Here is a 72,089-nt window from a genome sequence, read left to right as displayed (position 1 = left end):
TAAAAACTAAATTAAGTTAATATAAAAGCGTTTACTTACACTGAGTAATATAAACGTGTTGTTTACTTACACTGAGTAATATAAACGTGTTGTTTACTTACACTGAGTAATATAAACGTGTTTTTATATGATTTGGACTTTAATAATTGTAGCATATTCGCAAGTCTTGTTCATATGTAGAACATTGTTGGGAAGGATAATAGGGAAGAGGCACGATGAATATAATTTATAAGATAATAGGAAAGAGATATGATGAATATAATATAAATATTTCAAACAAAACATGGTTAAGTAAAATAGTAAGGAATATTCAACTTTCAAGGTATGTGGAGATTTTTAAGGAAGACAATATATTAACCTAAATATTCAACTTTTCTATGAACTTTAAGTATACGTCTCAAATTCTGTATAGGTTTTGAAAGATATCTTCCAGTTATGGATTTATTTCACTTTTAACGAACAACATTACGAAACTTTTATAATGAAATCTGTAAGTTTTTGTTTGTTTTTTAAGAAAAGAAAATAGGAAAGGTATATCGCTGACAGGATTTTACAACACATAAGATACTGTCAGAAAGATGAAGAGAAATTGTCTTTCATAAAATATATATGGACTTCCTTGTATATATTAATACAGCATAAAAACACAATTATTATGTATTTATGAACCTTAGTTTGTCATAGACAAAGATTTCTGTCATATGTCTTTTTAAATGAGTGAAGCAGAGATTCTATGCAAATATATCGGAAAGATTCTAACTCGAAGTAAATGTAAGATACATATCCAATGAATATGATTCACTTGCTTAAATTGATTTGCATTCTATCAACTTCTTATAGCTTCATATAAAGAGTATAATGTTCAACAGCTAACTTGTTACTTATAAATTGGACTGGTCAGCATGTCTTAAAAATGATTAAAAATGTTTCCTTCTTTCAAACAATCTGAGAGAGAAAGATTAGATACGAGATCTTTTACATGTTTCAGCTTCCCCCACCATTCCCAATTATTGGGTCTATGACACACACTTATATTATATAGACTTTCTTTCTAAATTTCGATGAAACGACTTATATCCTAAATCTACAATATACCAAAAAGCTATTTAATTGACATTTTAACGTGTTTCTAAGTTTACCAGTAAACCCCAAAAATGTAAGGGTCTATAAGACAACATTAAATTATTTACCAGTAAATAAAATAGATACACAGATGAATTAATAAATGAAAGATTCAAACAAGTTTGTTCTCTAGCGAGTTTAATCAACCAATGTACTATATTAATTAACATAGCAATATTTTTCTAAATATAGGGAGAAATGGCACTGAAGACCCAAAACTTCCGGTTTTATCTTGTTTTATTCTACTTTACCAGTTTTGCATTCCTCGCAGAAAGTTCTGGAGAGAGTGAAAAAATAAAGAAGTCTAGCTACAAGGTAGAAACATTATTTCCATAAAATAGTTTGAAAGGATAAATCTTTTATTATAATAAAAACCTAATCAGAGACCTCTCCTAGTGTATTAATAAAGCAACGCACTTTATAATTTATTCAACAGTTCATTCATAATGTTGAACACCATGCTAATTGTCATATATTCTGTACATTACGAATTAAAAGATAAAATTATTAATTAATCTTTATTTTACGTGCATGAAATATTTTCTAGGTTTTCATTACAATTGTATATATTAATTTTATTGAATTTTGGAAATTCATTCGTTTTATTGAGCACCTTCTGTTCTAAATAGATAATATTCTTTTCGTTTCGTAGGCCTTTTTACATTTTCATAAGTTCATTCATTCTAATTACTAGATTATCACTGACTTTTTCACGCTTCTTTCTACTGTAGAAGCGCTTTTAATTTGGAGAATTTGCTTCAGAATGGATTATTTTATCTTACAACTTTTTGTCTAGGATAATAGTATTTCTAAACATTCATAATAGTTATATTCCCAATGTTTTACGTTAAAACTGATTGTATTAATTTGAAATCGAAAGTGTTTCTTGGAAATTATTACCCTCCTCAAAAATATTGTTTCCTTTACGATTTTTATGTTAACTCACAGTTATTATAATTTTTTTAATAAAGAAAGAAATTTCGCTTATTTATAAAGGAGATCCAACCCATGCAAGGTTTTCTGTGTTTAAGTATTAAATTGTCATAAACGTATGTCTATTATCTTCGATATTTTGAAAATAGCGATATAAAATATATCGGGTTTTAAGGAGTTATGATATTATTTGGTTAAAGTATTTTAGCCGCTGCTGAATTCCATCACTAGCAACATGGTAAGCATTTGTAATATTGTATCAAATACCATTATTATAACACAGTTCCTAACTCTGCCACTCACTTTGTTTAAACGCGAATGTACACAATGGGCTATCTGCATTGGTTTTTACCTCAGTAACCGTATCTACAGTCATAGCTTTGTAAGCATTCAAACTTACCATTGAGCTACCGTGATGTTCAGTAATTTAAAATGAGATGTCATGTCAAGATAAATAAAAACTGTTTATGGCAAAAAACATTCAAAAATAATTAAAGATCATAATGTTTCAGCCGTCGCAATCTTAATATTTTGAATGATATCTTTGTGTTTTCTACACGCTCATGACAGCAGTATTGGTTACTGGTAGGAAATAAACTCTACTAAAGTTGTTTTTCGGGTTTGGCTGCACGGATGTCGATCTTTAACGTGTTAAAAACGTGTTTTTTTTTTCTGAGTCATCGTGCTTAGCGCAAAATTAAACCAATGTAACAAAAATTATATGCATGACTTTCCGTATAAAGAGTGGGTCTTGGATTATGTATACATATTTTGAACTTCCAATTTCCAATTTTGTTATTATCAAGTAAAGCAAACTATAGATTATTTTATAATATATTTACCAAGAATGATATTTTTATATAATACCCGGATATCAGTCCATCTTTATTCTTAATCGTCAGTGTCGTTCTGATTGCAACAGAATACGACATATCGTTTGCGAACGATACTTTAGAAAAAAAAAAGAAGTTTATTTAAACTTCATTTCTAGTTTGTGTAATAATTTAACACATCTACGGTGTTATGTGTTTAATAATATACTTTATTCACTAAACTAATAAGTGGCTTTTTTTAAATCAGAAGAGTGCACGCTCAAGTTGGCCACAATTTGTAGGACCTCCACCTACTCCTCTACGACCACCTGCACCTCCTCCCCGGTCACAGTCACCGAACCAGTTTCTGACATCCAACGGTCCAAGTGCAGATAGTAAGTCCATTGTAGTATCTTTATAAATAAATTTTACTTTTCTCAATTAATAATGATCAATATAAATGTTTATATGGTACTCGCGTAAAATACTCAAGCTCCGTTGCGGTATCAAAAGAGCCCCTTATAATTCACAGAGGCTCTATTATACCCATCAAGCTTTTCCATTACCCTCCAATTTCTTCTGCAGCTACCCCAAGTGGTCCCTAGCCAAAAACAACAACAACAATAAAAATCATTTTAGGATACTTATCCTTGATATCTAAACACGTCTACTAAGTTTGACCTGTTAGCTTTGTGACTACAGATTGTATACAGTTTTAAACATGCCATTCGGGATCCAGAGAGAGGTCAGAATACAGAAATCGATGTTTGGTATAAGTGACCATAAAAACCTATTTATAAATTGTCTTCATGTCTGTATCATTTCATGTGTGTTTTAACTCAACTTAGTAAAAGAGGTGAGACATATCTATCTATATATATATATATAATAACAACCCGAGTCACTTTGCTAAGTTTGACCCTGCTAGTTCCAGAATTGCGCGAGGAGTTAGTTTACATACGTACAAGTTAAAAGGTGAAGTAATGTAAGACAATCAGTCTACGTAAGCTTATGAAACACAGTTTAATCAAGTGGAAATTATAAGCCGTCTTGTGCAAAGTATAATTGAAGTTAATGAGCGATTACAAAATTTATAACGCGCATTGATTAAGTATTTTTTACATTAAGATAAGGTTACCTCCTTAAGATAACAACTAAGATTGAGTTTATAATCGTTTTATTGTAAACTTAAATACTATTTAAACATTCTACAAATTTCAAACTCATATTCTGAGTTTGTTATATTCCCACATAAAACATTCAAACACTATGACTTATCCGTGTGTTAAACACATTTGTACACTAAACTTTTCATAGTTTAGTTTCCTTTCTTTTTTTGCAGTTTATTCAGTTTCAATTGAACTTGTTTTGCACATAGACGCCCTTTTTAAACATGTATAAGAAAGGAAGGAGTAAGAACACATTATTATAATATATATATATTATAATATATTTATATATATTGTTCTTTCTTTGAAACAGAAAAATCTTACAATGAATATTTATTCAGTTTCTTTCAAATTTTGAACAATTTATTGGATTTATATTAGTAATTACTTTAGATGGAAGCATCATTTGAAATAAAAATTCCATGTCAATTTCAGACATCGAAAAATATGTCACATTTTTATATTTCAAATTATGCTTTAACAAAGGTTCATCTTCTAAGATATATAAAAGACATTAAAAGGAAAAGCTATATCACAAGTTCATTACATACATGACGTAACTGTTTTAGTACGTTACTTTTAAGATTTTTATTTATAGCACGTATCTTTACACCTTTAGTTCATTATTGTATTTTTAGAAATATATCTTTTTAACCAATATACATATTAACAAATAATCTAACTTAAATAAAAGCCACATGTCACATCACGTCACGCTTGACTTCTCGAAATAAGAGAAGTCATAAAAACCAAAATGCGTTTATCCAAATAGAATAGTTCGATTACTGTCTTCCCATTACGATTTCAGTGAGAAGGTCGCAAGTGAGCCGTGAGGTAGGATGATGAAAAACCTTATAAGTGTAGTGAGTGTTGATATAATAAGCCTAAGTAAAGATATTGAATGAAATCACCCAGTTTAGAGCAAAGTGCAAAAAAATATCATGAAAGTACAAATATCGATTCAATTTTAAGCCTACATTGTTTCTAAGTTAAGTTATTTTCTGTTATATCATCAACATTTAATAAGCAAACAAACAGTCTTTTTTAGTCAAAGAAGACCTAATTAACAAATCAACAAATATTTTTTCCGGTTTTGTTGTATTTACGTTTCACTTCATACTTTCAGTACATAGACTAACATAGTAGCATGAAAAAAAGCCAGTGGTAGAACGTGGTGTTACCAAAAGCACTGGCTTTTTTATGTATTAGAAATTGCCAACTTAACCGATTTTTTACTGATAATCGTTCTGTGAGCTAGCTAGCATATAGTTCGTTAACAATGATGGACCAAGTATTATCATCCCATTCTTACCCAATAATATACCCTTACTTCACGTTTCATAGCTAACTGAAATTAATAAATATTGCGTGATCAAGCTTGGCCAGCAAAGAGGCAGAAAAGTACAGTCGAGGCAATCAAATGTTGGTAATACCTTAGTGAGACAATCAAAATTGAAATCATTCATGAAATGAATCGTAATTTTTTGTCATCACTAATACACATGTTTTACAGAATGTTGTAAAGTTATTAGTGGAAAGTTATTTATTTAACATTAGTTGGTTTAAACTATTGTGAATTACTGAGTAAACTTACAGGTTATTTAATAACATTGTCGACAGGTAGCGCAACCATATAACTGTTTTTGATTTTGCTGTTAACACTAACAGCAAGTTACGCTGGATCTTTCATTTTTATAATCAATATGATGTTGTGATGAGAAACTAGAAAGCTATAAAGGCTTGTTAAAGAATAAATTTAAAAATAAATAAAAATACAACATTGCTCATTTAATGGGTTTTGTCGTAATTTCCCGAAAGACTGAAAATGTTTAATATATATATATATTTATTCATTTTAGACATAAGGTGCTCATATTCGGACAAGGTCCAAAGTTTTACCGCCCAGCTTACACTTCCTTCTGGGTTTAACACTGCTCCTTTGTTCAACAATGTTCCAGCACCGAATCCCTCTCGGTCTTCTGATTGTGGGATTCATCAGGCTTCGCCCAACTCTAATCGTTTCACGCTTGAAATAACCAATTTTGACAAATGTGGAGTCGAACACCAGATTGGGCAAGACGACAAAGTAAGACTTGTAGCACTTTTGGATTAGTTCTGGTTTTATGTAATAAGCTTGTAAACAAACAAACTGTTGATACTAGGATAACTTTTTGTCTATAAACGTGGCATCTAGAAAGTTGCTTATCTATAAACACGCTACTGAGAGTCGTTTAACTAGAAACCAGTACACTGGAATAATTGTTTTTTTTTTATGTCTTGAACCTGTCATTTCGAGAATTGGTCATTTAAGAACACTTCACTAGATAAGTTGGTTATTTATAAATACGTCACTGAGAGAACTGTTTTTTTATAAACTGGTTACTAAGGGAGTTGTTTATCTATAAACATGCCATTGGAAGAGTTGATTTTCTATAAATCTGTTACTTGGAGAGGTGTTTATCTATAAATATGCCATGAAGATTTTTGTTATTTATAAGTACGTCATTGGGCAAGTTTTTTCCCTACAAACATATTAGTCGGAGAGTTTCTTAAGTATAAACATATGATTGGAGGGAGAATTTTCACTATAAAGATATCACTTGGAGAGTTGCCTGCTTGTAAAAAATTGCTCAGGTAGAGCTGTTTATAAGCAAACATGCTACTTAGAAAGTTTTTATCTGTAAATTTGGTAGCGAAAATCAATATAAGAGATAGATGTTTTTTAACCGCTTTATTGTTTAACTTTCTTTGATATTATTCTTCTCTTTTAACCTTTCTTAAAAGTTACTTTTTTATTTTTAAATTAGTTCCTTCTTAGTTACTTTTTACTGATTAAGTTCGTATTTTATATTTTCATCTATTTCCTGTTTTTTCCTTTTATTTATTTCTAATCTTTTATACTTTCTTTTTTAATTACCTTACTCTTTACTTTGTTATTGATTTAATTCTATCATTTTAATTGATTAGCAGAGTAATTAATTTTCTTTTCTTTAAAGTAGTTCTTTATAAATATCGTTGGGAAATTTGTAAAACTTTCTTGCTAATTTGTTTAGTTTCACCTACACATGTACAATTTTTGTTCTTAATATTTCATAAACGTTTGATTATTGATTTAATTATTGTCATTCTATTAATATTCAATTTATTCGTATTCATTTACATATTTTATTGTTTTCAGGAGTGGCTATCTATTACTATCAGATTTCCTTTCATTGCGGGGTTGAGAATGGCTGAAGACGAATATATCATGGTTATGTGCCGACCTCAAGATAAGACAATTTCCAAAAATAAAGCTCTGGATTTACGTGGAAACTTGTAAGTTTATAGCCGTATTGGTCTGATAAACACAGAGAGTATGATTCAAATTTGTAACACACATATATTTTTCAGCATCTTCAACATTTGAATTTGTTTTCGAATAATTCCTAGATTTTAGAACTTTTACATTTAGTTAAATCAAATGTTCTTTCTTTCTTTTTATCTCCAGGTAACAACTGAAGATGTATAATAATATGTATTTAGTAAAAAAAGTAATTACAAGAGTTTATAAATAAGGTGATTCGAAGAGCTTAGAGAAACAAAATTGAACAACGTTCATTTTGAAATTGTAGAATGATTTTCCAAAAAATTTAAGTTATATTTTAGTACAAATATCTAAACAAACAAACAATCAAGAGCGTGTTCGCACATTTAGTATAGTTGGTGTTGTTTATAATTAAGCACAAAGCTACATAATGGTATATCTATGCTTTGCTCATTAATTGGTATTGAGACCCGGTTTCTTAATGTCTCTAGATATACCGCTGTGCCGCTGGGAGGCACATTGTAGAGCAGAAACTAGGGTTTTATTGCTCACTCAGAATTTTAAATTGTCATTTAAACTTTAGTTTTTTACTCGACCATTATATATTGATATGAAAGTGTATTCCTTGTTTTAAGTAAATGGTAAATAATGTATTCTAATTGTTTTAAAAAATGCGTCAAAGAGTTGTTAAGAAATATAACTTATAATATTAATTAAAAGTATTTTTATAAAATAAATTTCGAAAAAGTTGCTTTTCAAATATGAAATTCCATTGTAAATCGAAGTTTCCAATGCTTTTTTTCTCTTTTCTTAGAAAGATATTTTACATTATTATACACCTTTTCGATTTTGTATTCGTAACAAAATATTTTAAATTAAATTTCAGAAATAAAATGATAACTTATTATACAAGTAAAAAATATAGAAGTAGAATCAGTTGTAAAAAATTATCCACTTTAACTTTGTTTGTAGTTAACCAAAGAAGTAATTTGGCAGGTGTTAAGTAATTTGATGACAAAGAATATTATCATATGATTTCTATAGGTGATTGTGTTTTATCATTCAATATTATGATTTCTATAGGTAATTGTGTTTTATCATTCAATATTATGATTTCTATAGTTGATTGTGTTTTATCATTCAATATTATGATTTCTATAGGTGATTGTGTTTTATCATTCAATATTATGATTTCTATAGGTGATTGTGTTTTATCATTCAATATTATGATTTCTATAGGTGATTGTGTTTTATCATTCAATATTATGATTTCTATAGGTGATTGTGTTTTATCATTCAATATTATGATTTCTATAGGTGATTGTGTTTTAAACCTCAGGTAATATAATAAAATAACCATTTAGTGTTCTTCCTTTTATGTCTAGAGAAAGCCAGTCCAAAACAATCTTCTCTAGTGGTCCTCAAGACTTTGAATGTCAAATTTCTTTATTTTCTCGACCACTTGGTAGTGGAATGTTCACAGAGGAACTCTCTCCAGGAAACACGGTTCGGATTGGTCAAGAGGTAGAACTTCGTGGGATTGTAAGAAATGGGGACGGTTAGTAACTTTACTCCTTCCAAACATAACAAATTATAATTTGAAAAGTTGAAGATTTATACTTGTTGATTAAGTCAGGAAATTAAAACACCTAGATCCCTTAACAACAGCACAGGTGAATGAATGTTGCATGTTTTAGGCACTCTTTCAAGCAAAATAAAATTTAAAGTAAGCACAATAAACAGCTTAATTAACAAATGCTAAACAATCATAGATATATTTAAATGTTAATTTCCGATTAAAAAATTTTATCCCTTTATTTTGAAACCCGACATTTGGATCAGTTTCTTATAGAAAGATATGCGCCCTTTATTAAAATAAGTTTACTCCCCTTAAGTTAATGTTCCCGATTATATATCAACCTGATTACAAGAGTACAATAACTGTAAAAATATTCATACATTTTATAACATTAAAGCTTTTAAACGAAAGCGGTGATTACATATAGTTATAGTGACGTTACGTTGTCGAGCGAACATTAAATATATGATAGTAACTAGTTTTATCTGTTCCGTAAATAAAGTATACTTTATTCTTTCTTCAGTGATGTCCGTTGAGGAATCTACGATAACTTTAAAGGCGTACAATGCTAATTTCTCGGTTTTGATTTCTTCTGATGGACAGAGCACAAATAGCCCATTGATTAGCGTTGCGCTAAAACAACAACAAACAAATTTTAAGAGCACTTTTATTAAAATCATAGAAAGGTCACTTTATCAAACTTCGTTATTTCTATCTACAGCACTAAAAGAGCTACGGGTGTGGGAAGCTTTTACTTCATTAAAGTATGAAAAATTTAAATTAGGAGTAAGGAAGTTCGAGCGACGTCTCCATATACAGAGGAAAGTTAAATATAGTATTATGCATCGCCCAGGTATTTGGGAAACAGAACTAACATTCTTCAGAGCCCTATTCAGTGTTAATGTGTTAAATTTTGGGTTTAAATTTCTTCATTTCTTTATAGACAATGTCATCCTTTTGAGATGGGACTTGAGAGCAATGTTATTGACTTTTAATACCCGTCAACAACACCCACATTTAAAAGTGTCGCTAGATCTGGTGTCTTATACTAGGTACATCAATTTTGATCACACAATTCAGTTCAAAGTGCTTTTCTACTAAACATGTTGTAGAAATGGTTTAACTCTCTTATGTTTAACCTTGTAGTCACTGAAATGTTCCACACAGCCATCATATTCTAACATAAGTCTTCATACATAACCTCATACCTAAGTAGTACAGCAAGGTAACTTAACTGTTTAAATTACTTTAAATACACATCAATGCTTTTACATTTAATAAACTTTGTGAATTTAAATACAAAATACCACAATAAAAACGTTTTGTACTCGAAGCATGAGTTTCGCTATTGTTTTTTCATTACAGACAATTCTGTATTGTAAGCTTAATATATGGATTTAGGACTAATCTAATTCTCATAAGCTGGCTAAGCTTCTTGACGTATTATTGGGTTTATGGCCGAAAATATCCTTAACACCTTGAATGGCCCATCTGCTGAATCAATACATTTTAATCTTTATAAATAATACTGAAAGAAAACTATATTTAATTAGCTATGCTTATTATTTTTTCATTTAAGTAGGCAGTTTGCACTGATCTGAAGTAAATATGGGGAAACAATTAATAATTAGAAAAATGAATTTTATTTGAAAATCACGCTGTGTAATCAACAGAACTGAACGGGTCGTATCGATATAGCGTGTAAAATTCTCTTATTATGACAAGATTTATACCTCTTTTAATACTACTTATAAATCGTGGTATTTGACCTATTGATAAAAATCTTGTAAGTTTATAAAAAGTATTTTGGTTTTAAGCACAAAGCTACACAATAGGCTATCTGTGCTATGCCCACCACGAATATCGGAACCAGGTTTTTGTCGTTATTAGCATTCATACTTACAGCTAAGCTGCTGGGAGCAAGATAAAAAAAGACAGGCTAAATTTCAGTAGATTATCGTTCCAAGGTTATTAAAATATACGACATATTTAATCTTTACTACAAAATAATTTTAGTTTTTTTCTTTATCCACTCTCTGATATTAATATGTATTTTTTCCCACAGGCTGGTACTATGCCGTGCTCCGTGACGTCATAGTCCAGAGAATAAAGACCTCGGATTCAGGTTCCCAACATTTCTCTCCTTCCCCAGTCCTTAACCCTAGCTATAGCTACTCACCAGAAGCGCTTGACTTCGACGTTTCACAATTTAAAGCTCATCCTAGAACAGATGGAAACAAACGTTCCCTTGAAAATAAGATGAATCTTTCTCCAGAGAGATTCACAGACACTTCTCTTCTGACTACTGATATCGCTTTCTTGGTTTTCTCAGATGGGTAATTTTCAGTTGATAACTCCATAGTATTCTTAACACATTAATTAAATAAAGGAAAAGTGTTTACTTCTTAGTATTCAATTTACGCTATTATTTTACGCTATTTGATTTAAACTTTAGATTAATCAAACATATTATTTTGAAGCTAATTAAATGTGTTATTCCTGTCCAGATGTCGCAATCCAACTTTTAAAGCTATTGCACCTAATCATCCATACCGTGATGCGTCAAAACCACTGGAGGTAAACTTTAACTTCAAAGCCTTCATGTTCGACGATATGAAAGACGGGGATGTGCTGAGGATTTCCGCTCGAGTGGTAGCATGTGTAGAATCTGCCGACTGCCGCCCGGTAGGTTTAAGTTGTTTCCTTAGTGCAAAGTTACATAATAAACTACCTGCGCTCAATCTACGGCAATGAGACCAACCCCGAATTTTAGTCTTGTAAATCAGTAAACTTACCACCAACCCACGCACGTATTTAAAAAAATAAAAAATAAAAATGAAGTTTGAAAAGTAAACAAACAAACAAATTGTTAGACAGAAAGACAGTATATGTGTCGCTGAACATGAGCTACTAGACGGTTTACTAAATATAAAAGTAAGTATGACCCGCCATAGAGAAAATTCTATGTATAACTTATTTCTTCAGCTTTTATCAGAGACTCTTCTTTGTATAAAAGGCTGAAACAAGCGATCTGCTAGAAGTAATTTAACCAAACCCAGGTGTTGACAGAACATTTTTTGCTTACCTCTTTTACCAGTTTCTGACTGTTACAACTACCTAACTATTTAATTGGCTTTTCCTGCTCGTATCTAATTAATTGTACATACGTTTGATGCTTATAAGAATTGATTTTTACGTTGAAAAATTAGATGTCTCGATGGCTAAGTTCTAGCTTTATTGTTTTATTAGTGGAAGTGATAACCAACGTTACTGATGAATGTTATACATTAAGAAGATGCGTTTTTATATTAAATAATATCTTACCGTAATTGTAATATAATGTTACTTTATAGTTAGCTAATTGGCCTTGGGGTATATCTATAGATTTTGGAGCTGGCGAGTTAAGTTTGAATCCGTGTGATACCACAAAATACTTCCTGCGTTGTAAGTTGTGGGCGCGTCATAACAGCGAAGATTAATCTATTAGTGTAGATGGTGAGTCTTAGGGTGATGGTGACTTGCTGCTTTCCCTCAATCAATAGTTCAAAAATAAGGATGATGTCAGACAGCTTCAATGAAACTTTCGGCATAATATACATTTTTTCTAGACACTTTGTTTAGATGATAACCAACAAGGCTATGGACGCCGAAAACGTGACGTCATAAATCAGTCTCGAGTGAACGATTATAATGAAGACATACGACAGCAGAACACCACAAGCTATTTCAATCGACATTTTCAGCTATCGGTTGCAATGCCAGGATATGCCAAAAGTAAGATAATGTGTTTTAAAATAACAGTAATATTTTCTTTTTAACCTCTCTGTAAACATTTCTATTAAACTCTTCCACTAACATATATTTTACCCCTTTAGAACACTACCATGTCATGTTGAAACTTTGAACTACTTTGTAAGAAATGTTATTCCCTTTCAAACGTCTCACACTTTACCAGTTTAAAGATAAGTAATTAAAGAGTAAAACATGTTTAGTTTAGTTTTCATTATGTATCTAAAGATAAACCTGACACTTAGGTAGCTTTTATCTATAAAGTTGGCAGTGATAGAGTTAGCCAAATTTTAATTTTAATTTCTGTCTATTAGATATTCCTTTCAAGCTACATATCTGTTTGTTAACACGTTTAATAGTCCATCCATTTTGTAGTGTATCTATTTTCGACACAATTTCTTCTATATTTCTTACTTGTTTATCAATGTGTGCGTCTACCTATCTTTGTATCTGCTTGTTCTCAATTATGTCATTGTCCAACTTCATACGTCTAATTAACTGATTACCTTGCATTTTGTTATTCTTGTTATTCGGCTCACGAACTTTGTAAGAAGATTCATTTTGTAGATTTTATCTCGACAATCTTCGTGTCTTTAGAACAGTCGTAAAAGAAAAAAAAGTGCGTTAAAGATATGATTGAGCGTGTTCAAGATTTCATAACTTACGAATCAGTTGATTTATTTATATTATTTCACTCAAGACATCTTTTTGTTTGTTGTTAACAGCGCTGATGTTAAAACTTAACAAAAGTGATAATGATTTTAATCGCATCTCAATGTACCAGACTAATATACATTTCCAGAAAGAACAATAATAAAATACTGTTATTTACACAAGGTTTTTCGATCAAAACCACAGCCCACCAGACACGTTGACTTCAATACATGTACAGTCCAAGAACTGAGTAATAAATTTCTCTGATTCTCTGCCTAACATCCATTTGTTGGATTACTAGATTACTTCATATTTTAATCATATATTTCTCTTCTCTCACTGTCTGGTCAAATTCTGAAGACGTAGAATCTTTGTATTAATCTAATACATTTCCTAAACTTTGTATTTTGCGGCTCATCTCTAATATTAAGGTTTTAACCTAAACAAAATGTTAAGAAATTTTCTTGCTCATTACAGCGTTTCCAATTTTGTAATTTTTTTCAGCGCAGTGAGCACAGTAGTGTACTATAAGACTCGTACAAATGTAAAGTAACCGGATTGAGTTGAGTAATATAAATTTTATAGTAATTTCCATACAGTCTCGAAAGGGATGCCTTGAAACAATGAACTCTATCTAGAGCAGGAGATTTAACCAAATTGAACGAATTACAAGAATGAACCAAATAAACTTTAGAAGATATTAAACATATTCAGGGCATAAGTGATTTGTGATGTTTCAAATAGAGGAAAAAAGAACAGACGTTTAATAAACTAAATTTAGAAATTTGCTGATAAAAGGTAAATAAGAAATAAAAAAAAAATCCTGATTTTTAGAAAATCTTATGGTGTTTCGGGGTTCCATCTCAAGAAGCACGTCTGGTACGTCTGCGGATTTACAACGCTAGGATTCGGTTTTTGATACCCCTGGTAGGCAAAGCACGAATAACCCATTGTATAGCTTTCTGTTTAATTACAAAAAAAAACGATGGTTCATCTTATAGTTTAATTTACATCAAAATATGGAAGTAATTCATTGAAAATTTACCTCATTTTTATAAATATTTTCAGTTGTTTTTCACTGCAACCTACATTGGTATTTTTTATTTCTCTAGTTAGCTGTTTTAGGTTTCACTTTGTTGATAACTATGTGAAAGTTATTTAGTCATTCGTTATGTTTTTTAGCTCAAGTGTCAGAACTTAAATTTACTTGGACTTTGAGCTTTATCTTAATAATTTTATGCTTTTATAGCCTCATTTGCTTCAGACGAACCATTTTCTGCACGTCGTAGTCTCGGAACTGATGGAGTTCAGCCGTGCACCCTTTACATCATCGGAACTTCAGTTGTAGCAGTTGTATTTTGTGTAACTACCTTAGTGACTACCATTTTTGCTATTCGGGCAAAGAGGGCGCTATCATTACCTGCAAGCCAACCGAACCACCATCCAATCTCCTCAGTCTTGACACATGGCCCCATGCAATCGACTGACCAAAGCTCAACTTATCATGGGATGGACGTCCCGGCTACCCTACCGAACAAGACTCAGGCGAAATTTCTCGACTTTAAAAACTTTAAACGCCAGGAGAATTTATGTAAGACTTTTTTCCACCCTTTACAGATGGATATGAAAACGAAAACCCTGGATTGCAAAGAGGACAAAGCAAAAAATGTAGAATCCACTGAAATAAGTTGTCAAAAATGGGTCTAGTTCCAAATATGTTTTTGCTTTTGTCTTGCTGTACACTATTGATTTCATAAGTGCATAGATATTTTGTTCTAGAGATTTGAGGTGACAGTTCTACTCGTTTTCTTAACAATCAATTTTAGTGATACATAAGAATGAAACATACCTTAACCTTTCATTGGTTTATAACCTTGTCAACTTATTTCTATTTATTTTGATATATTGTACATTAAAACATCATTTATTTTCAGTTAGAATTTAATTTAAAAACTTTATGTTTTTATGTAAGTCTTGTTGGTTTTTTTCTTAATAAAATAGAGCATAAAATCAGTAAAATGGCTGCGAACAATAATCTAGTAATTGAAACATTTTCTTTAAATGTTATATTATAAGTGAAAAACAGACTTTAATTCTATACTCTGTTACCACATAGTAATAATAGATACGCTTCTTTTAAATTTTGGAAAAATGACAGTTAAACAACTGTGAACAATGTCAGAACCTGTGAAGGAATCAACACTAATATCGACTTTTGTGTTAATTTGTCTGAATTTCCATCGATCAACAAATCTAACTATTTGAATTCAGTCCATAGACGGCTATGATTTAATTTTATCTCACGAGTGCAAAGGATGTTATTTAGGTGGATATTTCAAGTTACAAATTCCTCTAGTCAAGTTTCAAACATAGACCCCTCTGGCAAGTAGTTCAAATCTTGGACGGTTATGCCTTTGGTAGTTAATGTTTGAAGTAAAAGTATCAGCAAAGAAGTCGATTTTACCAAAACGTACTCAAAGTAGAAAATATAATATTAATTTTAATCTCATCTAGCCTTATTGCAGAAGCATGTACAAGTATATTAAGTATCATGTTTTTCAAAAGAATGTTATGATCAACCACAGGTAAAACAACAAGAAAATAAATAATATTAACTAAAATAGCTTTCTTTAAAACCACAAAAATATGTTTTTGTCAAAACAACGTTTTGACCTTCTTCGGTCATCGTCAGTTTCTACAAAATAAGTTTTAAGGTCGGAAATTATCATTTGCCATATATCTTGTTATATTTGTTTTTTGTTATGATTTTCCTCATACATATTTATTTAATATCAATGCATATTTATACAGAACATGACACACTTTATTTTATGATATTTTATTTCCTTAAATGACTCAAGGCGATAATCAGTGAGCAGTGCTTTAGCTCCAGATAGATAGACATAATCAAGTATTACTTAATCGTGACTTGTTTTCTCGTAATCGTATAATAGAAGCAAGCATCCAGCAGGGTTGAGTACATGAATTCAATAATTTTACTGTTATTCTTTCCTCTTGTTTGACATCTTCGAATGTCTTGCTATAAATATTAAACTAAATAAAAATCGCATTCCCAAGACTGCTGGTACGGGTATTAGCACTTTAATTAAAATAAAGTACAGAACAACATTTCGACCTTTTTAGGTCATCTTCAGGTTAAGAAAGAGAGAGTTTGCAACTTACCGTTGCTGAGCGCATGTCTTAAGGACGAGAGTGTAGAGGGCGTTGTAGCTAGATGTTAGGTTATCAATTTGCATAGGTATAAAGGAATTCCTTTACATTGGTTTAATTTTGGTTTTACTTGTTGTATAAGTAAGGCTTCGTTGATTTTGCATTTGTTTATATTTGTTTCCCTACTTAGTATCTGAGTGTTTTCTATGGTTATGTTGTGTTTATTCGATTGCAGCGTTCAAAAACGTACGAAAATATTTTGTTTTTTTGTGTTCTTTGAATCTACTTTATATTTTTCTGCTTGTTTCTCCAATATAGAAGTGTTGCAGTCGTTGCATTGTACTTTATAAATAATGTTGGTGTTGTGTTTGTCAGTATAGTTTTTCCACAGTGTGGACTTTAGTTTTTTTAACCTGATTTTTGAATACATTTGGCGTTTACTGAAATGTGGTTTATTAGAAGTTTTTCCAATTGTTGGATCTTTTTTCACTGATATTGGGAGTATATGGTATGCAACAGTGTAAGGTTTAGTAGCTTGTTGTTTTTTTGGATGCCTTTGGGTCTAGCTTGAAAGTTGTTTCTCAAAAGTGTTTGTAACATATTTAAAAATACAACAATATTATCGAAAATGTAACCTAGAAAAGTGTTAGCATGTGAAGCACTTCTCAGTGGGTTTGTTTTTTAGTTTCGCGCAAAGCTACACGAAGGCTACCTACGTTAGCCGTCCCTAATTTAGCAGTGTAAGAGTAGAGGGAAGACAGCTAGTCATCACCACCCACCGACAACTCTCGGGCTACTCTTTTACCAACGAATAGTGGAAATGACTAGTTGAAAGAGCGAGCATGTTTTGTGCACTGGTGATTCGAAACCGCTACCCTCAGATTACTAGTCGAGCGCCCTAACCACCTGGCCATGCCGCTAGTGATAGTATTCAAATCATTGTCTTTGTTGCAATTACTTATGACATAAAAACCTATACAAAGGTCAATATACCTATTTTACGGTTTAGCGCGGTACTTGTAAAGTTAGTTATGCACTGTATATTTCACACTTAATTAGAAACAATTTGCAGACACAAAAAAGAACTCAAGATGAAACCCAAATTAATTTTAATATAATTTTATTTAAAACGTATTAACCTCAAATAATACGGTTTACACAATATTTCTGTTTTTACACAAGTAATGTCCCTAGCATGGTAACAAAAGTTATTGAAAAATAAGTTGATTACAGTTTCGTTTTCTTTTCGCATATTCTTTTCTTATTGTTATTTTCCAGACTAAAATTCCAAAGAATCCTAATAATTTCCAATAATTTCTTTTCCTCCAATGCAGGGCTCTTCAGTATGTGTTATACGGCCAAATCAAAACATTTAATTTAGGTAACAGTCAAAACAAAACATCCATCTGGCAGGAACAACTAGAACTTGTAGCTAGCTAATGGTATCATCCCTGTAAAGACGTATTTATTCTCTAGATTCGAGAATGTACAGTACATTTAAAAGTCTGATTTATTTTAGTATTTTCAAATAGTTGTTTAAAAAAATTAATTTTTAGGCTGAATAATTTCTTTAATACAAGTATGAAACATTTTACAGTTAAGGCAAAAAGAAGAAAAAAAAGTTAAAAACTGACAAACTAAATGACCAGTCTTAACAAGCTTTGCAACGCAACGTTTAGTAGATGCAATAACGGTACTGTATCCTGGAAGAGAGGAATATTTTGATGTTAAGTTTCTTATACATATTTTACACGTGTTTTAAAACCGACAGAGTCAAGGTTATTTCCCATTAACCACCCTTGAACATCAACATTTTAACTAGAAAGAGCCTAGGATCGGAGTCACGTACACTTACGTTAACCTTGAGAACTTCAGACTTGTCTTCTTCCTTTTGAAGATTTTCTTTGCCTAGACCTTGATTTCTGGTTAACAATAAGAATTATTTCCTTAAGTTACTTTTATTTGTACAAAGCCATTGAAAACTACAGTAGAAAACTGATATTATCGAATTTAGTTTTGTATTTCTCTAAAAAGAGAAATAACAACATTAGTTCTTTAAAAATCATTTTATTCAGTTTATACATGTATATTTTATTCCCTATGATCATATTTTCGTCGCAAATTGATTTTCTTTAGATAATGTAGAATTATTGCCTATGTGTGCTTTTAAGCAAATAAAAGTTTGTTTTGAATTCTGCGCAAAGCTACACGAGGGCTATCTGTGCTAGCTGTCCCTAATTTAGCAGTGTAAGACTAAAGGAAAGGTAGCTAGTCATCACCATCCACCGCCAACGCTTGGGCTACTCTTTTATCAACGAGTAGTGATATTGATCATTACATTATAACGCCCCCACGGCTGAAAGGGCAAGCATGTTTGATGCGATGGAGATTCAAACCCGTGACCCTCAAATTACGAGTTGAATGCCTTAACCACTTGACCACAGGACATGAAGCATGCAATATACAGGTAATAAATTGGTCAATGATAGTAAAATATAGATTTAATACTTCTACATATGTTATTATTAAGGCAGGATGGAAATATCTGATAAATATCAGTATGTTTTCACGGAAAGATAACATTCAGCTGTAACATAACTCTAGGATAATGTTCACGTAAACAAAGTTTTCCTGGTTTTCGTTTCTTTAACACACACATACATCTATGGAACACTCAAATAATATCCACATCTTTGTAATTAACCAGTTTTAGCAAATATTTTCCTCTAAAAGTGAAAGAACAAAATTTATCTAATAGTTCTACCAGAGAGAACGTAACTAGAAACAGGCTCTCAGGTTATTATATATCAGGATGTTGTTGGCTGACTTTGAATAATATTTTCCTGAGTTCGCAGAAAGTTAATTTTCTTCAAATATCGTTGTTAATATATATGCAGTTAAGCTGATCACGAAGTGCTAAGCATTTTTTAAAGATTTTATGGCTAATTACAAAACTGGAAAGAATAGAAAACCGAATGCCCGTAGTCTGCATAATAATGATAGTGGACTCATTATTTACTGGAAATTTAATTAGCAGAAAATCTAATTACAACAAAGGAAAGAAGAACATTTAATATAACAGTAACGGACTCTCTAAATAAATAATTTAAGAAGTGAAAAAACAACAAAAATGTATTTCAACAAAGGCGGATTGACTAAAAGATTAGAATAAGGAAATATCTGATATAATCGTTATAGATGATTAGAAGATCGGAGAAGGAAGTGTAATATATAATATGATGATAAATAACTGGCTAATTAAAAGGAAATAGAAATTATAAATATTGTGTGATGATGGCGAACTTGGCTAATTAAAAGAACGAATCATGAAAAAAATCTGTTATAATGGTACAAGGATGGTTAAATAAAAGATAGGAAAATGGTTTGTTTGTTTGTTTTGAATTTCGCACAAAGCTACTCGAGGGCTATCTGCGTTAGCCATCCCTAATTTAGCAGTGTAGGACTAGAGTGAAGGAAGCTAGTGATCACCACCCACCGCCAACTCTTGGGCTACTCTTTTACCAACGAATATTGGGATTGACCGTTACATTATAACGCCCCCACTGTTGAAAGGGCGAGCATGTTTGGTGGGACCGGGATTCGAACCTGCGATCCTCGGATTACGAGTCGAACCCCGTAACACGCTTGGCCATGCCGGGCTCAGGAGAAATGGAAATATATCATAATGTTAATGAGCTGTCTAATTAAATCAATATAAACTAGAGGTGGAGATGTGCGTATAGCATCTTAATTAGCTAATCTGCAATCCTATATAACTGTATATACTTGAAGTGAAAATAAAATAATTTGATTGTAGCAGATTGGATAATTTAAACAACAGAAAATATCATGTAATTGTGGCAGATCAGATAAATAAACGGGCGGAAATATGAGAAAAAAAACCAGTGTAATAAAAGGGGACTGAAAATTAATTAAAAGGGTAGAAAAAATGAAACATCTATCACATTTTCAGTAAAACTGTTATCCAAATTCACTAGAAAATGGACAATATAATATAATAATAAAATACTAAAAAGTGGAACTTTTCTATTTAGGTGTTTACTGTTTAGCACTTGTCACACATCAAAGTGGTAGTGGTGAAAACAAAATTTGCATTCACAATCAATTAGAGACTGTCGAACACCTGAGGAAAGCGATATTAGCTTGGTATTAAAGAATATATCATCATTGTTCAAAAGGTACTTGTATATTATGTAAGGAAAATAATTCCTTTAAAAACTATCCTTTGAATAATTCTAATGCTAGAGGACCCAATTTCTACTCTTTCTTTTATACATTTTGCCATTATCGATTAGGTTATAATTCTTTGTTATGTAGATTCTGACATTTTCTATCGATTTAAATTATCTAACAAGAGACTACAGAAACATTAAATATGGCAAATCATCCTGAAAGATTATAAATTCCTTAAGGATGCAAAATTTCAGACCAGGCGAAACTCAAACCCACGATTCTGCTTCACAGCAAATTAGCTTTGAGTCGCCTTTCATGACTCTTAGTGTCATGCTTTTATTCAACATTGTATCTCTTTGAAAACTAGTAAAATTATTAACTACTTTCTCAATAATACACAAATCATGTACCATCGATCATATGTTCAATCAACATATTGAATGAATTATTGTGATACATAACATGGATGTATGCTTGGCTTAAATTATGATAATCCAGCCTTGATGATAAGATATGAAGTTTGGTATGGCCTGTTGGTTAGGGAGATTGAAACTGCAAAGAAAAAAACAAACAAAAATAAGGTTTTAAGAAAACAACTGTCAAACGTACCAGTTTTGTTTGTACATATATTTACTCAGGTGTTCTACTTTTTGTTTACATAATCAAGAACATAACATTTATATATATACGTACAGAAATATCGAGTTGGTGAAGGGAATGCTTTATAGCCTTGTAGAATACTAAGCAAAGTCTCCAACTTTTTATTACAAAACCGCAAACGTCTTGTTTGGCCTCTAGCAAAAAGACATATTTTCTTCTTTATAACCACGAGGCAAACACTGCCAAGCCAACAATACCCACAAATTCCAGCCTGTACGTCAGGGAAGGACTGAACTCACAACAGAGTCATGTAAAACCAGTTACACAAGGACAGGATATACATAAAACGTTAACATTTAACTTGAAATGTATTCATATCCTTTTTTTTATGCATGAAGAAGGGGGGAAGAGAGAAAGAGCGAATTTCAGGGAGAGTTCTTTGACGTCACAACCGGCACATCCGGGAACTTTTAGACTACATGTAAGCCTATATGTGTTTGTCAGTAGAGTAGTAAGAAACATTAAACACTTACCATAGATAGTTTCAACAAGTTAGTCGATTATTAACGCTAGGTCTCATTCCATAAAAGTGTAGTTTGTAAATTTAAGTGGATAAATACAAAGAGGTTCTGTCTTTGAAACATTTGTAACATATAAACGAATTTTGCAACCATGATCATTTAGGTGTGAATGATTTAGGGAAAAGGTAAGTGTGCGCATTATAGGTTGTAAGGAACTCAGATTATAATTCTATAAAACTGTGAAACGTATTGGAAATGTTTGAAATTACGTTCCAAGAAAAGTTTACGAAGTCTAAGAAGTTTTATAATCATGTATGGTTATATGTATTAATGTATGTTTTCGTACGTTTTATATATGATCATTTATACTGTAAACAGTTTTGGACTGTGCTGTGCATTTATAATGAAGCATTTACACTGGAGCCATGAAGCTCTAAAAGATAAATGGATACTTCATCATGAGACTGATGCAGCGCTGTTTCTGTAAAAGCTCATTACTTTCACCAAAGTAAGTAGATCCAATGCTATCTGGAACTTTATTACTTCGATATATTTTAAGTGTAAGTAAATAAGTAAACAAATTCAATATATATTTTGGTTTTACTAGAAAGTGCCCCTTATTTTAATCACATGGTAGTTATTATTTAAAATTTTGGATTTTAATTCAAGGTAATAGGAGGCTTACATTTTTTGTTGGTTGCCGTAATATATACCGTAATTTATATGTGACAAAATATTTGTCTTAGGTCATTATTTCATGTTGTTATGAATACACATACTTCTTTTAAGCAATCATGAAAACATAAACCAGTTAGTTTATTTTTGCGTGTGTCTATTTACCGTATTTTTTCTTTTCTAAAAAAAAATTTTAAATTACGTCATTAAAACAGAACTTTTTACTTTTCATTGATTTTAAATGCATTGCATAATATAAAATTTAATATGGAGGTGAACCAGAAAAATCATTATGAATAATTTGTTTTATTATGAAAAAAAATGTCTCTTCATAATAACATAGTCTGTGTTCTATTTATTACTGAATCGAAGAATAGATTATATTTTAGTTCAACCTAAAATAAGGTATGGGATTTCTTTATAAGAAAGATGAGAGAGAAAATTTTCGAAGCAACAATTGAAAGCTGACGTGCGTATCACAAATGACAAATCTCGTGAACTTTAAGGTAGTTATTTGTACATAAAGCTTAGAATAGTCATATGATAATGTTTAAAAATTAACATGAATTTCAGGAAAACTAATGTACAAATCAAACTTGTTTCTTTAAGATTTTTACTAAAATACACCATTAATCTACACAAAAGAAAATTCATTTTAGTTTAACTGAATAATTAATATATAGGTATTATAAAGAATGGTTAATAAATCATGTAGTATTTTATTGTATTAATGTTTCAAAACATTTATAAAAATGTAACTTAATCAGGAATGTTAATTAAATTTACAATAATTATTGAATAGGAAAATTTATCAATCTATTTAAAATAGTCATTATGTTTCAGGCTCACTTGTATCATTATGATATTATAACAGCGCAATTAAAAAATATATCTAAAGTTCTACAAAACTTGAAGATTTAACTATAAAGACCAGTCTGTGAAGGTGAGCTATGTGTTTCGCATTTACTGTTATTTAGTTTAAATATATACTTTTATACATTATATAAAGAAATTAAACATACAAATTAAATGTAAACAAATTTATTAAAGGACAAAACGAATAAAAAATTATTATAACAGAATTTTGTCTTACTGTTTAGTAATTCCAAATATATTGTGTAGTTAAGTTTTATTCAGTTCGATGTTTAGTGAATATACATGTGCTTGTTAAACGTTCCATATCTTTGGAATTAAGTGAATTTTTAAGATATACATAGATTTAAACTTCAAAGTGGAATTACGTTTTAATAAGTAGAACAATAGAAGCGTTATATTGTGACGTGAATCCCATTCATTATTCGTTCGTTGGTAAAAGAGTGGTAATAACTCCCTTCCTTTTCTGTATAGTCTTACACTGCTAAATTAGGGATGACTAGTGCAAATTGCACTTGCGTAGCTCTGTGCGAATTTCAAAACAATCCAAACAAACTAATGTTCTTTATTAGCTCATTTCGCTCTAAGTGTACATTTACCACACTTTCTAATTTCGGCGTAAATAAAAATCTTTGTGCAGATTCAACTATCACAATATATTGTAATTTTCCTTTGGTCCATATTCTTTCTCTGCATTTCTTTTTTAAAAACAAAAGAAAAACTGGTGTCTCTGATTAAAGGTTCTGAAGTTAAAAACAAATTTGAGAATTTACAATAAAACTGTTTAAGAAAAATTAAAGTAGAAGTTCTTGGTAAACAACTAAGTTCCAAAAGTGAAGAAATCGTGTACATTGTTGAGTTTATGATCAAGAAACAGAAAACACAAGGCTTTAAAAGTAAAATATAGAATAACACGAGGAAGTGCAAAATGTTATTATTTCTCTTATAAGGAGTTAAATAATTTGTACTGCTACATTGTTGGATATTTGTACTCGAGCTATTTTAGTTTCTGGCCGATAAAAGATTCGCTAATATGATAATTTGATCCACTCTTGCTGTTCGAATGCACGATAAAAAAATAAAATTAAATAAAAAGCTCAACGATCAATAAATTTGAGTTAATGATATATATAATTTTTCAACCATTCAGAGATTTGAATATTTATGTGATGAATGTGTTGTCATAAGTCTGTGATTTACTTAATATTCTTCTTCCCCTAAAGATATAAAATGTGATTAATTCTCACATGACATTTTATGATTTCAAAGCTCGTTTGACGTATTTAACATTAGCAAAAGGCGCTAAAACTGTGCAAATTGAGCCTAAAGCATTTATGTAGTTTTCAATTCGTTAATTACAAAAACTATGTTTATATATTCGCATATCAAAGAATCAAAATTAATTACAGAGATGTCTTTATCTACCAGTGCATGAGAACCCATTCAATACAAACCTTTCTAAATAGTTTGGTAATGTGGTTTAGAGATTGTGGTAGATATAATTATACATATTTTGTAGAAATAAGATAAAATTCTAAACTACTTTTACATAATTGTTTTTTTTTTTTTTTACTTACACGCTTAACAATAAAAACGTTACTCAATTCTATCTTATAGAACAAGTTTAGTTGAGACTACTGTTTGTAATACTATCTTAATGAGATTTTAAATACTGTTATTATAGTTAAATTTATATACAGAAAGATGTTTATAAAATATCTTAGAAGAGACTTTTTAAATTCTTTTATTACTGCTATTTTAAAAGGAATACTATATCAAAATATATACTGAAAATATCCTGCAATTGACCATTTTTTAATTTCTGTTTTTTTACCGCTATGCTGACAGGGTTTAAAATAGTTTCTCTCAATCTTGGAAGATATCTTTTGTCTGCCAGATTTGGTACTGTTCTCATCACAAATCTCTAGCTAAAAAGCAGTAATCTTATATTTTGTTTTGACACATTATAGAATAGACCAGTTTCAGATAATACGATTCATTATTAGTAATTCAAATCTATATCAAGGAAAAAACAGGTTTAGATTGTTTTCTTACTTTGTACATCAGTGGTTAGGAGAAACAATCCGAGTAAGATGCTAGCAAGTGTCTCCTATGTTGGAAATTTGAAAAAAATACGTTGCTGGTTTAGCCTAGAACAATGTGAAATGTAAGGATTTTGAAATGCACTAATTTTTTATTTCTGACCTAAATATACTGTTACAGGCATGATATCGTAATATGCCTTCTTTCTTTTATTCACAAATAAGTAACAGTTGTTACATAACGACTTCATTAAGAGTATATTGTTACGTTTACCGTAAGAAACCATAAAACAGGTTGAGAATGAATAAACGTTTTTGTTTCACCACGATACTTTCCGAGAAGTAAAAAATAACTAGAAATAAGTTTAAACCAGTTGTTTCAATGTTATTTGAAACATCATTGATGTCGGTGTTATCCAAGCTCGATGAAATATGTTTGTTTTAATTAACTACAATGGCAAATCGTTGTATAATGTATAAAGTCAAACGAAAATTCAGCACATATCGACAGTAGAAATATTTTTGGCAAAGCTGACCAGAGTTTATGTCAAACTGGTTTATTTTGATTTCAAACCTGTAAGATTTCTATAGAATCGTTTAAACTTTTTCAGGAAGTGGACATACATTTAAGACATAAAGATAAAAACTTTTATCCGTTTCGGACATGTTTCAGCCAGAAAATGATTTATGTATTGCTAATAATACATTGTACTGTGTTACAGCTCTGAATTTATCTAAAGTTACGCTAATCGTTGTATATCTTAAAGAATATTCTAAAGAATTTTTATATCTTTAAAAACTATCATAATTAGCTGTTCCCACAGTCACTTTTTTAAAAAAAGTGTAGTAATATCGAAAATATAGGTTACGACATGTCTGTAAAATAATTTGTGAACGTAACACTAGTTGTTTGATTAATGGCTGGAGTTCTAAAATCAGAATGCACTTATTTTATGTGTTTATGTTTAATACTTTAAATAAAATTGATGTGGTCAAAATTGAAGATGTCATAAGAAGGTCGAAACGTTGTTACTTGCTTTATTAGTAAAAGTGTTAATACCTATAACAGTTGTCCTGAGATGCATTTTTACTTCAAGTGGGTTTCTTGTCATCAAGAAAGTTAAGGTTTTGTGATTTGGGTAATATCAAACTTGTCTAACCTGATGCCAAGCTTGCAATATTCCTACAAAAGCATTGAAAGAAGTGGGTGTGCATAGACGTAAGAAGATATTAATCTATAAAAATACCTATAACCTTAGAACTTGCATAAACAGACAGATTTTGTTCACTTCGATACATTGTCCCATCTGCAAGTCACAACAGTGGAATCTGTATAGTGTTATTCCAATACATATTTATGCTAATTCAAATGTACTATAAGTAAGGAAATAATATAAATATGTGCAAAAGGAGTGGATCACTAATAAAAATCGTCACAGTCTAAATGCATCAGGGAAGCTAATTCAGATTGCAACAATAAAACACAAGCCTAAAAAGGATTTTTGTAGAAGTTCACGGAACTATTATTTATGAACAGTACACGTATAATGTGGAGTTTCTGTGTTACAAAATAATCCAATAATTTTTATGAACCGACGAAGGCATGCAAGGTTCCTTCAATAAATCTTTCTTAACATTTCATGGTGTTGTTTATCAACCATTTTGTTTGGCTAAGTATACACACACATTTATTCGTATATATAAGCACTTTTAGAATTCAGAAAAAAAGATAAGAGTTAACTCCTAGGAGTTACCGCTTTATGAACATTACATAATTAGGGTCTATAGAAGTAAGTAAACCAGCCTTTTATTGTATGCAATAGATAAACATTTATTTGCTTTCGCAGTAACACTGCATAACAAAGTTTTTGCTTCTTGAACACTGTTGGCTGCTGATCACGAAAATCACATCAAATTTGCCCATCACATACCGTTTTAGTGAAATCTTCAGTTTCACCAGGACATTGCTGCAATGGAAAAACGATATCAGGGCAACTGGAATCCGTCAATGCTTGCTGACTGCTGTTGGATACTGCAACGTGATGCATCGGACATTGAATACAAACGAATATCAGGAGCAAAACACTTTTAATTATGTTGAACTTATTAGCGTGTTAGAAACATAAATACAATTAAATACGTTATTGCCGGTAAACAGTTAATTATTTCTCAGAGTTCCTACATGATGAAGCAAAACCAAAACTATATTTGTGCATACCCACCAGGTACCTGTCACAATCAGCAAAAACTTTTTAAAAAAATTGTTGTGCAGTGTAATTTTACACAGAAAGTGTAAACGAATTGTACGTAAGATAAATTATTACCATCGACTCAATAGTCTCGTGTCTACTATTACTTAAGATATCTGGATTGTGAATCAAAGGATTCGTGGCTCACAACCCGATGCTGCGAAAACGAATTTCTCGGGTGCACTATAAGAGTAGCTGTCAGATTCTATCAGTTGATTACACAATATTAGGCGGTAATTGTTTTTAACTAGCTACCTCCCTTTCAATTTATCAGCTCAAAATTAAGGACGGTTATGTGGCTTTGCGCGAAGGTCTGAAACAAACAAATAACTGTTAGTATTTGCTCATGCATGTTGTACCTTAGCTTGAGTATAAATGTAAAACTATAACTCACGCATTTTAATCACTGACCTTTAACGTTTTCTTTTATTTAATGAATGAATCTAGGCCAGAGGAATGTTTTAAGACATGTATTTATAGAATGCCACTGCCTAGTAACCTCACAGCAATTTTTCAGGTAGTTTCAGTCTGGAAACGACGTTTCCGAAAAAGTCAATATACGTTATGGATGGAATAATGTTGTTAGATTTTATTTTGCTCAGTATACAGGCAGATATACTAGCTTATATTATAGATAAATACATGTTTATGCTATCAAGCACGTTGTAAATGAGATACATAGATCACAACAGCAAAATAAGTTAAAAGTTAATTTACTGAATCTTTACTAGAAGCATTTAGTATTATATATCAGTATATAAGAACGTTAAAACCTTTAACGATTAGAACGCATTTAATCACCGATTGGACTTTATATGTTAATAGAACCAGGAATAGGTTTGTCGGCGTACAACATTAAAATCTTGGGTTCAGTTCCCTGTAGTGGATATATTGTATATAATTCCTTGGGTATTTTTGTGATTAAAACCATCTCCGTTATCAGTGTCTTCAACGAATTAAATTACATTTCAATGTGTGTTTGCTTGTTTGGAATTAAGCTCAAAGCTACACAATAATGTATCTTCCTCTGCCCACCACAAGTATCAAAATCCGGTTTCTATCGATATGGGTCTGCAGACATACCGCTGTTTCCAATGTGTGATGAAATTTTATTCATTAAAAATTATATTTACCTTTGGAATAATAGCTATTTTTAAATAGCTTATTCAATTTTTGATATTTTCTAGTATAATTATCTTTCTTTTGTTAATCTCCATACAAACAAGAGAGAAAAAGAAAATCAACTCACAACTTATGTTAAATTTTCACGAAAATTTTATATTTCGGTTATTGTGCAGTTTTCACGAATTTTTTTATTTATACGAAAGTTTTTTAAATCCAAGCATAATTCACAGCAAAACGTTAGAGATTAACATACTCTCACTTTTCACCGAAATCACATTTAAGTTTGAAAACACCAAGTCCTATTTATCCGTGTTCGTATCACTAACCACCTTTTGTCACGACGGGAGATAAAAGAACCTGCAACCATATCAACTGCGCAAGTTAGCATTACCTCATTAATTGTAAAACGCTATGAGGTGAACGACCACACGTAAGAGGATGTGTTTGCATTCTAATGAATAACCAAAACTTAAAGAATCTGTTTATACCTCCTTTTGTAACAAACACCATTTTTAATATCTGTTTTTCGACATTATTTAAGTTGTGTGAAATATATATATTCACCATATACCTTGAGTGCATCATAATTTAGTTAAAATAAAATTGAAAATAACTAAATATAAAAAATATAAAAAGAATATTTTTTGTAGTTATCTGTTTTCTGCGACCCCTAGCGTGTGGAGACGAACCAGGAAGTTTGTGAATCTTTACGCATACAGTGGCGTTCATTTAACCTACTTGCTGTTTTCTTAACATTTTTTCTTTCATATATTTATTTAAGGAATTATTTCATGAAGTAACGCTTTTATCCACAAATATTTGCAGAAGTATGCGTGTACATGTATTTATAGTATGTAGTAATGTATCAAATATCATCATTTGTTGATAATTCTCCACATAACTTTTCTATGAAGTGCGCAGTATTGAAAGGTATGAACCACATTTACTTAGTCGAAAGTATATTTGGCCTGGCATGGCCAAGCGTGTTAAGGCGTGCGACTTGTAATCTGAGGGTCGCGCCAAACATGCTCGCTCTCCCAGCCGTGGGGGCTTATAATGTGACGGTCAATCTTACTATTCGTTGGTAAAAGAGTACCCAAGAATTGGCGGTGGGTGGTGATGACTAGCTGCCTTCCCTCTAATCTTACACTGCTAAATTAGGGACAGATAGCCCTCGAGTAGCTTTGTGCGAAATTAAAAACAAACAAAACTATATATGTAAATATTTAAATAGAAAAAGTCATTTTCTAGAGCATATTATAATTATTTTTATTTATGTTGCCTTTTCAATGTTGCACCCCTTATTCAACCATAGGCTAAGCTACTGCACTGTGTTGTTTGTGTAGCCATCTTTATCAATGTTTTGCTAAGAGTTTAATATCAGAAGAAGTAGGAATTATCATGGTAATTTAAAATAGAATATTATTAACATACTTGTAAAACACCTGGTAGCACATTCTTAACTCACCGATTACAATTTATTAACAGGGTAAATGTAGTGAAAGCTTTGCAACTACAAACTTGTTCTTTTGTGTTAGCCACGGCTGTCAAATAATATCGCTAAATATCAGAACCAACAAGACTACAACCTACAAAGTGGAGTTAATGAATTTAGGTTGAATTATGAATCTTGTCCAAAAAGTTTGTGAATGTCTTATGTTTGTATGTAGTTGTGCACAAAACTGTTTAATGAACTATTTGTGCTTTTCACACCGTGGAAGTCCGATTTTAACATTATAAATCCAAATCCAGACGTACCACTAAGCCACTGGGTGAGAGAAAATATTAAGACAGGATAGAATTAGAATAGAAAAAACAAAAAAGAAATCTACGAAAAGAAGTTTGTCGGAAATTCTTATTTAAAATAAGTTTAAATTTAGTTTTAAGATAGGTCACAATAAATATTGTCTTCCATTTATTGATACAGACATTCTATAACTTGTGAATTGAAAGAAGTCGGGTCCGGCATGGCCAAGCGTGTTAAGGCGTGCGACTCGTGATCTGAGGGTCGCGGGTTCGCATCCCCATCGCGCCAAACATGCTCGTCCTTTCAGCCGTGGGGACGTTATAATGTGACGATCAATCCCACTATTCGTTGGTAAAAGAGTAGCCCAAGAGTTGACGGTGGGTGGTGATGACTAGCTGCCTTCCCTCTAGTCTTACACTGCTAAATTAGGGACGCCTAGCACAGATAGCCCTCGAGTAGCTTTGTGCGAAATTCCAAAACAAACAAGTCGAGATGAGACAAGATTCAGACACGAGAGAAAACAAAGATAAAATAGAATATAGCTTCTCGCCATACTACTCCCAACTTGTCTATTTTGAACTAAGCTCTCAGAGGCCCTTTCGTCGACAACTTTTGGATTATTTTAAGGGCGGGTTCGAACGTTGCAGTTTTCAAATCTAGTTATTAAATTTTAAAAAAGAAGAGAAACATCATAAATGTTATTATTATTATTACTTGCATTCAATTATTTGGGAAATATACCTCGCTGAGTTTAAAATGTTTTCTTTCGGAAGAAAAAAATAAGTTAGATGTTAGGCTTACATGTTTAGAGTTTAGGGATACCTTTTTAACACTTGTTCTACATGAATAAAAAAGGAAGAAAACATATGAATTTAAAAGCTATTAAACATAACATGACTGAACTTCGACATATACTTATTGGAATTTAACGAGTGAGATCTTACTTACAAATAGCGAAGTTCATCAAATAGCAGTAGGTAGTCATATTCTGAAGGTGTTCAGAATACTGGCTCACTGTATACTAATTTAATAGACTAAACTCTTGCACGTACTGTTCAGATAGCTCAATTTTAATATTCTGCTTATAAGACTTTCACAAATAAAACTACATTCAGATATAATAACATGTAACTTCAAGTGTTTTTTTCAGTATTTGCATAGAATGTTATTTCGAGGAGTAAATAGGAATATATTCATTTAAAACTTAACATAAACTGACTTGACACTTTTTTAGACAAAAATATTTTATTGCAACTTATTATTATTTTTACTCCAAACCTTAGGGCTCCTTCAATTTGTAATGTTTCAAAACGACAACTGTTATTAGGCAAGTCTCTGACTAATCAAAATATAAATGTATATGCCTGTCAGTACATGGAGCTCTGATTCAATGAGTGAAAACTATTTGTCAGCAGATAGATATTTAAAGATAAAGTCGAACTGAAGAGGGTACATGCATGTGTTAAAAGCAGTATTTCTGTACAAGATTTTCCACTGATTAAAGTTTGTTTCAAGAAAGTGTTCTCTCCTTTCTATAAATGGTGAACACGATATCTTTTTAAACAAGCGACGCTTGTTATACATTCAGTGACAGTGAGCAGCACAGCTAAAATCGGTAGTAGTCCTGCGGGAGTAGAGACGATATCCCCGAGGGTGAATGTGTTCTTTTGTTACTGAACAACCCAATTGGAAATTAACATTGTTTGGAACAGTTATGGGAGATAGTGCTCAGAAAAAGAAGTCGCTTTACCTTATTATAAGCAAAAACATTTACCTTAGCTACTTCTTTGTCAAATTAGTTCTACGAAATCTGTCATTTTTTTTATCTATCCTGTTACACCTTGCTACAAATTCAAATCAGTTTTAAAGAAACAACTGAATGAATATTTTCTTTAAAATTTCCAAGAAACTGTATAAACGTAATAAAACAAACTGATTAGGCTATGTATGATGGAAGTTGCTGATAATGGACAGTGTAACACCTCTGTGTTAGTGATGTTTTCCTTGACAGTAAGGGAGTTCATCATATTTCTATTGTTTTTCATCACTTATAAGATCATTGTTTATTCAGAATTTAGTGATGAACTTTATAAACCTTTTATGGGAAGGCAAAACTAGAATAAAAAACAATAGATATCACCATCCGTTTATACATATATTTACAGTAAATAAAACCAAATTGTTAATCAAGCATCTTGTGTGAAACGATAATTTGAAAGCTGAAACGAAAAATACAGTGCTTGGTTTAGAGTCATAGCAAAAGCATCCAGAAGAAAACAAAATATTTTAGTTCAAGAGACACACAAAAGAAACATTGAAGATCGGATGTGGGAGTGCACATTATTTATGTTGTGAGGTTCGAGAGAAAACATTGTGAACATATAGTTTCAAGAGAACAGATTAAGTATCAGTCTTTAAAGTACAGATTAGGAGAGTAACCTCTAACTGGAATCTTGGAAGTAAAGATTGGAGTAGAGGTTATGAGTATCAGTCTTAAAAAAAAATGATTTCCCCATTATAAGTACCAGTTCTGGCAATAAATATTACTAGAATACAGTCTTGTGAAGAAAATATAATTGAAGTGCGGTTTCTGTGTATGGGTTGTGAAAATAAACCTTATTGTAAAGTTTGGTTGTCTTTGATACAAAGCTACTCGAGGACTATCTGTGCTAGCCGTCCCTAGTTTAGGCAGCTAGTCATCACCACCCACTACCAACCCTCGGGCTATTCTTTTACCAACGAATAGTGGAATTGACCGTAACATTATAACGTCCCCACGGCTAAAAGGGCGAGTATGTTTGGTGCGACCGGGATTCGAACCCGCGACCTTCATATTACGAGTCGATCGCCTTAACCCACCTAGCTATGCCGGGCCTTCTTATAGAGCAGTTTGTATTTGGTTTTATTTGTTTTGAATTTCACGCAAAGCTATGCGAGTACTATCAGCGCTGGCCGTCCCTAATTTAGCAGTGGTATACAGGCTAGAGGAAACAGCTATTCAACAACACTCATCGTTAACCTTGAGCTACTCTTTTACCGACGAATAGTGAGATTGATCGTACCATTATGACGCTCCTACGTTGAAAAGGCGAGCATGTTCAGTACTAGGGTTTGAATCCACAACCCCCAGATTGCAAGTCGAGCGCCCTAACCACAAGGCGACTAAATTATGCAAATCAGTCTTAGAAACAAAGATTACGGGATCGTTAGTTTAGGATACATGTTATATAGCGCGTCTTAATATTCTATAATGGAGAATATCTGCCTCACGGCTCAGATCATTCTATAGAATACTCGAAATTTAATATCAGTTACAATAGTCCCAATTAAAGACGACTATCTTTTCCAGGATAGATGTAAGTTGATCTTTCAGCGAATTAGTAACATAATTTTACATAGAATTATGTTTGAGGAAAACTTCCGACTGTTGAACATTTATGCATAACTTAACCAACATGTAAATTAAGGCCGCCGATCGTCCTTACCTCTAAGTGATTAAAGCGTGCCGAGAGACATCAAGGAATGCCGGAAGTATGACGTAAATTGACGTCATATCACTGCAGGATTTTAGATTCCTCAGCCCTCTGGGCGTTATTTAACTTTTAATATGTATAATAGAAAATTCATGAATGAAATCGTGAGAGTAGCAAGTTGTTATTTAGTTGTTGTAAGAGGATGCTAAGTTGTTCTCCTTCACACTTTGGTCTTCAGTTGTTTTTTTTAATTCTGTTTTTTTCTATAACAGGTGTCGTTTAGGAAACACAACAGCAGACTAGATGCTTATCAGAGATGCCATTTTACGCTTTATCACTTTGAACTACAATCCACTTCCGGCTTTTTAAAAATCTGGCTGTAATTAATTTGTGATTTTGTGTCGCATTTTGAGCAAGATTAAGAAACAATATTTTATTTCAAAGATCGCGTAAGGTAAACCTCTGTGTTCAATCACTCAAGAAAGACTGTCATTCATTTTTTATGATAATTTAAAGACGATACCTTCCTTTCTTCTTGATAATTTGAGGACGATGTCACTTTTATAATAATTTTAAAGAAAACGCCCTTCCTCCTCTTTCTGATAATTTAAGTTTCAATGCTTTTTCCTTTTTTTGGTAATTTAGTTTCAATGCTTTTTCTTTTTTTTCTGCTAATTTAAAGATGATGTAATTTCTTTATTTCTGAGAACGTACAATTTAGACAAACATCATAAGTTTTACTGATATTTTTATGATGTTGTCTGTGGCTAAATTTTCCATAAGAACACCCTAATAATCACATGAAATAATAAAACCAAATTTTTACCGTTGATCGTGTACATTGTTGGACCTTTTTGTGTAAGTTGTAATACTGAAGTAATATTCAGGAGAGACTGAGTATGAGTGTAATTTCCATACCAAGTAAGAGGTCTACTACGTTTGGGTTTTTGAAGAAAAATAAGTCCGAAACACTTAATAGCCAAGAATACGAAACACCAGGAAACATTCAGTATAAGCCTCTAATTACTTCACTTGGCTCTAAGGAACGCGAGTATTTTGTTTTTCTCAATTTCGCACAAAGCTACTCGAGAGCTATCTGCGCTAGCCGTCCCTAATTTAGCAATGTAAGACTAGAGGGAAGGCAGCTAGTCATCACCACCCACCGACAACTCTTGGGCTACTCTTTTATCAACGAAGAGTGGGATTGACCGTCACATTATAACGCCCTCACGGCTGAAAGGGCTAGCATGTTTGGTGCGACGGGGATGCAAACCTGCGACTCTCAGATTACGAGTCGCACGCCTTAACCCACATGGCCATGCCGGGCGGAACGCGAGTAATTGGTTATTTTATCTAGTTTAAGTTAGATGAAAAATTACAAATTACCGTATATAGAAAATGTAAATTACATTATGTCATATGTTTAAATTTGGATAATACATTACATAGCTCTTTGTCAAGTAAATGTTAAATAATTTGATTGTTTTTTTTTAATTAAGTACAACTCTACATAACAGGCTATCTGTGCTTCGCCCACCACGAATATCGAAACCTGGTTTCTTTTTGCATTGCAAGTCCCCAGACATACTAATGTGCAACTTATTTAGACTTTTCTAATATACTGTTCAGCTTGTGTGCAACAGATTGTACTTCGTTTTGTTTTCTTCATTTCATATGAAAAGAAACGTATAAGATGAAACCTGCATACGTGATATTTATAAATGTTGACGTTAATCAGTAATTGCAATGTTAAAATAATATATATAGAGAGCAGTTCGTTGAGACAAGTATATTATAAGCAATATTGAATTATTTATTATAGCTTACTGTCGATAGGATAACAATTATTGTTAAGTAATGCATGTGTGTGTTTTTCTTATAGCAAAGCCATATCGGGCTATCTGCTCAGCCCACCGAGGGGAATCGAACCCCTGATTTTAGCGTTGTAAATCCGGAGACATACCGCTGTACTAGCGGGGGGCGTTAAGTAATGCAGGGTTTAGCACGTTATATCACAATGACTTTGAATATACAAATCAGCATGGCATGTGACGCCCACAACTGATATAAAGTCGCAGTGAAACGGCATGTATCATTAATTATATATTAGATAGGTCATGAAAAGCTACCGAGAAGAAGTGGTATGCTGCTTTGGACAAGACAACCTTATGTTCTTACAATGGAACCTATGCTACAATACCATTGTGAAGTTATATAATATGACTTAACAATAATATATATACATATGTAATATGTGAAAACAAGCACGTATGACTTATGTTTAAATCATGTGTATGAAAAAATGCATTATTATGTTATACGTATACGTTAATTTACACGTGTAATAACACTTTATGAATAATGGATAATGTCAAGAAAACCATGATAAGCTACTTACAAAAAATTATGTGAGCAAGAACATACGTATTAAGTTATACGTGTATAATAGTTGATATAAGTAAATATACATTTTTGTTAAGCTGAAGATGACCTAAGAAGGTCGAAAAGTTGTTCTATATTTGATTTTAATTAAAGTTTTAATACCCATACGATCCATCTTGAGAATAAGTTTTTACTTTAAGTGGGTTTCTCGTCATCACGAATTAAATCCACATTTTATAATCAGCTGAATATAAGCTATGAAAGAGTTATGAATTTGCTCATAAGTTTGGTAGCGATTGACCTGAAACCGAAATAATTAATAGATGACAATACGTATTATAACTCATAATCTTTCTGAATAGATTTTAACCAGTTAATCTCTATTAACTGCAGTATAGTAGAACTTAAGTACATAATGATCTGAATTTTGTTTTTAGAGTTTTGAATAGGTTTTTTTATTTTTGTCACTTTCTTTGGACTAAACTGTTAGCAACGACGGCAACCAAGTGATGAAATAGTATATTCTAATATTCACCACTAAGAAAAATATACATATAAGCTACAGACAGTACCCATTCTACTTTTAGTTTAGACTTAAATAGGATAGTTTGATGTAATCAGAGGTTGATTCCAATATTTAGTAAAAAGAGAAGAAAAATATTCGAGTTGTAAGCTCATCTATTTGCTAGGCTTTCAGTTTGTGGTTACGTACACGAAATTAAAAAAAATTCTTACAGGTTTTCCAAGTAAAGTTTGCTTAGAGGTGACATGTCCCACCAACTTACCCTGACACGCTCCTATCAAGGTTCCTTGTGACGTAAGAAGTTATGGTCAGGGACGGGGCAAGGTTTGTATGCTATGTGTTTTACTAAGAATTTGGAACGGTATGCATTCTTTTCACTTTTACTTTTATGTGCTTCTTCATAACTTACCAACTTGAGTTAATACCGTACTTATATCCCCTTGATATAATTTCTAAACACGCGATTATTTAATTTCTGAGAACACTTACCGAATTTAAAGGCACGCGCACACATACAATCATTCAAGTGTTTGTAATAATTCAACGTAACTAAAATAAAAAAATGACTTACGTTCGATATAACCTCGTAAAATAACCTTTGTCAAATAGCATCAAATTGTAACTGAAAATACTCATCCAAATTTATTAATGTTTTCCCAGCTAACTGTTCTGTCGATAGATGGCTTATTCAAACATGGTTTACCTCGGTTTGCTTTTTTACCTGACGACTTTGGCCTTAGTTACCTTGTTATCAGCACAAGGAGACAAAAAGAACAGAGGTAAGGACTTTGAATATATCTAACTAATGTTAATTCAACTTTGTATCATTTGAATTATTAATGTTAATTACTAAGTCAGTATGTATGAGTGTTCATCCTGGTTTTTTGTCTTACCTCCATTAAAAAATTTACTATATATTTAGCGTTCGTGAAAAATGCATTGTTTTTTATAACAAAAAGTTGATTATATTATTATTTTAAGGGAAGAATTTAAATGTTTTAAATTTATTTAAAATTTTGAACACTTCACACCATAATATTCGCTCTCCGTAAATACAACTTGTTAACCATGACAGTTGTTTGTTTGTTTGTTTGTTTGTTTTTGAAATTCGCACAAAGCTACTCGAGGGCTATCTGTGCTAGCCGTCCCTAATTTAGCAGTGTAAAACTAGAGGGAAGGCAGCTAGTCATCACCACCCACCGCCAACTCTTGGGCTACTCTTTTACCGACGAATAGTGGGATTGACCGTTTCATTATAACACCCCACGAGGGTCGCTTGTTCGAATCACCGTCGCACCAAACACGCTCGCCCTTTCAGCCGTGAGGGCGTTGTTATGTGACAGTCAATCTCGTTATTTGTTGGTAGAAAAGTAGCTCAAAAGTTGGCGATGGGTGGTGAGGACTAGCTGCCTTCCATCTAGTCTTTCACTGCTAAATTAGAGACGTCTAACGCTGGTAGCCCTCGTGCAGATTTGCTCAAAATTCAAAAACAAACAGATCTAGTAGATATACGCCATTTCAGTTCAATATAATTTCAATAGGTATACAACCGGACTAATTGTAAGCTTCACCTTCAATCACAATGGGTGTTTTAAATAATTAGTACCAATACTGGAAGATACTTGACTTTTTATATTTTCTCCATGAAAGGATTATAAAATATTATGAATTGTAGTAGAATAAGAACTTAGGTACAATACTTTGTTTTGTAGAACCATTTTATTGTTTTGAAAAACAACATTTTTAGGTGCATAATGAATATTTTTTTCGACTTTTGTTTTTTAGTAGACATGGCTCTTTTCGTAATGTATTCGTGGTGTATGTCTTACCTCAGGGAGTAATATACATGCATATTAAGATCGGAGTACACATGAATGTTTATATATCACAGTATACATTACTTTAGGTAGTAAATTGTGTCCCTTTTAGAGTAGTAATATGTATCTCAATCATGTATTGTTGTAGTAGGTACCAGTGCTAATCTTATATTAACAGTCTTAATTTTAAAATTTGGTTTTAAGTGGTAATCCTTTACTATTTTCGATAGTGATATGTAACTTACTGCAGGTAGAAGTATGAAACATCTTATTTTTGGCTTATTTAGTCTGTTATTTGTTAGGTAGGGCTGTGTTTATTAGTTTAGGTAGTAGCTGTGCGTATTTTACTAATAGCGTGTTTTATAGTTATTTTCAAAACTTTCATGACTATAATATGTTGATACATTGCTATTGTAGGAAATCTAAACAGCTTTCAATGTAGCTGTGTGGAATATTGGCAGTGTATAAGTGCCGGGGGTAAACCTTATTCCTACTGTGCTCATAGCAATAAGATATGCTGTTTCATCGATCCTAACGCGCAGATGGTGGGAATTTTACCCAGGCCTAATAAAATAGCTAACTGTGGGGAAAAAGGGGTTGACAATGGTCGAGAAGGGTTTGCAGAACCTGGAGAATGGTCTTGGCATGTAAGTATGAGAAATAAATGTATATATGTTTCAGAAAAGTGACAGTTTATATAATAAAATTATGATTGTATTAACTTCAAGAGAATCGTCGGGAATTTTGTTCTTTGTACCTTCTACATATTTCTGCAATTTTTCTCCCTTTTACTTAATATTCAACATTGCCAGTCAAAATTTCCCACATCTTCTTCTGATGTACCTTATATAAAACTATTCTCGAAATAAAAATTATCTTTCACAAGAAATATTAAAAAAATGTTTAAAATTATGTGTGTCCAGAGTAATGTTAGTAAAGTACGTTATTTACAAAATGTTATACCATTTTACGTATCTGTCGATTTATCAAAGTTTATACGCACATCGGAAATAACTTTCTTAGAAATTTACATTACTACTGTAGTTTCAAAGGTGCGTATTAAATCGTCTTAGTATGCTTGTTTCTTTCAGCAGTTTGCACCTGAGGCATATAATATAACACTGAACCGTTAGAAACCAAATTTGGCCCAGCATGGCCAGCTGGGTTAAAGCGTTCGACTCGTAACCTGAGGGTCACGGGTTCGAATCCCCGTCGCACCAAATATGCTCTCCCTTACAGTCGTGGGGGCGTTATAATGTGACAGTGAATCCCACTATTCGTTGGTAAAAGAGTAGCCCAGGAGTTGGCGGTGGGTGGTGATGACTAGCTGCCTTTCCTCTAGTCTTACACTGCTAAATTAGGGACGGCTAGCTCAGATATCCCTTGAGTAGCTTTGTGCGAAATTAAAAAACATAACAAACTAAACTGGGTGTTAAAAGGTTTAACAAATTAATAATTTCTTAAAGATCGTATGGTTAGGTTCATGGAGGTAAACAATTACATTTATGTAAATTAAAAAAAGTTTTAAGGTGAATATGAATACATATTTTATGGGTGTAGTGTATTTTAATCTGTGTACACTTAACAAAGTATAGTGTGTCTTAATAATGTATATTTTGTGTAAGTCTGATAGCAATACACACACATATATTATTTGTATCAATAACATTTTGACACATGCCATGAAAATCTAATTTATATTTATGGTTTTCTTAATTTATATACTATGTTTTGGGCAGTTTTATGGTGTTCAACAGATGGCAAAACCATCGTTACACGTGTTTTGATACACAATTGTTTTGCAAGTGTTACATGTTTCAACTATTAGTAATTTTTATATTTTTAAAATTTGATGTCTAGAACTTCGTCACAGTACACAAAAATTTCGTTTTTATTATTTGTAGGCTGCTTTGCTGGAAAAACCCCGCGATGTTTATGTTTGTGGAGCATCATTACTGGACGAATACTGGGTTCTTACTGCAGCTCACTGTGTTGATAATTAGTAAGCTTGCTATTATTTTAATAATTTTTCGAGTAGTATGCTGAATTTATCTTTCACGTATTTTACCCACATCTTGATATAACAACTTTTGTTCTAAAGGTAATGAGAACAACCTTGGTTCTCAGGTCATCATTATCATCATATAAATAATATTATTTGAGAGTAGAGGTTCTTTCGTAGACGATTTTAGAACAGAAAATTCTTAAATTACTAAGATTTCACTAGAAACAAACAACCATTGATGGAAACTGCTATGAAAAGGTGAAAACATGATTTTCGAATGAAATTTGGTGTTCTGGTTTTGAGTAGAAGTCTTTGGCATTTTTTCTCGGAACCGATGTTTCATAGCTCTTGTGTTTGCTAATCATAACTTTATGTCCACTTAAGAAAACAAAATATAAATGTCTCAATCTTTAAACGAATATACACTACTGGCCAAAATCTTAAGGCCAATGAACATAAAGAAAAAATATGCATTTTGCGTTATTAGACTCAACCACTCATTTGAGTAGAGCTACTAAAGAGGAAAATAAGAAAAGGGAAAATAAAAATAAAAATCATTTTAGCATTTAACAGGAAAAATGTGAAAACTATGAAATTAGCCTAAATACTAGCTGGTCAAAAGTTTAAGACCATACCAAAAAGAAGTCCTAAACAGGGTAGGAAATGCCCAACAAGAGGTCTCACTAGTGAGTTGCACGGCCGTTATTGCGAATAACTTCAAACATTCGCTTTGGCATGGTCGATATAAGCGTTTGCAGAAGGCTGGCTGGAATGTTATTCCAAGTGATGAAGATGGCTTGACGAAGATCATGTTCTGTTTGGAATTGACGTCCATTTCTATAGACTTCCCTTGCCGTCCACCCCTAAACATTGTCAGTGGAGTTCAGTTCGGGTGAACACTCTGGATGGTCCAAAAGAATCAGCAATGAAAAAGTCCTTTGTCCAGAAAGCATTATGGGTTGCTGCGTTGTCCTGCTGAAAGATCCAGTCATTTCCACACAAGTGAGGGTCTTCAGTCAATAAGGGTGCTCTCTCCAACATACCAATTTTATCAGCTACTGTTTGACGCCCCTGTATAACCTGAAGTTCCGTTGCTCCATGGAAGGAGAAAGCACCCGAGATCATGATGGAACCTTCTTCACTGTGTCGTGTACAAAATGTCTCCAATGGAATATTCTTATCGTGCCAGTAACGTTGGAAGCCATCTGGACCATCCAGGTTAAATTTTTTCTCATCAGAGAACAAAACCTTCTTCCACTTTTTTACGTTTCATAGTTGGCACTTCTCAGCAAAGTTTAACCGAGCTTTTTCGTGGTGTGGAATGAGGCGTGTCCTTTAAAGACGTTTATGGTTTATAAAGCCTTTCTCTTGTAGATGCTGTCTTATTGTTCTTGAGCTGCATTCTGCGTCCGTAAGGTCCTTAATCTGGTTTGACGATCGGCTGGTGTCTTGTCGGACAACCCATCGAATTCTCCTGCTTAACGCCGGTGAAATTTTCTTGGTCCGACCACTTGAAATTCTCGTTCCGTATCCCTCAGGTTCTTTTAAGAAATTTGCAACAGTTGTTTTACTACTCCCAATGTCATCGACAATTCTGCCACGTTCAAACTCTGTCTACTTTTTAGCCTTTGCTATGTTTTGACCCAACGTAACACAGGAGATGTCAGTGGGAGAGGTTGACAACGCTAATGCTTGAACACAAATGACTAAATTGTGTTACGTGTTTACCGATTAACGCTTCGTTTCAGTATAATCTTAAACTTTTGACCAGTTAGTATTTAGGCTAATTTCATAGTGTTCACATTTTTCCCATTAAATAATAAAGATGTTTTTTATTTTTATTTTCCCTTTTCTTATTGTCATCTTTCAAAGCTCTACTCAAATAAGTGGTTGAGTCTAACAACGCAAAATGCATGTTTTTTCTTTATATTCATTGGCCTCAAGATTTTGGCCAACAGTGTATATATGTTAAGACACAAGTACACTAAGTCTAGCTTACCATTAGATATAAATACATAAATTTTCCGTCGCACTGGTTTGTTTCACCTTTGTTTCTATTATCATATGCACCTTTTTTATCCTTTTAACATTTGAAAACTTTAAAACGTGGGAATATAGAGATAATGAATATAGGTATAAATCTCTTCACGGTTTGGCTTGTTTATTTTGGTTATCTCAGTTTATGTTATAAGCATGAAAAACTAAACGGAAGTGGTTTTGATTTATTCCAACCGAAGTGTCTCTTAGTAAACAACATTAGTTATGTTATTTGTATTATTCCAATTGTTTTCTTATTTGTTGAACTTTTTATTGTATATGTTATTTTAATCTTCCGCAGAAAATGGTTAAAGACAACAGAAACTAAACTGATTTTATATCGTGACAGAAAAACACAACAAACTTAAAAGTAAAGATAAAAACCGTTTGTTGCACTACAGACTATCTTCCCAATACCTCCAGCAGCAATTCATCACAGACGTTTAGTGCTAAAAACACTTTATGTTACCATTAACCTACCTAGTAACCACGAAAAGTTACATTTCCTTTTGAGCTGTAGTTTCTATCAATTTCAAAGTCTAAATATTAAGTATGATGTTGTACATGTATTGGTATTATCAGCTAAAAGTTTCGGTGTAACACTAACTTTGATGCCTGTTTATGTTAATATTGTTAATAATTTAAGAGAACTAATGTATATAGTTATTCAGTAATCTGTCAAACTTAGATTATTTTACACTGATTAAAGTAATGTGTGAAATTAATATGATAAAGCAACAAACAACTAATACTGTTCGTAAAACTAACAATTAACCATATAAGGTGTGTGTGTTGCAAATTTGTGTTTATCAACTGAAGACGTCCTTGTGAAATAAAATGGTTGATTTCATTTACTAATTTTTTCTTTAAGTCAGACGACAAGCCCCTTAAAGGTACGACTTGGAGAGTACGACGTGTCCACAACAAACGAACCTTTACTACATGAGGAATTCGATGTGGAAAAGATAGTCATATACCCACAGTTTGATAACGCATCATTGACTCACGATATTGCCTTGATTCGATTAGTCAAACCAGCCAAAAAGAAGCTTAATATCAACACTGTTTGTATGCCAGACAGGAACTTTTCAGACGAGGAACTTCTAAGTAACAACAGATGTTTTATTACTGGATGGGGAAAAAGAAGAGAAGGTAGGAAAATTAGTATGTTTTATACAATAATCCGAAACTGATTAAAGTTTATCGATACTGTTTTGCTTTTGGACGAAAAGAACCTGTTTCTTTAATGGATATCATTACGTACAATTGTTTGTTCGAATTACTTACATAAAACGGCAATTGTACATGATAAAATTATAATAATGACATTTCTGGAAAACAAAACACAGTTGTTTGTTGTTTTTGGAGCACGCATTTCTATATGGTCTGAAAATAAATATTAATCGTAGTCAATGATTCAATAGAAAAATCGTGTTGAAAGTGATTTAATAACTTACGTTTTCTTATTTTCAAGTAAATCTGTACAAGTAGTTGTGATAATTTACAGAAACAAAATATGCAATACATGCGACAATAAGAATTTCTAATAATTTATGACTCTAAAAACTTCAACCTTGTTATGATGTATGTTTCTGCTGCATACACCGTAATACGTGACAAGTATAATTTCACATGGTACGTGACAGAATTATTCATTGTAGATAACATCTAAAAGCTTTGTTGTGTGTGTCAAGTTAGTTAGTTAGTGATCACCATTAGATTCCATCTGGAAACATAGGGCCGCTTGCGGATTCTTCAACAAGTATTTAAATGAGCAGGTTGTTAGTCCACTGCACCAAGCCGTCCCTAATTTAGCAGTGTAAGACTAGAGGGAAGGCAGCTAGTCATCACCACCCACCGCCAACTCTTGGGCTACTCTTGTACCAACGAATAGTGGGATTGATCGTAACATTATAACGCCCCCACGGCTGGGAGGGCGAGCACGTTTGGCGCGACGCGGGCGCGAACCCGCGACCCTCGGATTACGAGTCGCACGCTTTACGCGCTTGGCCATGCCAGGCCGTGTGTCAAGTGGAATACGCTATACATCGTAAAATATTTTACATGTATATCATACCTCAAAATAATGTTTCATGATATATATATCGCAAGAAATTTTCGCATAAATAATAATTCATGATGTTAGGAAAACACGTAGTCTCAAAAGTCTTGATAGAAATGAAATAGAAGCCCTATAACCCGAATGCTTTCGAAAGCTGGACATTTCTTCAAGGGTAAACTAGGAGTAGACCACGACTTCAACCTTGTTATGATGTATGTTTCTGCTGCATACACACAAAAATATTATCCTAAGAACCAAATAAATAAACGGTGAAGGTTACAATAAAACTCTGTTCATTGACCGAAACGATAGGTAGTAACCTATCTTCACCTTACAGTGGTGGGTTTAAGTATAACGCTGTATCTAGATTTGTATTACTTCGTTTTCTTCAGTTACGGCGTTATCAGAATTCTCCCACAGTCTCTAGTGTACGAGTACAGAATACATAGTCTTTGAAAAATGGCTTTTCATTAATATTTAACACCAATTTTGGTATTCATTAAATAAGGGAAATAATCTTAATTGTTTATATTGTTTGCTACAATTTTTTTACATAATAAAATAATAACTTTAACATGAATTTGGGTTCCTTTTACTTGTTCTGAATGTTACAGAATACCTAAGAATTCAACCAAGCAATGTAAATAATATTGAGGAATTCTTCATTTTTTCAGACTCTGACCATTCTCTTCTGTTGAAAGAGGTAAACGTTCCATTATGGAAGCACAAAGACTGCGAGCGAGTGTTGAGGAAACAGTTTGGACCAAATTTCACGTTACCTAATACAGCTATATGTGCTGGTACAGAAGGAAGGGATGCTTGCGATGTAAGTTGATCAATAATTATTTTCCTTTTTGTTTTGTTTTAATATTGTCCTTACAAGAGCATACAAGAAATCCAAAATAAAGCACAGAATAAAATAATGGATTGGATTTAAAACAATCCATACCATCCACCAACGTCAATCAAGAGGATTATCAAAAAATTCCATATTCAAAATAGTTGTATCTTTAGAACGTACCAATCTAATGAGGTTTTACTGCGTTTGAATGTGGTACAAGAATTTTAAAATATGTCATGGAAAACTTCAATATGCTATCCGTTTCTCTCAACCAGTGCAAGAGGCCGATCCCTTGTCTCCCGCTGAGACAACAGTAAGTCTTAGAATTTACGACGCTGAAATCAGGGGATCAATTCCCTCGGTGAACGCAGCAGATAATTCGATGTGGCTTTGATATAAGAAAAACACACACGCCTATCCCTAAATGAAACTACCACAAACATAATTTATTCTAGACAGTGTTTACCAGTTTGTGATGACGAGAAACCCACTCGAAGTAAAAATGTATTCTCAAGACGGCTGCTATGGGTATTAAAACTTCTACCAAAATAAAGTACAGAACAACGTTTCGACCTTCTTGGGTCACCTTCAGGTTAAGAAGATCGAAACGTTGTTCTTTGCTTTATTTCAATTAAAGTTTTAATATCTATACCAGCCGTCTTGAGAATACAATGTATCTTAGTATTCAGCACACTGGTGCATATTTCATTTGAATCTCCAATCTCGTATCTTTGAAAGAGCGAGAAAATAAATATAAGAAATGTATGTTAGTTTGCAAGAAAAGCGATTCATTTATGGAGCATTTTAATGTCTGAAATCTTGCAACACTCCATAAATGGTGGTTAAGGCACTTTACTCGTAATCTGAGAATCGCGGGTTCGAATCTCCGTCACCAAACATGCTCGCCCTTTCATCCTTGTGGCGTTATAATGTTACGGGCAATCCCACTATTCGATGACAAAAGAGTAGCCCAAGAGTTGGCGGTTGGTGGTGATGACTTGTTGCCTTTCTTTTAGTTTTAAACTGATAAATTAGGGATGGCTAGCGTATATAGTCCTCGTATAGGTTTGCGCGATATTCAAAACAAACCACCTGTTCAAAACATTTTGAATAAAACTTGCTTCTCTATGTGCCTTTGATTAAATTATATTCTTCTCTAACAAGTATTTTTAAGACTGAATAATTTTAGATAAGAGATTTTTCTTATAATTGTTTTTTATAATGAATTTTATTTATCATTTATACGGAAATGTAAGTATGGCTTACTATACACACTGAGCAGTTAGTCACAGGCGAGGGTCTCGTCCTAATATTATTGCAATATTACGATTTTTTTGTTTAAAAGTATTATGTAGACAAGATTGGAACGAAATAAACTTTAAGGAGTTACATTTGAGAAATAGAAAAGACGTTTTTTTAATGTTCAATAATTATGCATGAGGCAAAATATGGACTTCCTGAACAATATTTATATTCATTATGTTCCCGAAAAGTGTCATAACGAACCACTGTATGGTTGTAACAGTCAAATAATTAGCGAATTTTTACGTGTCATCACTTGTCTCTGTTCGTGATGACGAGAAAACCCACTTGTAGAGAAAAATATCCTTATACAACAACTCAAGCCCAAAATAAACAAATACAAAGGAACACCTTTATACCTATATTAATAAATATAATCAAACATCTAAGCACGCCCTCTACATTCCTACAGTCAATTACACAACTATCTTCAAACATGTGGTCAGCTATCAGTCAGTTACCTCTTTCTTTGTGAACCTGACGATGACCGAAGAAGGTCGAAACGTTGTTCGCCCCTCTACATAAAAATTTACCCATACCAACCGTTTTTAAATATATACTTGTCTCTATTGTTCCAGGCTATTTCAAATGTAAGTACTTCCTCACACCATATGTTGCACGACTTTTTTTTGTATATTTGTTGCTGTTTGAACATTATAGTTTCCAAGTCTATGATTACATCTCAACTGTTTTTCCTTGATTTCAACTACAGGATAAAAATGTTTATATCAGTAGAAAGAGTAACTGAAGAAAAACTTGTTTTTATTCAAATATACTTTCTAGGTAAAAGCCTAGTAAAATAAGATAAAAACATATATACGAATGTTCAGCGTGCTGAGTAACATAAATTTATAATTAAGTAATTTTACTAAACCAGAAACAGCCAGGCAAATGAGATTATTAAGTTTTGTTACGGATCTTAATGACAGATTTAAAGGATAAGTTAATATATATTAAAAACTGTAACGACTGACTTAGTGACCAATTAATATGTATAACAGTGTGTATAACATAATTTAAAAAATTAATTAATTTGTATTACAGAGTGTTACGATTAATTCAAATAATTAATTCTGGTTATTTCTTCTTCATTTTTGTTTTGACTCAACTTCTTCGCCATAAGTACAATAGGTAGTTTTGATTTTTTTAAATAGATTAAACAAAAAGGCGAAGTTACTGGACAAAAGGTAGGTGAATAATAATTACAATATCAAAAACAAATTTGTTTTCTGTGTTTCTTAGAAAATATTAAGTCTCAGTTTTCATTACTGAACGTGTATAAACAGTATTTGTGAAGTTTGTTTTATATAAATGAAGCTTCTAGCCTGTGAAAGATTTTATTTTCAGCAATAAATGCATAATAATACATTACCTAGTACCACATATTACTACTCTTTATAATTTAATGTAATATTACTACGTAATTTGAATACCTCTCGAATACTAACACAATTTCATTAACAATTTACTTATCATTCTCAAAGGAGTTTAAAAATTAGGCTGGAATATTGTTCATTCTGTGTTTGATGAACTTAAACAGAAAATAATACGAGTTTTTCACTAGAGATGCTTTCTAAAATACCAAACTTAAGGCTAGAAAGAAGAAACATTGAACCAAAGAAACCGTCGTGGAGCCACAAGATACGCCCAAAAGTGCGTAGCATTCAATCTGTAAAAGAAATTAGGAGTAGTCATAAAGCTCAACTACAAGGGATAAATGGTTTTTGCACAACTTATTTATGCCCAACAAAATTCAAAGATTGATAAATACTTTTTTTCATACTTTTGTCACGATAGTTTTATAATTCCTGGTCACGAAGGCCGTGAATAGTTTTGCCGAGAAATTTTGACAATTCTTGTTCTAGACAAGTAACTCTAGTACAGGACTTTCAGGACATTTTTTTCTTTAGAACAGGCGTTACTTATTGAAAGAGTCAGTAAAACAATGTTTTAACTTGGCATATGAAAAACCTACGAAATAGTGTCTCTAGTTTGGCACATGAAAAACTAGGTGAAACTGTTTCTAGTTTAATATGTGGAGGGTCAGTAAAACAATGTCTGTAGCTTAGCATATGAAAAATCATTGAAATAATATATAGAGATTGGCATATAAATTTTTATAATATGTTTTTGCAGGGTGACGGAGGAGGACCTCTCAGCTGCGAGGAAAAGGGACACTGGTATCAAATAGGTATTGTTTCTTTTGGAATAGGATGTGGGAGACCTAACATGCCTGGTGTCTACACACGCGTAGGAAGCTACAGAAACTGGATTCACGAGGTTGTTTTAAACTAAATTATACTAAGCATTTTATATTTAGAATATTAAATTTGTGAAACGCGTAACTGTATTGTGTGAAATGGGAACTAGTTCTAAATTGCATAAAGACTTCAAATTGAGTGTCTTTTTAAACTTTACGACGTTTGTTACTACTGTCATTCGCGATTATTCAATCAAGATATGACCTGTGTAGCGACTTAGATGATGTATTCTCCAGATGTCAAGAACCATGTGACCTGTGCAGTGATTCAGTTGACGCGTGTTCGCGATTATACCTTTCAAGCATTGAAATTTAAGTCTCTTTCTATTGACTGATATCAGCATTTATCAACAAGAATGTTTAAAATTAAATAAGCCAACCTTTTTTAAATAGTATTAAGTTCTTTGAAAATAAACATACAGCGTGAAACATAAAAAGGAAGAATATTTTGCTGTAAACCTCTATTAGATAGTTTGATAAGACAGTGTGAGTACATTCACAGAATACAATCGCATCATGGGATGTTTAAACAGAGAAAAATACTTTCAGATTTCAACACAGTCTTTGTTCATGGGAGTCGCTAAGAGTTTCTTCGAGGTGTTTGTTTCTGGTAACAACTGTTACGACAAGAAATACACATTTATGCTTGTTTGAAAATTAAACTGGATAGAATACCTATTCATTGCTTAATTAAAGTCATGTGCAACACAGTTATAGGTAGGAAAATTTCTTTTTAATAACTATATTTTACCTTATATATATATACTATAAAATTGATATACTGTCATCAGAATTTTTCGTACCGTATGGAACTAGCGTGGAGTATGTAAATTTGAATAAAGAGCCACAGACTTTTCAAGGGTATTTAGCTGTTTCAACTTAAATAAACATATAAATGATTTTTTTTATATTCTCGCCATAGTTTAGTTTTACAGCCTGTTGTTTACGTGTTCGATGCTGTATAGGACGGTACAGCGGTGAAAAACGAGACCACTGGCTATTCGGTATGTTTTGGATGCGTTGTGGATAGGCTAGGGGTATTGTTTTGGCTCTTACTCTGTAAGTAGATATGGCAGCTCATAGAATTAATGTTTATTTATAGTCCACAAGAGGGTTTGTTCACATCGCCACCACAGCGATGCTCCTGGTGTTGTTTTATTAAACTCTTAAAATATTAAATAATGGCACAACTCTTTATTAGTTATAAACTTGGATTACGTTGTGTAGAATTCTAGTTTCACAACTGTTTTTAATGTAGCGATGTGCTGTATGATGTTCAGGCCTCATTTAGAGATGCGCCATGTGATCTTCATGCCTCATTTACTATCATTAAATGATTAGTTGTAAGTTGTAAAAAAAAGTGTTTTCACTTTTGCGTGAAATATTTAAATACACTTGTGAGACGTGGGATGATTTTATAAAGTAAAATTTCACTTTAATTTTAAACATTACTGAAAACTAAAGAACACAGGCTACAAGAATACCAAATTATATTATAGGCTCATAAACAATTATTTGCTAAATATTTAATGTGTATAAAGAATTTTAGTAGATTTGAAAAAAAACACACACACATAAAGGAACTATGTTTGAATACTTAGTGTTATAATTACAACGAATAAAAACGCTTTCATCGTCAAGAGAAGTTTAATCGATGAATAGTTATTATTCAATTTTAGCTTCAATATTTTGATGCATATTAATTCACTGATATTCTTCATTTTTCGTACTGAAAGGAATCCTGATGTCTTCTTCACTTGCAGTTCTTTCACAGTTTGTGTCCAGGCTGCGCAAGTTCTTTTTCAGTTGGTCTAAAGTCTAAACGATCTGTCATCCAACTGACAGAATCTTGTTGGTAACGGAGAACAAGCAAAACAATGTAACCTATAAATTCTATCTTTTATTCTGATAAGATAAATCAATTCTTACGAGAGGTTAAAATAAGAAATAGATAAGATCTAACAGTATTAGTAATTTTGTTTATTAACAATTATTATCTATTTCTATATACTGCAGAAAGGAGAGTTTTAAAATTTATTATTGAACTGTTTTAGGATTGTAAAACTTATTAAATAAATTACAATACCATTAATTATAAACAGCTGTTTAAAAGAAGAATGCCCCCAGTGGCATAGTGGTATGTCTGTGGACTTCCACACAAAAAAGCGGGTTTTGATGCCCGTGGTAAGCAGAGTAAAGATAGCCTATTGTGTAGCTTTGTGGTTAATTTTAAACAAACAAACAAAAGAAGAATGTGATACTGTCTATTTCCCTGTAAAAATAATATAATTAATGCCAATGTGATAAAATATATCTTTATCAAATGTTTTATATCTAAAAGGTACGGAACTATCTCTATTATTAAACGATCATGTAAAAGTAGGTTTTAGATAAGTTCCAATTTTAACTTGGTTACCAAAATTATTAATTTTAAGGTCTAAAAACTTATTTTTAACTTCAATTGCAAACACACAATTTTCTTTTTTTCAGCATAAATATATTTTAATGTACAAACAACAATACATTTTATAATAACGGTTATTACAAATAATGATTTATATTCAAAAGTTTTGTAAGTTTGTAAATAAACATTTTATTGGTGGTTCACGGAGAGCGAACTCATTATAATATATACGTAGAAGTTTGACAAACTTAAAAACAACATTAAGTCCTCTATCCGATCTGGGACTGAATACTTTGTTGACGATTCACGAGGCGCAAATTACTTTTTACATTGATACACTTTACTTGACGGGGATGCCAGCTAGCTCTATTCTAGTGACATTCTCATAGAAATACTAATTTCTGGGGTTAATTCACAGAAGTTTGTAATTATCAAAATTTGTAAATGTTCCTGGTCAAACATCTGTAGTCTCCAGATTAATAAGCGTTTATCACGGTTATGGCTTCTAAGCCTTATATTATACTGACTGAAGCGACCAAACAATATACAACTGTCTCGTGGTGCGTCGATTTATAATCTTTAGGAGAAGTTTTCGAAAGTTCACTTGGCACAAAACTGGCAGTAACTAGTATTTTACATATACATTGTTGATTCTTACACTCGAGAATCTTCTACAAATTTAGAGAACATGCAAGACTTGCGCAATACTCATTTAGCAATATATATATATATTATTATAAATATATATTAAAGTGAAACAAATATAGATATTAAAATAAATATATAATAGTAAATCTGTTAAAATGAAAACTGGTCTCGTTAACTATTGTAAAATTTTGTCGCTTCAAAACACCAGATCTGCACTTAACTTAAAACAATTCAAAATCAAATATGACACGTTAAACATATTAACCAAGCTACAGGGTTCTAAAAATGAAACTAGAAAATAATTTATACTCAGGTGTATCAGTGGTAAGCTTATGGACACCAAAGTTTGAGGCTCGATTCTCTGCAGTGAGCAGTGTGCACATAGCTCATTATGTAGCTTTGCTCTAAAACAACAGCAAGAAACGCGGTAGACTTAGGAACAAAGACAGCTATACTTGAAACCAATTGTGTGGAAGAAAAAAATGTTGTAATGCATATCTGATAAGCTATATAACATACTACAATTATAACCGTCCCCTACTGGGACAGCGATAAGTCTTTGGATGTATAATTCTAAAATCAGGGGTTCGATTCCACTCGGTGGACTCAGTAGATACCACGAAGTGGCTTTGCTATAAGAAACACACACACTCACAATTAAAACCAGCTAGTTTAATTTCATTTTAAGCTCTTTTAAAGAATGAAATTGAATATAAAACAAGATTGAACGAAAATCTAAGAATTGTATCTTTATTTTTATTATTGTTGAATTTCGAAAGTTAATACTATATCTTGATTTTTCACATTGTAAATCCTATATAGAGATATCCAATAACGACGCGTCTATCAAAATTAGATTTACACATCAACGAGGTTTAACAACTAGAGGAGAGTGCATGTGTTTGTGTGTTTTCTTATAACAAAGCGACATCGGGCTATCTGCTATGTTCACCAAGGGGAATCGAACACCTGATTTTAGCGTTGTAAATTCGAATACTTACCGCTGTTCCAGCGGGGAACAACTTGAGGAGAAGAAATGGCAATAATGAAACTTTCACTATAGATCCTAGTAAATTAATACATAACTTGTCTGGTCACAATTGTTCTAAGGTAGAGAATAATCTAGTAACCAATGATTTTAAATTATTTATTTCGCTTAATAAAATACACTAGTATATTTGTTTTATGAGTTCCGACTGTTGTTTCAGGAAATTTTAAAAACATACCTGTATATAATCATAATACCAGAAGTTTTGCTGGTACCTTAACAGAAATTTAAGGTTTCGCTTTAACAATTTTATTATTCGTATACAAAGACAATTTAATGTACCTTACAAAGGCTTTAAAGCAATTAATTATTTAAGTCGATAAAAACAGCTTCTTATAATTAAACCACGTATAGGTAATTTCATTGTTATTTTAAGTATAAAATATTACGAAAATAAAGTTCTTGATGTATTACTATATGGTAATAAGTTTCAATAATTAGATAATAATAAATCTTATAATAATATTATAAGACCAAAAACAAATTTTATTTGGTCGTTCATTTTCTCTGTACTTCTATACAATAAGTATTTATCGCTTTGTCCACAGCTAGAATGGAACCAGGATTTGAGCGTTATAAGTCTGTAAAAGTACAAAGGAATTCCATTAAAAGAAAAAGAAAAGGTGGCGTCATTAAATACATCTATATAAATAAACATCAATATCTATATAAATAAACATCAATATGTGCGTGTGTATATCTGTTCCTTATACGTTTCCATATTTCTTATTCAACCTACACAAACTTGATACAGGAAAGCATGAGGAAGGTCAAGAGATCTAATTTCATATGTACTTTTGGAAAACTACCAGCATTGTGCATCCCTTAGTATTAGCATAAACTATGTAGCCACTATTGTTAGAATCCTTGAAAACAGTTCTTTTTTGTTTCATTATTGGTACTTTATGTATTGCTTTGTACTTTTAATGTTTATTATGCTAAGACAAAAAGTAGAAGCTGAACTTTCTATCTTTTGTTAAAAACGAGGTTTCATTTCTTCTGTCCAATAAACTGGTACTCCAGTTTATAATGAAATTAAAATAATGGTTTATGATTGTGATATTTTGGTATTGTTAAAAACTAGTTTATAGGCCACACAACCCTAAGAAGGTGAATATGACATTCAAAACCTGTCTCTTCAACTTTTGTCTCAAGTATTGATTTACAAAAAATAGAATCTAGAACTGACAAATTACATCTATATGTGATGTGTTCTCATTGTCATAGATATTATGTTGACTAGACTGTATGTCATTCAGATCAATGGGTAAAAGAATAGCTACAAGATAATGTTATGAATTACTCAAGTGTTTACAAACACTTGGACACTTGTGACAAAAGTGTTAGTGATGTGAACTTAAAAATTATTTCGGTGCGATAACGAATGATATATACGTGTTAAATATGAATCAAAAGTTGAAAACAAAATTAATTGTTAAAAGTACTTTACCTCAAGTGTTGAATAACATGTCATATGTGTTATGGGGTAATGAAAGATAGAAGGTATGAATATTTTATACAAGTGAAATTATAATGCCAAAGTAAAAATATTAAAGTACTATATAAAATGCTAGTTTTATTTCCGCGATTGTCGAAGTCTCCTTTGTTGTCACATCTTGTTCATTGTTGGAACTGTATTTATTATGGTAGAATTTTTGTTGTTTCTATCAGCTTTGTAAACGTTGATCAGAAAAGCTATGCCATAATTGTAATTCCAACAACAAGCAAGATATGAGAATAATGAATATTTCGGGATTCATTGAACTCTATAATTCATCAGCTATAAAGGTGCTCTGTTAGCTCTCACTTTAATTTTTTTTTCATTTTTAAAGATTTTTCAAGCGAAAAGTATTTACAGTAGGAAACACATGTTATACAGGGTGCTTCCATAAATTGTTACTATTCAGATTCATACAGGGTATTTCGGTAAATTGATATTATTCTCGCAACAGATCGTGGTTTATTAAATGTACAGTACTGGCACTGCTAATGTACAATGTCAAAATATTATAATTGTTTTCCGTATAAAAAGGATATAGAAAAACAATCAGAATATTTTATTCGAGTGTGACTTGATTCATTGAATGGCTTGCTGGAAACGAGAATAAGTTAGCAACCGCACTCAAGAAACTCAGAATCCAATGTTTTAAAATAAATTATAACTCATTTGCACAATAGCAACAGAAACATTTTATAATCTTATAATAGGTGGTTCACCTTGTTACTCTTCGGCAATGTTTGTAAAAATAAAATGTTTTTCACTTTGTAAAGGCTTACGAATAAACAGATTCAATTCATACGGACGTTGGACACGCTAGCCTGGGTTTTTACTTCACATGATATTTGAAGAAAGAAAATTGACAGAAACATATAACTAACTCTAAAGTGAAAATAACAGTATGTAAGAATTTTTTCTTTTTTCTTGTTTCTGGGCAGAAAGTATTTATTTCCCAATTGCTTATGCCTAAAGTAAATGGATAAGACCTATTTTTCTCTTGAAATTTTGCTTTTGTGACCTGGGCAATGAAATTTTCAAATTTATCCATTTTCCAGAACATTCCAGGTAGATTAAGTGCTGAGTAGCTGACAGAGAATTTTCTCGAACTTACAAGAATTTTCTAGAATGTTGTACAAGTTACGAGAATTTTCAAGAACCTTTTAGGATTTTTTAGTTCTAGCTGCCTAAGTGAACACACAGACCTATCTGATTTTATCAGAGATGGCATCAAGAAATTGCAAGTGTTCTCCAGACACATTCAGCTATGTATGTGGCCAATTTATCAAGACAAGAGCTAAAACGTACTCTGTGACAGCATCTGCTAAAATGTTTGAAACCTACAAAGCATATTTTGGCATGCCTGCTTCTGCCATAATGTATCCAGTCTGTGCAAGGCAATTGGAACTGCCTGTAATCCGAACGAGTGGCGCCTCTTCATTGATATCTCATCCAGAAGCCTCAAAGCTTTGCTGCTCCATAACGGGAATAAGTATCCGTCTATTCCCCTGGATCATTCGGAGCACTTCAAGGAGGAATACAACAGCACCAAGACCTTCTTAGAAGCCTTATAGTATGATGAGTATGGTTGGGAGATTATCGGAGACTTCAAAATGGTGGCATTCTTGATGGGTCTCCAAGGAGGTTTTACCAAGTTTCCCTGTTATCTTTGCCTTTCGGACAGCAGGGACACCGCAATGCACTACAACAGGAAGCACTGGTCGCAACGGACCGAGTTCTCTGTGCGGAGGCACAATGTCAAGTGTGTACAACCAGTGGACCTCCACAAGGTGTTGTTTCTATCATTGAATATAAAATTGGGTCTTATGAAACAATTTGTCACAGTATTTGATAAGGAGTCTTCGAAACTTCTTCCCTGAGCTGTCTGAGGCAAAGGTCAAAGCTGGTGTCTTTGTTGGACCACAAATAAAGAAGATCCTGGAGTGCACACAATTATCCAGGAAGCTCAGTAGGAAGGGAAAAAAAATTAGAGCAGCTTTGTCGCAGTGGTTCGGGGCTTCTTGGACAATCACAAGGCTGAAAATTATGTGGAACTGGTTGAGGTTCTGGTAAAGAACTACGGCTAAATAGACTGCAGGATGTCCCTGAAAGACCATATTCTTGATAAATTCAAGGAAAACATAGGAGCATACTCAGAGGAGCAAGATATATTGGACTTTGAACGCCGCTACCAAGGAGTGTATAACGAAAACATGATGGAAGAGACTATATTTGGGGGGTGACACGTGTAAGTGATTTACATTACAGTAGCAAATCTCGAGAAATTACTCACTTCTAAACATTTTTGTTCATTTTAGTATAAATAATGTAAATCTTGATTCATGTGTTGTTTTATTCAGACCTTATGTAAACGAAAATGTGCAATTTTGCCCGTTTTTACATAGAAAATCGGTTAATTTCTACGTTTCATTATCCAGGTCAGAAAAGCAAAGTTTGAAGGGAATAATGGCCATTTTCTGTACTTTTACAACATAAGCAGTTAAGAAATAACACATACTATCCAGGAACAAAATTTGTGTTACATAGTATAATAAATGAACACATAATTATAAACACACACACATATATGTATATATTTACATGCAACATTATCATAACAGATTGACTTCTTCTTTGACAGATTTGTTTAGGCAGAATATTCATGACGAAACTTTGTAGAATGGTCGATAACTTGCCTGTTGTGGAGACACACGCGTAGAAGACAACGTTTCGAAAGTCTTCTGCCTTTCGTCTTCAGAATGACTTCTTTGTTTTCACGTACGCACAGTGCTGTTATGCAAGACACTTATATGTATATTTTATTGACCGTAGTTTTGTTTCTAATCATAAACATAAGCTTTAAAGAATGGGGTCTGGAAGGTGTCTCTTCACTTTACTGTTTCAATACAGATACCCCAGCATGAAGTCGAAGATGCAACGATGTTAGTTTCGAAACTACCAGAACTGAATCTAACACAATGTTAAGAATAATGACATCTTTTAAGATGTAGAAATGTCAAGATGATGCATTAATTTTTGATAATTCTAGTCTTGAAAAACAAACATGTATTTATTAGTGAAATTTTTTTTTTCTTATGGCAGAACACAATGGCTTGAACAAAATTACTAGTCGTTTGGCTAAGCTATATGCCATATGTCCACATTATGTAATAGCTTAATTTGTGAGAATTATATTCGAGAGCTGAATTATCAGTTTGTCAAATTAGTGTGTAATACATCGTTTTTAAACAAACTCGAAGAACAATCGAAGGTAGTACTCTTAATTATAAAGTTTTGAACATGTTTATTGACTTTTACCTACTACTTCTGACACCTATAGATTATATGTCATTGAAGCTCCATGAAAAACCTGGTTTCTAGGAAAGTTAAGTACTAAAAAATCGTTTAACATAATGTGTAAAAACAAAAGTAGTATTGTCAAATGAACCGTGAAGGCAGCATCACATAGGTAGTAAAAGTTAAAAATGAGTATCTACTCTCAATGAAATAATATAAACGGTAGGAAGGTACAGGTGAATATTTTACACGTGTCGCTCATTTTAACCATTCCGTTTTGAAATATCATCAGAAATATGCAGAAAAAAGAATATGAATATATATATTATTTGGGTTTTTTATTACGATATTTTTTTCACTGAGAACTTCGAAAATTTCGGAAACTATGGAAGAAACCATAATTTTTTAGGAAGTGATCTTGTAAAAAATAAAATGCTTTTGTAAATGTATCTAAGAGATCTCTAAGTATTTTTCAAAAACAAAAGAACAGTATATCATATCAATACAGAAAGTCGGGAACGCTATATTAAAATGATTTTAGGCATGTAAATCACCAAGTCATGCAACAATCACGGCCGATATAAAGCCGTGATGAAATGGCACGTGCCACAGCTTTATTTTCACATTTCTTGGCGTTTCGTACGTAGTTTGACACAATTAAATATTCATTACTCTGGAAAAGAATATGTTACAGCCCTTTTGATGCAATATTCACAGCATAAAAAGGGGCTCAAATCGGGAATTTGACATGATATCTTTACGACAAAGGCTTTTGCGATACAAACGATACTGTAAGGCTATTGTTAAAATGCGCAGTCGTCTAACAGAGCATGAATGGGCGTAGCTTCACGGACTATAAGACGTAGTGTGAGTCTAGAATATTTTAACTGTAACACACCGAACTTTCTTAATACAATCACAAACTCTTGATAGCTGAAGTTGTTTTAGTATCTTATCGTGATTTACATAATTTCTATCATTTTTACACTTTCCTTAAAGAAATATGCTTCATTTAAATTTCAATCCAGAATCTGTCATGCACAATAATATTTTATAATCATTGTTTTAAGGTTACAGATTTCTGGATCGGAAGTAAAGAATCTAGCAAACTACTGCTAACCTTGCTTCTGTTGCAACTTTCAGAACGTAGAACAAGTGAAAAGAGCAGCAAACATAACTTGCTAGACCGCAATGAGAAATTTTATAGCACTACTATTTCCTTATGGCCCGGCATGGCCAAACGCGTAAGGCGTGCGACTCGTAATCCGAGGGTCGCGGGTTTGCGCTCGCGTCGCGCTAAACATGCTCGCCCTCCCAGCCGTGGGGGCGTTATAATGTGACGGTCAATCCCACTATTCGTTGGTAAAAGAGTAGCCCAAGAGTTGGCGGTGGGTGGTGATAACTAGCTGCCTTTCCTCTTGTTTTACATTACTAAACTAGGGACGGCTCTGTGCAGCGGGCTAACAACCTCCTCACTTAAAAATACCTGTTGAAGAATCCGCAAGCGATTGCGGCCCTAGGTTCCTTGATGGAATCTAATGGTGATAAATAACTATTTCCTTGCTCAATAGAAAAGCAGAATTCGGAATATTTTTAAATAAGAAGGTTATATCGACAGCTAAGTTGGAAATATCATTGGAGGATTAAACAAGGAACAGAGTGTATTCTTTTAGACGAATAGAGATGAAATTGCGTATCTGCACTAAAATTGTATTTAAGATCTACCTCATTAACACGTATAATAAATATACTTTATGAAGCTCAATCATCAAGAAACAATGCTAAAATCCGAATTCCATTCCCTGCGATGGACACAACAAATAGCCCAATGTGGCTAAACATCAAACTTAGTGAAAAGTGCATAGCTTTTAAAAGCTGTCATCAAACGTGAAATTTTACACAAAAAAAAAGGAGAGAGAGAAAGAAAGAAACAGTTGGGAGAATTAAACTAAAGTAACAAACATATGAGGGCAGCTCTTGCAAGTATAAAGATAAAAGAGCCTTGACAGAGCATTTTCTGGACGAATATGGTCTGTCTAATGAAAAACAAAGTTTTAAATATTTACTAGTGACAACATGCAATAATTAATTTAGGAGGAGGTACGAAGAAACAGAAAACAAACCAGAATCATAAACGTACTGATTTGTTTTTCGCAGTAAAATTTCTACTAAGCTACGAATTTCACTCGAAAAGTATTGAGAATCACAGTGACACGTAAAATCGATTTGTTTTTAAACAAAATTAAAGAGTCATCTTAATAGAACAATGAGTTTGACTTATATGTAAAGCACTATATTCATCACAAACATTCTAAAATAATTTAGGAAGTAAATTTTAGGTTAGGCCTCTACGTCATCTTTTCTTCATTGTAATTCACGTTTTGGTAAAGAAGATAGATTTATTTGTTTGATATTAATTGATATCTTTAAAAGCAATGCCATTCTTACTGCCGTGTTTCACAAATTACTGATCATACAAATTATGCCTCACAAGTACAGTCTCATTATACATAAACGAAATGAGTTTATATCATATTGATATTCTATATCCAACTTTCGTCCATCAGCAGAAGTCATCATGACCTATATGTACAGATTTGTTTTTGAATATAACTAACATGGTTTCATATTATAATTAAAAGTTGATACTGTAAGAGTGGAAATTGCTCTCAAGTGTTTCAGAGGAAGGCTTGCCAATTTACAACGGTAAAAATCAGGTTTCGATGTCCTTGGCGAGCACAGTACAGATAGTCCATTGTATAGCTTTGTTCTTAACAACAATGAAACAAACATAAAATGTAAAGCTTATATTGTATTTTAGGAAGAGCAAATAAACATATTATTAACGTTTTCTTCACAGAATAATTGCCCTAATCGTTCTTTGTTAAGGTATACGAAACATACTATTCCTCAATGAGATCCTTGTATTTCTTTTAAAAAATCTCTAATATTTGGAAACCAATTTTATAAACGATAGTTTTGCATAAGGTGTCTATGATGAAATTGCCTATAGTGTTATTTGTATCTTCCCTTTTTATGTACTAATTTTACTTTCAGTAGAGTGCCCATGGAAGTTTCCATATAAAAGCCAATTCGTTTCTTTGTAGCACATCATTTCAAGTATTTTGTTTGGTGTAACGTGTTGCTAAGAGATTTGTCTTGCTCAGAGCAGTTTTAAAATAGTGAAGTAAGACAGCTGAAGTTTAAACAGAGAATCATAAAGCATTTTATATTTTTAGGTTTTAATTATTAAAATATTTAGGAACATTTATAGTTTGTACTGTTTTTATGCTGATTTTTCATCTCCCGTCTACAATTAAACTTCTTAATTCGGTATGTCAATAAAATGAACAATATTTGTTGTACATGCAAAACAGCAGAATAGGCTATCTGCGCTCTACCCACTGCAGGGATTTAATCTCAGAGCTTAATGTTATAAGCCTTCAAACTTACCATGGGTTATGCATTTTAAGAGTTAAGGAAAGTAAATTAATGTAAACAAAATGTAATTTCACATTATCAATAACAGAACCAATGTTTAGCGACTTATAATTTTCGTGATCTTACACAATTATACATATCAAAACTAAATTCGATACCTATGAATCTTTATTTCACTTTCACTACCTCTAAAACATGTTTACACACATATATCTTACCAATATTGTAGATTTGGAACATGCAATTAGTTTTTTTTAATTAGCTGTAAAAGTTAAATTAACTACTTATAAACACATGCAGTTGATCTTTCAGATAATTTTTTACATTAAAAATATTTTAGCTTTGAGAAAACATTACATAAGTAATAATTACAGCTATAAATAAAAAAATATATATGTTAAAGGAATAAAAGATGTCACAAAACTCAATCAGATTTTATGCATTGACTGTAATTGTGTAGCACATATTTCATAGACTTTAAGAGAACTTGATAATTCACATATATACTTACGTATAAAATCATCAAAAAGACACATACAGCCTTAGAATGCCTTCAATTTAAATAAAGTCGTTACAGAAAAAATTGAAAAGTATAATGTTTGTAATCTTGAATTTTAAATTGAACATGAATTAAAATATTCAATTAATTTGACATATTTAAAAAAAATCAATAAATGGCGATATGTTATACAACTTTGCACATAGTGCGTACGTTTGGATGAAAAAAGATATTTCCAAACACAGTATTACTGGACCAGCCAAGAGCCAACCAATCATTCGCTATAGTAATTATAAAAAACAAATCAGAAATCATTGTACACAAAAACGTTAACCTTCGAACATTGTGTTAAGAATTGACCAAAATAAAAATGAATGTACAGAATGCGACTGGTTTGTATATAGATATTACTGAATTATGAGCTTAAAACCACATTTTAAATTTGTTTTATATAAGCAGTAACAACCATTTATGATTTTGTGGCAACTGGCAGACCTAACTGAATTTCTAAAAGGTAACAACAATTTATTTTCCCTTATATTTAATTGTTTTACTATCCTATTACTAACGCATAATCCAAGTATTTTATAAATGAGCTCTAGAACTGAATTGTATTTTGAACTGCAAAACAATATTGATTTTCTAGATAATTGTGAATTTTGTTTATAGTAAGAAACGTGCAAGTTTTATATATACGATAGAAATAACACAGATCAAAAAATTCATAAATGACTTTTTTTAAAGACGAGATAATTACGAAGCATACAGTTGAAAACACAATAAGATATAAAGGATGACAATAAATTAAAGCAAAGAAGCATGTAAATAATAAATAGTTTTTTCTAACGTTGATGATTGAAAAGTTATCTTGATTGCCTATTCTCACTTGCATATATGTGTAAATGGGTAATTTTCATATTGCATAAAGTTTATTTTCAGTAGAAATTATAAAACATATAAGTCGTATTAATGAAAAAATGTTAATTTAATTGTTAGAACGAAATGTTCGGAAAAGTCATCTTAGTTTTCTGATAATTTCAACCATAACGATTGATAAAACTATCTATCCAAGGCTTGTAATGACCAACATTAACATAGATTCCAGGTACTCCGGGTTGACCACATCCAATTCCCCATGACACCAAGCCAACAACTTTCCATAATCCATTTTGATTTTCACACACTAGAGGGCTCCCTCCATCACCCTGAAAAGGAAAATATATTATATATATATAATTAAGTACCAAAACTCTACATCATTAAATACACAATGCTATGTAAAATATATTTGCCATATTTATATCATTTCTCTTTTTTTTTAAGTTCAATTTCTTTTCGGTATTCCATGTTGAACGGGGTTGTGCATGTAATTCATTCTTTTGTTCCTATTTTAGGTTTAAAGTCATTTTTGTTAATTCTTATGTTTTGTAATGAGCCTTTCTTTAGTACGAACATACATTTACGTGCTTTAGATAAATAAATATATTTAATTAAACTTATTTATAGTTTTTACCTCACAAGCATCTTTGCCAGGTTCCCCTCCAGCACATAAGAATCCTGGATAAAGTCGATAAGCACGGCCAAGTCTCGTGTGTTGAAGTCTTATTTCACAATCTTTGAACCCTATGATGGGCATATCGACCTTTCTTAGAACATTTTGATATTTTCCGTTGTTTCCTGAAAACAACAACGACAATGCTGTAGCTTAACATTATAGGAACAACATCTAATTCGTTAAATAAATGAAATGGTAAAGCTGTTCTATTACAGTGTAACTTTTCTAATATCAACCAAAATATAAGTAGCGTGGAATCAAATATACGAAAAAAATTTTTTAGAGTGAATTATTTCAGTAAAGAAATTAAAGTCTTTAAGGAATTACAAAAGACATTTGTGTACTTGTGTCTATGTATATCATTTCTTACCAAAAGCGTCCTTTCCCCATCCACTAACCCAACATCGTTGGCCATCAAAACGGTCATGAAGATCTGGAAGACATGCTGGAGCGATGTGAGGAGTGTTTAATTTCACAGGACTGTCTAACAAAAGCAAGGCGATGTCGTTTTTTAGGTTTCCAGGGAAAAACCGAGGGTGGACGTGAACCTCCAAAATATATTTTTCTATGTATGGATAAAACTCATCGTCTCTGTTAACGTCCCATTCACCAAGTCTTACTTTAAGATCACCAGCATTAAACCTATAACATAACAATTAAATGTTGAACATTCAACAAAACCTAAATATATCAAACAAAGACAGAAATTTGGAAATTTTCAAGGATTCCAGGTTTGAATTTAAAAGTTTTATTGAAGGTGGATTTCAATATTAATTGATGAGTTTTTAAAACGAAAAAATGTCAATAAGTTATAAATACACTTTTGCTAAGCTGAATAAGTAAGCACAATTAACTTCAAGAAATGATGTCAAATTCTCTAATCTGCTTTTGTAGCTAGAAAATAACTATTTGAAGTAACACATGGGCCTTATTAGAAACATTATGTTTTGAAAAATTACTATTGTAACTTTATTATCCAGATTTCACGAAAGAACACTTAATACATGTATACTGTAATTGTGTTACTTGAAATGATAGTTAGCACAAAAACATTTCTTTACATTCTACATTTTCCTTAAGGAACTGCCCCCCGCTAGTACAGCGGTATGTCTCTGGATTTACAACGCTAAAATCAGGGGTTCGATTCCCCTCGGTGGGCTGAGCAGATACCCCGATGTGGCTTTGCTATAAGAAATACACACACCTTAATGAACTTACTTTTTAACACAGTGGGCCGCAGTAACTATCCATCTACTCTCTATCAACGCGCCTCCACATACATACAAGCTGTCTTTTGGTCCAATCTTTCTCAATATAGCCACCTAGTGGTGAACAATATGTTTCATTAATTTAGGAACAATACATAGATTAACGTAACAATAATTTTTAAATTTTACAAGTTATTGAAATATAGTTTGCTTAGATCACTTAAAAATAAATAATAAACGATACGAAGAATAACGAAAAAATTAATTTCGAATGCTTATCCTAATCTATTTTATAGTTAGCCTTTTATGATTTCTATATTTAATAGATGCAGACTCTGTATATACTATTATTTAGTCTTGTAGAATATACAATAATCAATTTATCCAGCATTTCTTTGTTCTTCTTAATTCATCTCAAGTTATCAGTTGGATTTCGTACAAAGAGAAATGTCTTGTTTGATTTAATATGTTGGTTTAACTAAACAAACTACCTGCCAGGGAAACTCTCCAAATTCTGCCGAGTCATCATGATATTGTAGATCCTGGACACGACCCTGGATACCAAAAGCGTTTCTTTTTCCACAAGTAGGATATGTTGCAGGAGGAGCAATGGGGTTAGGATACCCAGGTTTTCCACCAGGAGAAAACGGTAAACCTTGAGAGTGGGTGACATCTGGAACAGCGATGGATGGCAGATTAGGAATGGGGTGATTGTGGATATTAGAACTATCTGGCAGAGAGTTTGGTGGTAAAACAGAACCTGGATAACTACCACCAGCTAGAGCTCCAGGCGGAATCTGTTGACCCTGAAGAAATGCTTGAAACTGTGATTCGTCGAATCCAGGCAAGGAGGAGATGTCAAAACTGCCTTGAGGAACATGCTGAGTGACATCTTGTCCGAGAAAACCCTGACCAATACCTTGTACAACACCACCAGGATAGGATTCGATTTGCTGCTGAATAATCTGTGAACCAAGAGCTCCTTGGTGTAATGATGGAATGGTGCTTCCTGCAACAGGTGACGGTAAAACTTGACAACAAGTCCTCAGAAGACCACAGCCATCTCGATTGAAGAAAGGAACAAAACGGGACATGATATCTTCAGCATAAGCAGGCGTATACGTCTAAGTTAAAATAAACAAAAACAGTATGGTTTTGTAATTTTGCATACAAATAAAACGTTATATGTTAAAGAAATCAAATTAATGCTAATTTCATCCAAAATATGCAGTGCACAAAAGAAGCAACTTAAATTTAAAGCTTTATTCACCATCATTATTTTTTGTGGTAATAACTTTTATGTTAATGCTATAATCATTTTTCTTTAGGTATTCCGTCTGGTGTAGGGACAACGGTAAGTTTACGAAGTCACAAAGTTAAATTCCAGGGTCTGATTTCTCACAGCTTGTACAACAAATAGCTCAATTAGGTTTCATTCTAAAGCAAACAAACATACTTCAGATATTTACATTAAGCTACTGCAAGAGACTAGTTATTTCGTTTACCTCGTTTGCTGTAGACCTAACTGCTCTTTTTTTGTTTTTCTCTTGGGGATTTTCAAAATCTTTCTCAGGTTCAGCCAACTCAGTAAGATTTAAATTCTCACCAGAAAATTTGCTTCTTTCATCAATAAGTTGTGCTTGGTCTTCTAAACGAGCTCCATCGTAATTCGCTATATAACCATTACGGCAAAGATAAAATGGTACACAAACACAGTTTTCTTTAGAAAGAGATTGTTTTCCATAGCCAGACGCCGCAACATTATATTTCTCTTGGTTGCCATCGATACTCTTAGAAGGTCTGTTGATACTGGGATAATTTTTTAATAGAATATCTTTGATCGTTGTTCAGTTGAAATCCTGAATTATTCAACTGCGAATATTTAGTAGAATGTGATGCTTGGTGTTTATATCCATGTTGTTTAATAGAAGCTGAAGGATGCTGTACGGAGGTTTCGTAGGTATTTTGAGACGATAAAAAGGTTGGTTCTTCTACGTTAGAGCTTGGTGAATAACCTACAGAGGACTGATAAACGGACGCTGGTGGATTAGAGTTATCAACGTAGGGAACTTGTGATTGGGGCGAAAAAGAATTAGACTGACTTGAGAAATAATTTGTTTGGTATGGATTTGGTTTAGAACTGGAGGTTTGAACTTTTTGGCTTATATAATAATTGTTTTTCAATGGAAATCTAGTTGATTCTTTATAATCTGAGTAAGAAGGAATTGAAGAATCATACGATTCCTTATTGGATTGGGTGTTTACATTAACGTAAGCATCTGTACCGCTAGGGTAAGGATTGTTAAAGCTCTGGTACTCAGATTTCTTTTCATAATTCTTTTCTATAAGCTTATCGTCACCAATAGATAGAATAGGGATGAAACCTTGGATACTTAATCCTTTTTTGTTATTGAGAATTCTTCCTTCCCGCTTACTACCATCGTTTGTGAGTAAGTCATCAAAATCGAGAACACGTGAGCTTCTGCCGACTGTATTCTTTGTACCGTTATTAAGGGATTCGTTGGTTTTCGAGTCTTCAACAAATAACGGAAATAGTGTGTCATTTACTGAAGAAAGACTGCTAAGTTCTTGTGCGGTAGAATCACTAGATGTGGTGAATGGTTCTGTTGAAGTGTCTGTCTTTCTTTCTTCTGCTTCAGAGACCAACCTACTCACTTCTTCGTCCATTGGTGTTCTTTGGTTTAAAGTTTCCCAGTTCCAACCTGGGGAGTCAGATGATGATTTGACATTTTCGTCTACAATGCGCAAACCTGTGTAAAACAGAATAATAACTTAATATTGTATAGGCACGCAGACAAACACATAAATACTTGAAAACAAAATAAAATTGCTAGGAAAATAAGTTAAGTCTCTCTCTATATATACATGTGTGTGTTTGTAATGCATGTAAAAAATTAATTGTAATTTTATTTGAATTTATTCAAAAATTTAATTTTGGCTTGAGATAAGAGGAAGCAAAATATTATAACTGTAAAGTTTATATTTAGTCAAAAACTATAATAAAAATAAATTCAAATTAGGAAATCACGAAAAAATATATTAAAAAGAAACAAGACTTTATTCTTCAACGTCAAGTGAAAGGAGTAACGCGAATTTTTAATGTTTTGAAACACTAACAAGTCAGCACTAATCAGAATAGTGATAACCCGTGACAACTACTAACAACTTAGACGAATACAGTCTAAAGTAGCAGAATAACTTTAACATAATTTTATTACCAGTACAACTGATGTTAAGCTGTGCAGAAGTAGAGTAAAAAAATAAATTTCAGTTGCTGTCTGATGCGGCTGTAGTAAAGAAACCTATTACTAGTGCCATCTGTCTGCCATTTGTTTACAGACAGTGATTCGTCTGAGGGAGTAATGACCCAAATTGGTGTCTACTTGGATCAGAGCTAGCATTGAAAATCATCGTGGCGAGTCTAGTTGAACGTTTCTGAACCTACTGACCTGCTTTCAACAGGATGTAAGATACAGGGTTAATCCACTTACTGAAGGCGTGGGTCCTCAACCTTGAATACCGTTTTAGTCAAAAACCATTCAAAGTTGTTGCCTAAGAATTTGTTCTGTACATCTCCTTGTCGCTTTGCTAAAGTCCCTTCCGTGCTAATATAATATCTTGCACGAGCTCATTCTGTAGGGTGTGTTTAAAAAGATTAATTATAGTTAATTAGTTTAGCAAAGTATACATTGAACTTTATCTCCTGAATATTGCCGTACTTTTCCTCTTATCTTGAGAGGCGCCAAAAGTATTATTTAAATTTCAATTGCAAGTATCAATGTGTGTTTTCCCATCACATCCATAGGAAACAGATGGGAAAAGTGACAATTCTCATGATAATGAGGTAACACACACAAGCCAAATACCTGTTAATCATCTCAGTGGTAACACCATTTAAAAAGACATAAAGTCCATCAGAGAAACACTGGCAGAGAACAAATTAAAACTTGCATTTTTTTCTAATGTTATACTGAATGTAATTTCTATTTTAACAAGCTACAACTACAAACTTTTGAAACTGTAATTACGAAACATGGTAATGTTGTAATACAGTGCTTTAATGCCAAGTAACATCATTCAGGAAATGTCCACCACTACCCAAGAAATGAAAGTTAATGTCATTTATTGATTAAAAATTAGAATAGCAGAAAGATGTAGACGGGGAAATCAGTATAATATTTTTTATTTCGCAAACTCTAAGTTATATGAATAAAGTAGAGTATAATACTGTGTTGGGTCGATTGTAACCGTAGAAATTTTCCACCTTGATTAATATGTATCAGCAACTCAAACGAAGGTCTGTACTGTACTTACCTAACGTTGAAATTCGAGGCAATCTCTGATTAGCTGTGACATAGAATTACCAAATCCAATTAGTAACAAGCTGTATAAAAGTGCTGAACACAATCCTGTATATTTTAAGTAGTATTCACGTTTGAAATATATTTCGTATATTTGCACAAAGCTACACAAGGACCATCACCACTAGCCGTCCTTAATTTTGAATTGATAAACTAGAGGGCTTATAAATAATAACACCCTCTGCCGACGAACTACTGAACTACGAAAGAGAATATTAGGATTTCATTGTCGTTCTAATAACGCACATGACAGATCCTCAGATCATAAATTCGCCAAGAAAACAAAGATTGGCTACTTCCAGTGCCTTTTCGGGTACAGCGAATTCAGAATAAAAAAAACTGTTCTTCTTCATAGAATTATTTTTTTATGTTAATCATCATTTAGAAAATATCCATACCATTAAGTCTAGAAATATTTATTATTTGTAAGTTAAAAGTCTGGCAACAATCACTGATTTATCATTTGATTTCAGTTCCAGATGTATTTACGTAGAAGCTCCCTTATCAATTATGGTTCCGCAATGACAGACAGATGTAGATATGTAAATACACCTCTTCAGCATAATACTAATGTTAACTTATTTGAACAGGCTTGCAGAAACATATTAGTTTCTTATTATTGATATTCAATATCTTACCACTTTCAGACTTGACAAAGATGATATGTTGTAGTAACAAAGTAGACAACAAAACTGCTTTCTTCAATTCCATCTGGAATATTTAAAAATAACAACTAAATATTTTATCAAATTAGAAAAATAAAAGATGAATCAAATGTTTCAGATGCTAAAGCAGTCACGTGCTGATAGTTTACAGTGTCATCCAATTAATATGCCAATATCACAACTAATCTTTCTAAAATTTATTAAAAATACTAGAATTTTATACACATTGGCTAAAACTATTACTAGCTTAGGCACTCTCGTCTTACATGATACGAGTGATCTGAATCAAATTTATTCACAATGATAGAATTTAAATTTACAGCATGTATTAGTTTCATGGAAGCAAACATAAATATGTCTCTCAAAGTCATGTAATTCCATAACGGTCCTCGATTATTATGAAGTTGATGTCAGATCAAGATTTGATATTGTGCTAAAGTTTTGTTCATGTCAGATTAGGATGTGATATGATGTTAAAGCTTTTATAACGTATTTTAAAAATATGTACATAGCAGAATAAATACTCTGTACATGTCTTTACAGATAGAGGTCGTAGAGACCTTATTCTGCCTTTTTCCATAACACATAATGTCTATAGATAACGTTATTTTTTCTCATGAATAACTAAACTCTTTTTTACAAAACAGAACAGCTATAGCGATCTACTAACATTACATTCAACCAACACAGTTTTGCGTGGGTTTTCATTGGACGCAGCGGTTTTAGAAAAATTATAGAATAATAATTACAAATACGTGCTGTGTGAACGTTCATATATATTTCATTTTTAACGACGGAAAAAACAACAACATTAAATAAAATATATGTTTGTGTTTAGCGTAATATTTTTCTTTATGACTCTCTGAATTATTATTGTGGAACATGAAACATATTAGAAGTTATTCAATCGCATATCTTACTTAACTAATTAAATACTGTAGTTTCAAATTATAACACGGCAGCTATCCAAACTTATGGATAGCTGTACTGCCAATGCTGAGGTATAACAGAATGACTTGCATCAGTTGGCGAGTTGGACAAATATTTAAAAACGGACGTTATTTATAGTAAGTACAAAATAATGAATGTGAATTATCATAATTTGAATCACAAGTGTAGAATACATGGAAACACACTCAACAATGTGACTAGAGAGAGATCTTGGCATAGTGGTAAGTAAGTCAGTTAAGCCATTCAAGCGGTTTCTATTGCTAGTAGTAGTAGAATTTGAGAGTGCATTATACAATATATTAATTACAATTCAAACGAAGTCATTACCTCTCTGTACAAAGAACAAACAAACAAAAACAAGACAGTTAGACCTCGATTAGGGTGTTGTGGATAGTTTTCGTTTCCTTATACAAGAAAGGATAATAGTTTGTTGGAAATATGTCAGTTTTAATTTTTTGTTTGGAATTAAGCACAAAGCTACACAATAGGCTAACTATGTTCTGCACACCACAGGTATCGAAAATTGGTTTCTAGCAGTGTGAGTCCACAGACATACCACTGTGCCACTGGGGGGCGAAATGGCTCTTATAAAAACAGGATAAGATATCCTTAAGAAAGTTTACAAGGCCTCTGCTTTCTTTACGCTGTATTCTGAAGGCAAAAGGACACAAGCTTAAGATTTGAAAATGACATGTTAAATTTAATTTTGTAACGGAGTTATTGGTTTACGAAATTAGTTGCGTCTGTGGTAGTGGACACTGGTACTTGACAAGAGCTAGAAAAGGTAGAATCATTTATTTCTTGAAAAATAATGGGAAAATTTAAATATTTATCTACTTTTCTCAGTAGAAGGTATGCAAGAACAGCTTCTAAGAACCAAATAGTATTTTATTGTTCGTATGTTATTTAAAAGAATCTTTATAACAAATGTTCTTGGAAAAGAATAGATTTATTTAAATACTGTGTTTAGACTAATAACGTTGTATTTTTTTCAGTGAAACAATGTTTTAAGCTATGTATACATGCAGTTAGAGATAACTAATTTTCTTCATTTTGCACCAAACACTCTGTGTACGAAATAGAACAGGGATATTACTTATAACTAACTTTTCACTACCATACATTTTTGGTGTATTACAGTTAACATTTAAAAAGGCAGTTTACGTTATTTTTGTCAACTAACTACAAAATGAAATTATTTTGTATTATGCGTTAAATAACTTTAGGAGTGAAAA

The 72,089-nt window shown here is 32.3% G+C and overlaps 2 protein-coding genes and 1 pseudogene across 5 annotated transcripts in view; 2 read left to right on the top strand and 1 right to left on the bottom strand.

The window, feature by feature from the left end:
- The first annotated feature begins 1,318 nt into the window (after nucleotides 1–1,318).
- On the top strand, nucleotides 1,319–15,345 carry LOC143222628 (uncharacterized). The gene is made up of 9 exons (XM_076449337.1): nucleotides 1,319–1,437; nucleotides 3,136–3,262; nucleotides 5,896–6,122; nucleotides 7,215–7,351; nucleotides 8,726–8,898; nucleotides 10,985–11,255; nucleotides 11,427–11,604; nucleotides 12,528–12,693; nucleotides 14,612–15,345. The coding sequence occupies exons 1-9, from the start codon at nucleotides 1,321–1,323 to the stop codon at nucleotides 15,067–15,069; spliced, it is 1,854 nt and encodes a 617-aa protein (XP_076305452.1). The 5' UTR covers nucleotides 1,319–1,320; the 3' UTR covers nucleotides 15,070–15,345.
- A 6,320-nt stretch (nucleotides 15,346–21,665) lies between these two features.
- Nucleotides 21,666–50,169, top strand: LOC143222626 (chymotrypsin A-like). Of its 3 annotated transcripts, XM_076449335.1 has the most exons (9): nucleotides 21,821–22,033; nucleotides 22,227–22,356; nucleotides 37,152–37,261; nucleotides 37,598–37,716; nucleotides 39,172–39,401; nucleotides 40,659–40,756; nucleotides 43,668–43,948; nucleotides 45,533–45,684; nucleotides 49,138–50,169. In XM_076449335.1, the coding sequence occupies exons 4-9, from the start codon at nucleotides 37,617–37,619 to the stop codon at nucleotides 49,294–49,296; spliced, it is 1,020 nt and encodes a 339-aa protein (XP_076305450.1). In that variant the 5' UTR covers nucleotides 21,821–22,033; nucleotides 22,227–22,356; nucleotides 37,152–37,261; nucleotides 37,598–37,616; the 3' UTR covers nucleotides 49,297–50,169. The 3 variants fall into 3 exon arrangements, with proteins under 3 accessions (XP_076305451.1, XP_076305450.1, XP_076305449.1); XM_076449336.1 differs by lacking the exons at nucleotides 21,821–22,033; nucleotides 37,152–37,261 and adding an exon at nucleotides 21,666–21,808; XM_076449334.1 differs by lacking the exon at nucleotides 37,152–37,261 and having other exon boundaries at nucleotides 21,822–22,033.
- Nucleotides 50,170–61,750: 11,581 nt separating this feature from the next.
- LOC143222625 (uncharacterized) overlaps nucleotides 61,751–72,089 on the bottom strand; it is an 11,499-nt pseudogene continuing 1,160 nt past the window's right edge. Inside the window, exons 2-8 of the transcript XR_013012393.1 lie at nucleotides 69,877–69,949; nucleotides 66,362–67,627; nucleotides 65,348–65,980; nucleotides 64,867–64,970; nucleotides 64,019–64,290; nucleotides 63,607–63,770; nucleotides 61,751–63,298 (exon numbers count right to left, since the gene is read on the bottom strand). The product of XR_013012393.1 is annotated as an uncharacterized LOC143222625 (transcript). The remainder of the gene's footprint in view (nucleotides 63,299–63,606; nucleotides 63,771–64,018; nucleotides 64,291–64,866; nucleotides 64,971–65,347; nucleotides 65,981–66,361; nucleotides 67,628–69,876; nucleotides 69,950–72,089) is intronic.

Source organism: Tachypleus tridentatus, chromosome 8 (assembly GCF_004210375.1).
Source record: "Tachypleus tridentatus isolate NWPU-2018 chromosome 8, ASM421037v1, whole genome shotgun sequence".
Taxonomy (NCBI): Eukaryota; Metazoa; Arthropoda; class Merostomata; order Xiphosura; family Limulidae; genus Tachypleus; species Tachypleus tridentatus.
This window is presented reverse-complemented; position numbering and strand designations above follow the sequence as displayed.

What these genes read in the sequence shown, in the direction of transcription:
- LOC143222628 (XM_076449337.1), top strand. Translation starts at nt 1,321, where the DNA reads ATGGCACTGAAGACCCAAAACTTCCGGTTTTATCTTGTTTTATTCTAC. An exon ending in TAAAGAAGTCTAGCTACAAG is followed by an intron (nt 1,438 to 3,135) that starts GTAGAAACATTA and finishes TTTTTAAATCAG; the next exon opens with AAGAGTGCACGCTCAAGTTG. An exon ending in GATTGTAAGAAATGGGGACG is followed by an intron (nt 8,899 to 10,984) that starts GTTAGTAACTTT and finishes TTTTTCCCACAG; the next exon opens with GCTGGTACTATGCCGTGCTC.
- LOC143222626 (XM_076449336.1), top strand. Translation starts at nt 37,617, where the DNA reads ATGGCTTATTCAAACATGGTTTACCTCGGTTTGCTTTTTTACCTGACG. An exon ending in GCTCACTGTGTTGATAATTA is followed by an intron (nt 40,757 to 43,667) that starts GTAAGCTTGCTA and finishes TTTTTCTTTAAG; the next exon opens with TCAGACGACAAGCCCCTTAA. An exon ending in AAGGAAGGGATGCTTGCGAT is followed by an intron (nt 45,685 to 49,137) that starts GTAAGTTGATCA and finishes ATGTTTTTGCAG; the next exon opens with GGTGACGGAGGAGGACCTCT.